Source organism: Nerophis ophidion, linkage group LG28 (assembly GCF_033978795.1).
Source record: "Nerophis ophidion isolate RoL-2023_Sa linkage group LG28, RoL_Noph_v1.0, whole genome shotgun sequence".
NCBI classification, from domain to species: Eukaryota; Metazoa; Chordata; class Actinopteri; order Syngnathiformes; family Syngnathidae; genus Nerophis; species Nerophis ophidion.
The window spans coordinates 11,000,615-11,072,703 of NC_084638.1; the positions used below are offsets into that span (position 1 = coordinate 11,000,615).

At 37.1% G+C, this 72,089-nt stretch overlaps 2 protein-coding genes across 2 annotated transcripts in view; one reads left to right on the forward strand and one right to left on the reverse strand.

The window, feature by feature from the left end:
* Positions 1 to 3,440: 3,440 nt before the first annotated feature.
* On the forward strand, positions 3,441 to 45,629 carry acin1a (apoptotic chromatin condensation inducer 1a). The gene is given in 19 exon segments (XM_061890545.1): positions 3,441 to 3,626; positions 15,564 to 15,595; positions 15,597 to 15,627; positions 18,402 to 18,515; positions 18,585 to 18,640; positions 18,778 to 22,440; positions 24,283 to 24,399; positions 25,620 to 25,699; positions 33,171 to 33,228; positions 35,290 to 35,329; positions 35,450 to 35,586; positions 35,654 to 35,797; positions 35,879 to 36,056; positions 36,173 to 36,318; positions 40,691 to 40,798; positions 40,870 to 40,977; positions 41,044 to 41,347; positions 44,293 to 44,393; positions 44,466 to 45,629. Coding segments are annotated over 19 exon segments (5,859 nt in total). The 5' UTR covers positions 3,441 to 3,487; the 3' UTR covers positions 44,769 to 45,629.
* A 22,156-nt stretch (positions 45,630 to 67,785) lies between these two features.
* Positions 67,786 to 72,089, reverse strand: part of mmp14b (matrix metallopeptidase 14b (membrane-inserted)) — a 62,676-nt gene continuing 58,372 nt past the window's right edge. The window contains exon 10 of the mRNA XM_061890555.1: positions 67,786 to 72,042. Within this exon, the coding sequence (XP_061746539.1) occupies positions 71,558 to 72,042 (485 nt within the window). The 3' untranslated portion in view covers positions 67,786 to 71,557. The remainder of the gene's footprint in view (positions 72,043 to 72,089) is intronic.

The following is a 72,089-nucleotide window of genomic DNA, read 5'->3' on the forward strand; positions in this document are numbered from 1 at the left end:
TTTGTATTATTTATTTTTTTCATTTTTAAAAATGTTTATTTATAAATTTCAACAATTACAAACAGTAAGTCAAACAAAAATATAAAACATTATAAAACATTATGAAAACAGTACAAAACAGCGCCAGGGGGTTGTAAATTCAAAATAACAAAAATAAAATACAAACAAATATATATATATATATATATATATATATATATATATAGGAAAACACATTTTTATTATTATTATTATTTTTTTTTTAATGTTTATTTATACATTTCAACAATTAGAAACAGTAAGTCAAACAACAATATAAAACATTATAAAACATTATGAAAACAGTACAAAACAGCGCCAGGGGGTTGTAAATTCAAATCAACAAAAATAAAATACAAAAAAAATATGTATAGGAAAAACACAATTTTTTTTTTTTTTTTTAAATGTTTATTTATAAATTTCAACAATTACAAACAGTAAATCAAACAACAATATAAAACATTATGAAAACAGTAAAAAACAGCGCCAGGGGGTTGTAAATTCAAAACAACAAAAATAAAATACAAACAAATATATATATATAAAGGAAAAACACATTTTTATTATTATTATTTTTTAAATGTTTAAATGTTTATTTATAAATTTCAACAATTACAAACAGTAAGTAAAGCAACAATATAAAACATTATGAAAACAGTACAAAACAGCGCCAGGGGGTTGTAAATTCAAAACAACAAAAATTAAATACAAAAAATATATATATAGGAGAAACAAATTTCTATTATCCATCCATCCATTTTCTACCGCTTACTCCCTTTTGGGGTTGCGGAGGGCGCTGGCGCCTATCTCAGCTACAATCAGGCGGAAGGCGGAGTACACCCTGAACAAGTCGCCACCTCATCGCAGAAAATTTTTATTATTATTTTTTAAATTTTTTTTAAATGTTTATTTATAAATTTCAACAATTACAAAAAGTAAGTCAAACAACAATATAAAACATTATGAAAACAGTAGAAATCAGCGCCAGGGGGTTGTAAATTCAAAACAACAAAAATAAAATACAAAAAAAATATATCCATCCATCCATTTTCTACCGCTTATTCCCTTTCAGGGTCGCTGGCTCCTATCTCAGCTACAATCGGGCAGAAGGCGGGGTACACCCTGGACAAGTTGCCACCTCATCGCAGGGCCAACACAGATAGACAACCTATCCCCAGGTGCATGTCTTTGGAAGTGGGAGGAAGCCGGAGTACCCGGAGGGAACCCACGCATTCACGGGGAGAACATGCAAACTCCACACAGAAAGATCCCGAGCCTGGATTTGAACCCAGGACTGCAGGACCTTCGTATTGTGAGGCAGACGCACTAACCCCTCTTCCACCGTGAAGCCCAAAAAAACAAATTTTTATTATTATTTTAAAGAAAAAATTTAAATGTTTATTTATAAATTTCAACAATTACAAACAGTAAGTCAAACAACAATATAAAACATTATGAAAACAGTACAAAACAGCGCCAGGGGGTTGTAAATTCAAAACAACAAAAATTAAATAAAATAAAAATATACATGGGAAAAACTAATTTTTATTATTATTTGTTTAAATTTTTTTAAATGTTTATTTATAAATTTCAACAATTACAAACAGTAAGTCAAACAACAATATAAAACATTATAAAACATTATGAAAACAGTACAAAACAGCGCCAGGGGGTTGTAAATTAAAAAACAAACAAAAATAAAGTACAAACAAATATATATATAGGAAATACACATTTTTATTATTTTTTATTTTTTAAATGTTTATTTATAAATTTCAACAATTACAACCAGTAAGTCAAACAACAATATAAAACATTATAAAACATTATGAAAACAGTACAAAACAGCGCCAGGGGGTTGTAATTTCAAAACAACAAAAATAAAATACAAAAAAAAAAATATATATAGGAAAAATACATTTTGATTATTAATTTTTTAAATGTTTATTTATAAATTTCAACAATTACAAACAGTAAGTCAAACAACAATATAAAACATTATGAAAACAGTACAAAACAGCGCCAGGGGTTGTAAATTCAAAACAACAAAAATAAAATACAAAAAAATATATACATATAGGAAAAACACATTTTTATTATTATTTTTATTTTATTTTAATTGTTTATTTATACATTTCAACAATTACAAACAGTAAGTCAAACAACAATATAAAACATTATGAAAACAGTACAAAACAGCGCCAGGGGGTTGTAAATTCAAAACAACAAAAATTAAATACAAAAAAATATATATATTTAGGAGAAACAAATTTTTATTATCCATCCATCCATTTTCTACCGCTTACTCCCTTTTGGGGTTGCGGAGGGCGCTGGCGCCTATCTCAGCTACAATCGGGCGGAAGGCGGGGTACACCCTGGACAAGTCGCCCTCATCGCCGAAAATTTTTATTATTATTTTTTTAAATTTTTTAAAATGTTTATTTATAAATTTCAACAATTACAAAAAGTAAGTCAAACAACAATATAAAACATTATGAAAACAGTAGAAATCAGCGCCAGGGGGTTGTAAATTCAAAACAACAAAAATAAAATACAAAAATAAAATATATATAGGAAAAACACATTTTTATTATTATTTTAAAGAAAAAATTTAAATGTTTATTTATAAATTTCAACAATTACAAACAGTAGGTCAAACAACAATATTAAACATTATAAAACATTATGAAAACAGTACAAAAAAAGCGCCAGGGCGTTGTATACTCAAAATAACAAAAATAGAATACAAAAAAAAATATATAATAAACAAAGCCCTTATGTGGGCCTACCGAGGATGTCGTGGTGGTTTGTGCAGCCCTTTGAGACACTAGTGATTTAGGGCTATATAAGTAAACATTGATTGATTGATTGATTGAAAGTGCAAAGCCATAGGCTCATTCAGATTCATTAAACAACTTAAATAACTTAAATAACTTAAATTTGGAACACAGCATCATCGTTTTCACAGCTTTTTTGTTGTTAGAGGTAGAGAGCGTTTTAATGTAGAGTTCAAAATCTTTTTTAAAGGCACAAAAGATAGGTCGGGTATTAAGAAACTTACATTTATGAATATAAAACTTAGCCAATAAAATAACGAGGTTGCAAAGGTACAATTCCTTTTCAAATTTTTGTTCATACAGTGTAAAAGGAAAAACTAATTTTAAAAAGCCTATATTTTCGAAAAAACACGTCAATTTCGGAGCGGAAGTTGCTGAATTTTGACGCATGCGCAGACAGATCAGGCAGCACAGTAAAGCGGGCAGTGACAGTCCTAACCAAGTTTGATTTAAAAAGAAAATACGTTCTACTTAAAAAGAAAAACATATACGCGTCCAAATAAAATAATTGAGTAATGTAAAATTGCATTTTATTTTAATATTCCTTGCCGGAAGTGGTCGTCGATGACGTCACACCACCGGAGGGCGTGGCCTGACGCGCTCTCGCTGGAAGCGGTCCAGAGGAAGGGAAAATGGCGGACCTCGAAGACGTTACCCTGGACGGGAAGCCGCTGCAGTCCCTTCGCGTGGCCGACCTGAAGGCCGCCCTGGAGGAGAGAGGCCTGTCGAAGAGCGGCCAGAAGAACGCCCTCGTCAAACGGCTGAAAGGGGTGAGTTTTTGCCGCGGCCGGGGTGACGACGCTTTCTGGAGGCCGACATCCGAGTATCGTCGCCGCGGAGTCGCAGGGATTTTGTGTTGTATTTTCACCTTTTTTTTTTTTTTACCGCCTTGTTGCTCACTAATTGTGTTAAAATCTCATAAAAATCTCAGCTCGTAAGAGTTGAGTCCACTTAAGTGCTCTTTTGCGAATGTATATTGCCCTGTTAGCTATGTGGCTAACGTTTAGCTTAGCTGCTGTTTACCACATCTAAGCATTATTCGCATTTAGAAAATGTGAATATTTTTTTACTACGCTATTTCAACCCATTATTTTTTTATTTTTTAATCCACTCTTTGGCCATGTTCTGACGTCTTAAGGACTGTAAAATTCTTTAAGTCTGTTTGAGGCCTTTGAGCTGCCGTAGGTCAATGAAGAGCTGTTTTGTTTACTTTTGGACCGGACATCAAGCAAAGGTTCTTTTCACACTCATTTTTATTTTTCATAAGCGATTCTAGCATGTTATTGACACATGAACCTCTAAACAATACATGGTTTTACCCATTCCTGTTTTAAAGTTGAAGTACAAATGATTGTCATTGTGGCAAAATTATTCTCTACAACTGATCTATCCCCCTTGATCACCCCCTGGGAGGTGAGGGGAGCAGTGAGCAGCAGCGGTGGTCGCGACTGGGAATCATTTTTGGTGATTTAAAGGCCTACTGAAATGCAATTTTCTTATTTAAACGGGGATAGCAGGTCCATTCTATGTGTCATACTTGATGATTTCGCGATAATCCCACATTTTAGCTGAAAGGATTTTAGTAGAGAACATTCACGATAAAGTTCGCAACTTTCGGTGCTAAGAGAAAAGCCCTGCCTCTATCGGAAGTCGCAGACGATGACGTCACATGTTTGATGGCTCCTCACATATTTACATTGTTTTTAATTTGTGATTTAGGGCTATATAAATAAACATTGATTGATTGAATGGGAGCCTCCAACAAAAAGTGCTATTCGGACCGAGAAAACGACAATTTCCCCATTAATTTGAGCGAGGAGGAAAGATTCAAGTTTGGGGATATTGATAGAGACGGACTAGAAAAAAAACAAAACGCGATTGCATTGGGAGGTATTCCGATGTTTTTAGACACATTTACTCGGTTAATTCTGGGAAATCCCTTATCTTTCTATTGTGTTGCTAGTAGGGATGCACCGAAATGAAAATTTGTAGCCGAAGCCGAATAAAATTTAAACGCTTGGTTCTTTTCACACTCATTTTTATTTTTCATAAGCAATTCTAGCATGTTATTGACACATGAACCTATAAACAATACATGGTTTTACCCATTCCTGTTTTAAAATGTAAACGCTTGGCTGAAGGCCGAATACCAAATACCGAATAATGAATGCAGTTTTTCACAATTTTTTAAATATTGCATAAATAGCCTAGAATAAATATTTACACGTTTTTCAAATAAAGTAATTTTTTATTGAATATTGTCATTTTTTTAATATTCCAGTAGCCTTTGCTTTTCAAAAAAAGCACAAAGTTTTTCATTTATATTAGGCCTCTGGCTGTGTTTCGGTTGCTAAAGGCAGCTGCAATCCACCGCTTTCCACCAACAGCATTCTTCTTTGACGTCTCCATTATTAATTGAACAAATTGCAAAAGATTCAGCAACACAGACGTCCAAAATACTGTGTAATTATGCGATGAAAAGAGACGACTTTTAGCCTTGTGCTGAAATGTTCGCTCCAACCAACAACGTCACAAGAACGCGTCATCATTCCGCAATGTTTCCAACAGTATACCTCGCGCGAAATTTAAAAAGGCAATTTAGTAAACTAAAAAGGCCATATTGGCATTTGTTGCAATGTTAATATTTCAACATTGATATATAAACTATCAGACTGCGTTTCAGTAGGCCTTTAAGGACTGTAAAATTCTTAGTGTGTTTGAGGCCTTTGAGCTGCCGTAGGTCAATGAAGAGCTGTTTTGTTTACTTTTGGACCGGACATCAAGCATAGGTTCTTTTCACACTCATTTTTATTTTTCATAAGCGATTCTAGCATGTTATTGACACATGAACCTATAAACAATACATGGTTTTACCCATTCCTGTTTTAAAGTTGAAGTACAAATGATTGTCATTGTGGCAAAATTATTCTCTCCAACTGACCTATCACCCTTGATCACCCCCTGGGAGGTGAGGGGAGCAGTGAGCAGCAGCGGTGGTCGCGACCGGGAATCATTTTTGGTGATTTAAAGGCCTACTGAAATGCAATGTTCTTATTCAAACGGGGACAGCAGGGCCATTCTATGTGTCATACTTGATCATTTCGCGATATTGCCGTATTTTTGCTGAAAGGATTTAGTAGAGAACATCCACGATAAAGTTCGCAACTTTCGGTGCTAACAGAAAAGCCCTGCCTTTACCGGAAGTCGCAGACAATGACGTCACATGTTTGATGGCTCCGCACATATTTGCATTGTTTTTAATTTATTTGTGATTTAATGCTATACAAATAAACATTGATTGATTGAATGGGAGCCTCCAACAAAAAGTGCTATTCGGAACGAGAAAACGACAATTTTCCCATTAATTTGAGCGAGGATGAAAGATTCAAGTTTGGGGATATTGATAGAGACGGACTAGAAGAAAAAAAAAAGTAAAAAAAAAACAAAACGCGATTGCATTGGGAGGTATTCCGATGTTTTTAGACACATTTACTCGGTTAATTCTGGGAAATCCCTTATCTTTCTATTGTGTTGCTAGTAGGGATGCACCGAAATGAAAATTTGTAGCCGAAGCCGAATAAAATTTAAACGCTTGGTTCTTTTCACACTCATTTTTATTTTTCATAAGCGATTCTAGCATGTTATTGACACATGAACCTATAAACAATACATGGTTTTACCCATTCCTGTTTTAAAGTTGAAGTACAAATGATTGTCATTGTGGCAAAATGATTCTCTCCAACTGACCTATCCCCCTTGATCACCCCCTGGGAGGTGAGGGGAGCAGTGAGCAGCAGCGGTGGTCGCGACCGGGAATCATTTTTGGTGATTTAAAGGCCTACTGAAATGAGATTTTCTTATTCAAACGGGGATAGCAGGTCCATTCAATGTGGCATACTTGATGATTTTGCGATATTGCCATATTTTTGCTGAAAGGATTTAGTAGAGGGCTTCACGGTGGAAGAGGGGTTAGTGCGTCTGCCTCACAATACGAAGGTCCTGCAGTCCTGGGTTCAAATCCAGGCTGAGGATCTTTCTGTGTGGAGTTTGCATGTTCTCCCCGTGAATGCGTGGGTTCCCTCCGGGTACTCCGGCTTCCTCCCACTTCCAAAGACATGCACCTGGGGATAGGTTGATTGGCAACACTAAATTGGCCCTAGTGTGTGAATGTGAGTGTGAATGTTGTCTGTCTTTCTGTGTTGGCCCTGGGATGAGGTGGCGACTTGTCCAGGGTGTACCCCGCCTTCCGCCCGATTGTAGCTGAGATAGGCGCCAGCGCCCCCCGCGACCCCGAAAGGGAATAAGCGGTAGAAAATGGATGGATGGATGGATTTAGTAGAGAACATCCATGATAAAGTTCGCAACTTTCGGTGCTAAGAGAAAAGCCCTGCCTCTACCGGAAGTCGCAGACGATGACGTCACATGTTTGGTGGCTCCGCACATATTTACATTGTTTTTAATTTGTGATTTAGGGCTATATAAATAAACATTGATTGATTGAATGGGAGCCTCCAACAAAAAGTGCTATTCGGACCGAAAAAACGACAATTTTCCCATTAATTTGAGCGAGGATGAAAGATTCAAGTTTGGGGATATTGATAGAGACGGACTAGAAGAAAAAAAAGTTAAAAAAAACAAAACGCGATTGCATTGGGAGGTATTCCGATGTTTTTAGACACATTTACTCGGTTAATTCTGGGAAATCCCTTATCTTTCTATTGTGTTGCTAGTAGGGATGCACCGAAATGAAAATTTGTAGCCGAAGCTGAATAAAATTTAAACGCTTGGTTCTTTTCACACTCATTTTTATTTTTCATAAGCAATTCTAGCATGTTATTGACACATGAACCTATAAACAATACATGGTTTTACCCATTCCTGTTTTAAAATTGAAACACTTGGCCAAATACCGAATAATGAATGCAGTTTTTCACAATTTTTTAAAATATTGCATAAATAGCCTAGAATAAATATTTACACGTTTTTCAAATAAAGTAATTTTTTATTGAATATTGTCATTTTTTTAATATTCCAGTAGCCTTTGCTTTTCAAAAAAAGCACAAAGTTTTTCATTTATATTAGGCCTCTGGCTGTGTTTCGGTTGCTAAAGGTAGCTGCAATCCACCGCTTTCCACCAACAGCATTCTTCTTTGACGTCTCCATTATTAATTGAACAAATTGCAAAAGATTCAGCAACGCAGAAGTCCAAAATACTGTGTAATTATGCGATGAAAAGAGACGACTTTTAGCCTTGTGCTGAAATGTTCGCTCCAACCAACAACGTCACAAGAACGCGTCATCATTCCGCAATGTTTCCAACAGTATACCTCGCGCGAAATTTAAAAAGGCAATTTAGTAAACCAAAAAGGCCATATTGGCATTTGTTGCAATGTTAATATTTCAACATTGATATATAAACTATCAGACTGCGTTTCAGTAGGCCTTTAAGGACTGTAAAATTCTTAGTGTGTTTGAGGCCTTAGAGCTGCCGTAGGTCAATGAAGAGCTGTTTTGTTTACTTTTGGACCGGACATCAAGTAAAGGTTCTTTTCTCACTCATTTTTATTTTTCATAAGCAATTCTAGCATGTTATTGACACATGAACCTATAAACAATACATGGTTTTACCCATTCCTGTTTTAAAGTTGAAGTACAAATGATTGTCATTGGGGCAAAATTATTCTCTCCAACTGACCTATCACCCTTGATCACCCCCTGGGAGGTGAGGGGAGCAGTGAGCAGCAGCAGTGGTCGCGACCGGTAATCATTTTTGTTGATTTAAAGGCCTACTGAAATGAGATTTTCTTATTCAAACGGGGACAGCAGGGCCATTCTATGTGTCATACTTGATCATTTCGCGATATTGCCGTATTTTTGCTGGAAGGATTTAGCAGAGAACATCCACGATAAAGTTCGCAACTTTCGGTGCTAAGAGAAAAGCCCTGCCTCTACCGGAAGTCGCAGACAATGACGTCACATGTTTGATGGCTCCTCACATATTTACATTGTTTTTAATTTGTGATTTAGGGCTATATAAATAAACATTGATTGATTGAATGGGAGCCTCCAACAAAAAGTGCTATTCGGACCGAGAAAACGACAATTTTCCCATTAATTTGAGCGAGGATGAAAGATTTAAGTTTGGGGATATTGATAGAGACGGACTAGAAAAAAAAAAGTAAAAAAAAAACAAAACGCGATTGCATTGGGAGGTATTCCGATGTTTTTAGACACATTTACTCGGTTAATTCTGGGAAATCCCTTATCTTTCTATTGTTGCTAGTAGGGATGCACCGAAATGAAAATTTGTAGACCGAAGCCGAATCAAATTTAAACGCTTGGTTCTTTTCACACTCATTTTTATTTTTCATTAGCGATTCTAGCATGTTATTGACACATGAACCTATAAACAATACATGGTTTTACCTATTCCTGTTTTAAAATTGAAACGCTTGGCCGAATACCGAATAATAAATGCAGTTTTTCACAATTTTTTAAATATTGCATAAATAGCCTAGAATAAATATTTACACATGTTTTTAAAATAAAGTAATTTTTTATTGAATATTGACATTTTTTAATATTCCAGTAGCCTTTGCTTTTCAAAAAAAAGCACAGTTTTTCATTTATATTAGGCCTTCAAACTAAACATGCGTTCCAAAAAAAAAATAAAGTGCATTAAAGTGGATAAACCCACAACAAATGAATTATTGTCTTTTTGGCAAAAGTCTGCTTAGCCACAGTAGATATGCTAATAATGTAAACAGAAAGCTCAAGTAAATGTCAATTAAGAGTGTGCTTGTAACCTCATACACTTATACAGGCAGCCTACACAACAGGCTAATAATGTCAACACAAGGCTCAAGTAAATGTCAATTAAGTGTGTGCTTGTAACCTCATACACTTATACAGGTAGGCCTACTACTACAGGCTAATAATGTAAACAGACGCCCCACTAAATCTCAATTAAGTGTGTGCTTGTAACCTCATACACTTATACAGGTACACAACATATCCCAACGTCACTGCACGTTGGTTGATTGCGTCACCGCGTCAAAAAATTGCGTCACACGCCACTATTCGGCCTTGTTTTTAACTCATTCCACCGAAGGCCGAATGTGGCTTTTTTTGCCATATTCGGCCGAATATATTCGGTTACCTAGTTGCTAGTGTTTTAGTGAGTTAAATAGTACCTGATAGTCGGAAGGGTGTGTCTTGAGGCGCGGTGTCTCAGGGGAGTCGACAGCAGCTATGGACGGCACAAGCTCAGCTTTTCTCCGGTAAGAACTGACTTTTTAACCACAATTTTCTCACCAAAACCTGCTGGTTGACATGTGGTCAGGATCTGTGTTGGCTTGACCACGCTCTGATCCATAGGAAAGTTTCACCTCCGGGAATTTTGAACAAGGAATCACCGTGTGTTTTGTGTGGCTAAAGGCTAAAGCTTCCCAACCCCATCTTTCTACTGTGATTTCTCCAATACTAATTGAACAAATTGCAAAAGATGTCCAAAATACTGCGTAATTATGCCGTTAAAGCAGACGACATTTAGCTGTGTTTGTGCGCAGCGCTTTTACTTCCTAAAAACCAGTGACGTCTTGCGTACACGTCATCATTACAAGACGTTTCAAAGACGAAACTCCCGGGAAATTTAAAATTGTAATTTAGTAAACTAAAAAGGCTGTATTGGCATGTGTTGTAATGTTAATATTTCATCATTGATGTATAAACTATCAGACTGCGTGGTCGCTAGTAGTGAGTTTCAGTAAGGCCTACTGTAATGAGATTTTCTTCTTTAAACAGGGATAGCAGGTCCATTCTATGTGTCATACTTAAACATTTCGCGATATTGCCATATTTTTGCTGAAAGGATTTGGTAGAGAACATCGACGATAAAGTTCGCAACTTTTGGTCGCTAATAAAAAAGCCTTGCCTGTACTGGAAGTAGCAGACGATGTGCGCGTGACGTCACGGGTTGTGGAGCTCCTCACATCTGAACATTGTTTACAATCATGGCCACCAGCAGCAAGAGCGATTCGGACAGAGAAAGCGACAATTTCCCCATTAATTTGAGCAAGGATGAAAGATTCGTGGATAAGGAAAGTTAGAGTGAAGCACTAAAAAAAAACAACTAAAAGGCGACGGCCACAGGCGGCGGCAGTGGGAGCGATTCAGATGTTATTACACACATTTACTAGGATAATTCTGGAAAATCTCTATTCTGCTTATTGTTTTAATAGTGTTTTAGTGCAGTGGTTCTTAACCTGGGTTCGATCGAACCCTAGGCGTTCGGTCAGTCGGCCACAGGGGTTCGACGGAGCCTCCGTCCAAACCTGACTAAATAACAAGTTCAATGTTTTGTTATTATAATCAAATGACAGCAATCATTTCCATGAGCTTATTTTCTAATATAAGTGTTTTGGCACACTTACAATAACAAAAAAAAGAACATTGTTTTTCATCAGCTCTGTACAAGGTGGGGTTGGAAATAATTTGTATCCCTTTCAGATATCGCATTTAGGTCCCACTAAAACATTCACATGTTGCACAATGAGATGTAAACATGGAATCATGTGTACATTCCTGTAACTTTCTCTTTGTAAGATATATCTTTATAAGTATTTATTTAATATAGTAACATCATTAAATTCAATCAATCAATCAATGTTTATTTATATAGACCTAAATCACAATTAAGAAAACATTTTATTTTTCACTAAAGAAGGGTTCGGTGAATGCGCAAATGAAACTGGCGGGGATATATCTTTATTAGTATTTCTTTAATATAGTAACATCATTAAATTAAGAATAAACGCTTTATTTTTCACTAAAGATGGGTTCGGTGAATGCGCAAATGAAACTGGCGGGGTTCAGTACCTCCAACAAGGTTAAGAGCCACTGTTTTAGTGAGATTATAAAGTCATACCTGAAAGTCGGAGGGCTGCGGTGAACGCCAGTGTCTCTGAGAGGAGCCAAGATCACAGCTGCCTTTTTGACAGCTGCAGGAGGAGTTCCCATAATCCGCTCACGTCTCCGGTAAGAGCCGACATAATATCACAGAAACATGTTCGCTTGACCGCTCTGTGTTAAAGCTTCACAACAAACAAAGAAACTCTGGCTGTGTTTCGGTTGCTAAAGGCAGCTGCAATCCACCAACCACCAACAGCATTCTTCTTTGACGTCTCCATTATTAATTGAACAAATTGCAAAAGATTCAGCAACACAGATGTCCAAAATACTGTGTAATTATCTAATGAAAAGAGACGACTTTTAGCCTTGTGCTGAAATGTTGGCTCCAACCAATAACGTCACAAGAACGCGTCAACATAAGCGTCATCATTCCGCCACGTTTTCAACAGGATACCTCGCGCGAAATTTAAAATTGCAATTAAGTAAACTAAAAAGGCCGTATTGGCATTTGTTGCAATGTTAATATTTCATCATTGATATATAAACTATCAGACTGCGTTTCAGTAGGCCTTTAAGGACTGTAAAATTCTTAGTGTGTTTGAAGCCTTTTCACACTCATTTTTATTTTTCATAAGCGATTCTAGCATGTTATTGACACATGAACCTATAAACAATACATGGTTTTACACATTCCTGTTTTAAAGTTGAAGTACAAATTATTGTCATTGTGGAGAAATTATTCTCTGCATTTGACCTATCACCCTCTGGGAGGTGAGGGGAGCAGTGAGCAGGAGCTGTGGTCGCGCCCGGGAATCATTTTTTGGTGATTTAACCCCCCAATTCCAACCCTTGATGCTGAGTTTATAGTCTTTGGTATGACTCGGCCGGGATTTGAACTCACGACCTACCGATCTCAGGGCGGATACTCTAACCACAAGGCCCCTAAGCCGGATAATCGACACTCAACAGTATAAATTGTTGGTACTCCTGTGTGAGTGAAAGTGTTAATAAATGACTATTTGTGTTATTATATATCTATTTCTTCATTTATTTATTTTATTATAACACCTAACATTATCTCGTTTTCTTACACTTCTCAGTCACATTTGCAAAAATTGTATGGTCGATTCCAACCGGAGAGTAGTCTTTGCCATTAGGATGAATCTAGTCTTTTGTTGTAAACTACAAAGTATTCCATGCTGTAAGTGAAGTGGATTGTGTTTGTATAGCGCTTTTCTCTAGAGACTCAAAGCGCTTTTACATAGTGGACCCCTATATCTAAGTTACATTTGAACCAGTGTGGGTGGCACTAGAAGGTAATAGGCCCCATTTTTATAGTCTTTGGTATGATTAGGCCGGGATTTGAACTCACGACCTACCGATCTCAGAGCGGACACTTAACCACAAGGCCACTGAGTCGGATAATCAATGATAATCGATACTCAACAGTGCAAATTGTTGGTACTCCTGTGTGAGTGAAAGTGTTAAAAAAAACTACATTTGTGTATTTATTTATATTTATTTATTTATCTATGTATTTTATCTTAACATCTAACTATCTAATTTTCTTACACTTCTGAGTCACATTTGCAAACATTGTATGGTAAATTTTGCAATTCCAACAGATTAATTCGGAGAGCAGTCTTTGCCATTAGGGTGAATCTAGTCTTTTGTCGTACACTACAAAGTATGCCTGGGCGATATGGCCTTTTTTTAATATCGCGATATTTTTAGGCCATATCGCGATATATATTACGATATTTTGCCTTGGCCTTGAATGAACACTTGATACATATAATCACAGCAGTATGATGATTCTATGCATCTACATTAAAACATTCTTCTTCATACTGCATTAATTTATGCTACTTTCAAATTTTCATGCAGAGAGGGAAATCACAACTAAAAGTGTATTTATTAAAATTATTAAGCAGTGGCACAAACATTCATGTCATTTCCAAAACAGAAAGTGCAAGATCGTCAGAGACATTTTAAAACAAGCTGTGAGTGCACTTTTGTGCATGATGTCACTAAGATGAGATATCAAAAGACCACTAAATTTAAGTGCACTTTTTGTACAGAACGCCACTACAATAGTTTAAAACAAATAAATTGCACTTTTGTGCATGATGTCACACAAGATATTTCAATAACTGTCGAATAAAAATGAGCTGCTTAATAGGAAATCAAATAGTCATGTCTTTTGCTATGTGGTAGGTTCCTGCGGACGTTATCTCCTTCTGTTGTTGACAATTTTTTTCATACGATCTGGAAATGGTTGCTTCGGCATTTTGTGGGTATGGCACCTAACAGAGATTTTGACATGCAGTTTCAAGCACTCTTCATTCTTTAGCGGGGGACTTTTCAAATGATGCTACAAGTTAGCAGGAGGTGCTACTCTAACGCTTTTGTCATACGCTTGTTCGACATTGATGGATCCCGTGCTGTTTTTCTTAGGAATTAATTCTTCCTTCATTTGTTACCAGATTGGCACCTTCGTTCTCTCGTATTACCACTCGTACCTCTCCTTTAGCACCACAGCTAATGTTTCCCATGCTGCTACTTCTCATGCAAGGGCGTATGACGTGACAGCATGTGAGAAGGTGTGCTTATTTTTTTTGTTTTTGAGAAAGAAAGACTAGAAAGAGTGAGAAGAGCCTACAGTGTAATGCCCGCAGCTAAAGCTAAAAGCAACTGCGTGAGAACGTATACTGGAATATCACGATATAGTCATTTTCTATTTCGCACAGAGACAAACCCGCAGTATATCGATATATCGCCTAGCCCTATGATAATGTCTTTGATCTTGAATATTTGAAGTACCAGGATCACGGTATAGGATCAGCACCGTACTCCACATTTGTAGTATCGCCCAAAACTATCGTAAAGCATCCAAACAGCAGAGGAAGAAGTGTTTATTACATTTGAACTTAAGTGTAAATAAAACCATGTTCCATCAGAAAGTAAGCAGTTATTAACAGTAATTTTGAAGTATCAATCATCAATCAATCAATGTTTACTTATATAGCCTAAATCACGAGTGTCTCAAAGGGCTGCACAAGCCACAACGACATCCTCGGCTCAGATCCCACACCAGGGCAAGGTGGGGACAATGAGAAACCCTGGAGGTAGATAATTGTAGAGTAATTAATTATACTTTGATAGAATAATACAAAAGGAATCCTGCGATGAGGTGGCGACTTGTCCAGGGTGTACCCCGCCTTCTGCCCGATTGTAGCTGAGATAGGCGCCAGCGCCCCCCGCGACCCGAAAGGGAATAAGCGGTAGAAAATGGATGGATGGATGGATGGAAATGAAATAATATTACTGCATACGCCAGAAGCTCGTCAAGGACTTTGTAGCCCGTTTTGAAATGGTTCTCAATACTTAAATACCCAATAATATAATGCACGGTTTCCTCTAGAATGCCAAAATATCTGTGGCGGTGGGGGCGTGGTCATCATATAATTGGCGTTAGGATTTTCTTTAAAAAAGGCTAAAAAAAAATGTACAGTAATTACATGTACATTAGCCTTAAATGTACAATAAATGTACATTCATAAATGTAAATGTTCAATAAATGTACATAAAAAAAATTGTTTTTAGTATTAGCATATTTTAATATATTTTAATTAACTCTCCTCGTTTGGTCAGTCCTATTGAACTTCTGGTGCTTTGCAGAGTTACACATTTGCTTCTGAACATGAACTCTTTTTGGGCGTAATTTTGTGTTCACTGTTCTGCTCTTTTGTCGTTCCTCTGAGAATGCACAACTGATGTCTATTTTCAATAACAGGCCTCTCATGCTGGAGAATCTGCAGAAGACCTCCCACTGCTCAGGTTGGACTGCAACCAAACTCTCCAGGTAGAAGCTGCCTTTGTAGTCCTTGAGTCAACTCGTGAAAATGTATTCACGAGGAAAGAAAGTCGCGATCAAAAGTGTACATACACTTGTAAAGAACATAATGTCATGGCTGTCTTGAGTTTCAATCGTTTCTACAGCACTTATTTTTTGTGATAGTGATTGGAGCACATACTTGTTGGTCACAAAAAACATTCATGAAGTTGGTTCTTTTATGAATTTATTAGGGGTCTACTGAAAATGCTGGGTCAAAAGTGTACATACAGCAATGTTAATATTTGCTTCACATGTCCCTTGGCAAGTTCACTGCAATAGGCGTTTTTGGTAGCCATCCACAAGCTTCTGGTTGGATATTTGACCACTCCACTTGGTGCAGTTCAGCTAAATGTGTTGGTTTTCTGACATGGACTTGTTTCTTCAGCATTGTCCACACGTTTAAGTCAGGACTTTGAGAAGGCCATTCTAAAACCTTCATTCTAGCCTGATATAGCCATTCCTTTACCACTTTTGACGTGTGTTTGGGGTTATTGTCCTGTTGGAACACCCAACTGCGCCCAAGACCCAACCTCCGGGCTGATGATTTTAGCTTGTCCTGAAGAATTTGGAGGTAATCCTCCTTTTACTCTCTGTAAAGCACCAGTTCCATGGCAGCAAAACAGGGCCAGAGCATGATACTACCACCAACATGCTTGACGGTAGGTGTGGTGTTCCTGGGATTAAAGGCCTCACCTTTTCTCCTCCAAACATATTGACTATTGTGGCCAAACAGCTCAATTTTTCTTTCATCTGACATCACAAGGACAAAGATAAGACCTTCTGGAGGAAAGTTCTGTGGTCAAATGAAACAAACATTGAGCTGATTGGCCACAATACCCAACAATATGTTTCTTGGGTTGATTGGCAACACTAAATTGGCCCTAGTGTGTGAATGTGAGTATAAATGTTGTCTGTCTATCTGTGTTGGCCCTGTAATGAGGTGGCGACTTGTCCAGGGTGTAACCCCCTTCCGCCCGAATGCAGCTGAGATAGGCTCCCGCACCCCCCGCGACCCCAAAAGGGACAAGCGGTAGAAAATGGACGGGTGGATGGATGCTTAGAGGAGAAAATGTGTGGCCTTTAATCCAGGAACACCATTTCTTCTGTCAAGCATGGTGGTGGTATTATCACAAACAAAAGAGTTGAAGAAATTATTGGAAACTCAAGACATCCATGACGTTAGTACTGCTATGGATAATGATGAATTTACAATAGCCATCTATATTGATTTAAAAAAGGCCTTCGATACCATTGACCACAGACAGTTAATAAATAAGTTGGATAAGTACGGCATCCGAGGGCCAGCTCTGTCCTGGATCAAGAGCTATCTAGAAAATAGAAAACAATGTGTTCAGGTGGATAATACAATATCTGGATTTAAAAATATAGTTTGTGGAATTCCTCAGGGTTCTATAATTGGTCCTAAGTTATTTACAATTTCATTAATGATTTTTGTGATGCATCAAGTTTCTTAACATTTTTTATGTTGGCTGATGATACAAGCATCCTTTGTTCTGAAATTTTTTTTAATGAACTTTTGGTAAAAATAGAACAAGAAATGACAGTGCTTAAAAACTGGTTTGCTATGAATAAATTATCACTTAATATTGCTAAAACTAAATGTATGATATTTGGTACCAAAACTGAGGTATCTAATGAAGTAAATATTTAAAAAAATGGAGATAAAATTGAGCATGTCTTTGATACTAAGTTTTTGGGAGTTATAATTATCATGGAGACAACATGTAAATTATATAAAAACAAAAATATCAAAAACACTTGGTATTTTGTATAAAACTAAAGAATTACTTAATTATAATTCTTTGTTAACAATTGATTATACTTTGATACTTCCATACATGACATACTGTGTAGAACTCTGGGGAACCACTTTTAAAACCATAATTAACGATGTTGTTTTGCTGCAAAAAAAAGCTGTACGGCTAATAAACAAAGCAGGATATTATGACCATACCCATCCATGATTTGTTAAATCAAAACTTATGAAATTTCAAGATATTGTTTATAATAAAATAACACAGATAATGTTCAAAGCAAAAATACTCTTCCAGAAGGAATTCAAAAATACTTCTCTCTACAGACCTGCAAATACAATCTAAGAGATGAATCTAAGTTTATTTTACCAAAAGCAAGATTAGTTGTTAAACGTAGATGTTTATCTGTTCTTGGTGTTAATTTGTGGAATTCTGTTGGTAAAGAAGTAAAAATGAGTGACTCAGTATTTAAGTTAAAAAAGAACATGTCACAATGTATTTTAGAAAGTTATGTGAACTAGAAATTTATGTTTGTTTGGTTAAATGTTGTATTTAGAAGGTATGTATGTTTATCTATTTACAAAAAAGTGCATGTGTGTAAGTACATATTTTTGTATTATTTGTTAAAGGGCAACTTAAATGTAAATGCTGAATGACTATATTTCTTTTTGTATTACAAAATTATTAGAAAAGGTAACTTAATTGAATGTAAAAAATTTTATGTTGGGCATATAAGCTTTTTTGGTTCTGTCTGTTTCAGTCATGTTATTCATTTTTTGAATCGTGATCCATGTTTGAATATGTTTTTGTTAGACTGAAAATAAACTGAACTGAACTGAACATTATGTTCTTAACAAATGTCTGTAAACTTTTGATAGCGACTGTAAATAAATATACTGGACATACAATTAAATGTGATTGCCCGAAGACTCACAGCCTGTTTTCATAAGTACCTCTGTTCTTAGATTGGTGAGGAAATGAGCCAGAATAGCTTCATCAAGCAGTATCTAGCTAAACAGCAGGAGCTTTTGAGGCAGCGGCTGGAGAGAGAGGCTCGCGAAGCCTCTGAATCTAATGGTAAGTAGAATTATACATATTTCCCAGTTCCTGCATGATAAAAATGCCAATTTACATTTTTGTGAACAGAGCAAGGGGACCACACAGAAGTAAATAACAGCACCCTAAGCCCCGCTCAAGCCCAGGTCAGGCTTAATGTTCCTACTATTTTGGTGCTCAGCCAACAATATAACCCCTTTCAAACTTACCCAAGTTTTATTTAATAAGATAGTCAAATACCGAAGCATAAGAGTGTCTACTATCTTTTTGTTTTTTTTATCAGGATGCAACCCAAGCCTCTGACCTTCAGAAGTCACCACGCCCCTCTGACGGAGACAGCCCTTCTGCCGCAGTAAATGAGGGAGGAGCTAACAGCAACCAGGAAGCTCACATGTCTCCTTCTCCTGCTTCTGGCTCAGTCCCCGGCGGTGACCACCAGCCGGACAAGAGGGCTGCGGCCAGCGATTTCTTGGCCGACAGTGACGATGATGACAGTGAGGATGGCGACGACGACGGTGACGACGAAGACTGGGACAGCAACATCCGAAGGAGAACACCAAGACAGCCGGCCAGAGGGCCCTCAACTCGGGAGAGGTGTGGAGCATCTTGTCAACCTCAGCAGCAGCACATCCCCTCCCTTTTGTCTCCTCAACTCCGCCAGCCAACCCCTCCCCCGTCCCCACCTCCAGAGTTATCATTCCCCTTACCCGACACCCCCAAACAGAGCCCCCCGAGTCCGGATGTAGCCCCAGCGAGGCGCTCACCCAGTAGCTCCAGCTCTGGCTCCTCGAGCAGCGATAGCCGCAGTAGCAGTCCAGAACCACACCGGGGTGGACACGTGGAGCGCAAACCTGGTCCGTTAACCCTTCTGGCACGTAAAATGGAATCGGAGGGCGCTTTCTCTGGAGCCAGCTGGCACGGTGGAAATGGGGAAGATTGCAGGAAGGACAGCATTTCACCATTGGCCACATCATTTTCTGGCACAGAGCACACTGGAGGTCTCATATCTGCCAACACTCACACGGACTCTACGCCTGGTTCTATGGAACCAGGCATCAATCAGAGCATTGGCGGAGCCCATTCAGCCCAAAGTCCTGTGAGTGGGCTCAGGGCTTCCACAGTGAAACAGAGGGATTCTGAACTACAGGCTCTTGAGTTGGAAAGAGCGAGGTTAAGAACCCAAGAGGAAGGACAAGCAAAAGAGGAAGAGCGAAAGAGAGCTCTTGAAAAAGAGGAAGAAGAAAAAGCTTTGCAGTTGGAGAAAAAACTTGCTTTGGAAAAGGAGAGGCAGGAGAGAGAAGAAGCTTTGGCCAAAGAGCAGGAAGAGCGAGAGCAAGCTCTGGCCAGAGAGAAAGCTCTCGAGCTGGAAAGGCAAAGGGCCTTGGAGCAAGAACGTCTCCAGCAGGAGGAGAAGGAAAAGAAAGAGAGAGAAATGGAGAAGGCAAGACTCAAGGCCTTGGAACGGGAACGAGTGGAACGAGAAAAGGCTCTTGAGAAAGAAAGGTTAGAAAGAGAAAAAGCTTTGGAAGCGGAAAGAAAAGAAAAGGAGCGCCTTGAGAAAGAGAAACTATTGGAGCAGGAACGTTTGGAAAGGGAAAGACTCGAGAAAGAGCGAATGGAAAAGGAAAAAGCTTTGGAGAGAGAGCGACAGCAGAGGGAGGAAGCGTTAGAGAGAGAGCGACTCGAGAGGGAGAAAGCCCTCGAGCTTGAGCGGTTGGAGAAAGAGCGACTAGAAAAAGAGAAAGCCTTAGAGCAAGAGCGATTAGAAAAAGAGAAAGCTTTAGAGCAAGAGCGACTAGAGAGGGAGAAAGCCTTAGAGAAAGAGCGGCTAGAAAAAGAAAAAGCCTTAGAGCAAGAGCGACTAGAGAGGGAGAAAGCCTTAGAGAAAGAGCGACTAGAGAGGGAGAAAGCCTTAGAGAAAGAGCGACTAGAGAGGGAGAAAGCCTTAGAGAAAGAGCGACTAGAAAGGGAGAAAGTCTTAGAGCAAGAGCGACTCGAGAGGGAGAAAGCCTTAGAGCAAGAGCGACTAGAAAAAGAGAGGGAGAAAGCCTTAGAGCAAGAGCGACTAGAAAAAGAAAGGCAGAAAGCTTTAGAGGAAGAGCGACTAGAAAAAGAGAGGCAGAAAGCTTTAGAGGAAGAACGACTAGAAAAAGAGAGGCAGAAAGCTTTAGAGGAAGAGCGACTAGAAAAAGAGAGGCAGAAAGCTTTAGAGGAAGAACGACTAGAAAAAGAGAGGCAGAAAGCTTTAGAGGAAGAACGACTAGAAAAAGAGAGGCAGAAAGCTTTAGAGGAAGAACGACTAGAAAAAGAGAGGCAGAAAGCTTTAGAGGAAGAACGACTAGAAAAAGAGAGGCAGAAAGCTTTAGAGGAAGAGCGACTAGAAAAAGAGAGGCAGAAAGCCTTAGAGGAAGAGCGACTAGAAAAAGAGAGGCAGAAAGCCTTAGAGGAAGAGCGACTAGAAAAAGAAAGGCAGAAAGCTTTAGAGGAAGAGCGACTAGAAAAAGAGAGGATGAAAGCATTAGAGCAAGAGCGAATAGAGAGGGAGAAAGCCTTAGAGCAAGAGCGATTAGAAAAAGAGAGGCAGAAAGCTTTAGAGGAGCGACTAGAAAAAGAAAGGCAGAAAGCTTTAGAGGAAGAGCGACTAGAAAAAGAGAGGATGAAAGCATTAGAGCAAGAGCGAATAGAAAAAGAGAGGCAGAAAGCCTTAGAGCAAGAGCGACTAGAGAGGGAGAAAGCCTTAGAGAAAGAGCGACTAGAGAGGGAGAAAGCCTTAGAGCAGGAGCGGCTAGAAAAAGAGAGGGAGAAAGCTTTAGAGCAAGAGCGACTAGAAAAAGCAAAAGCCTTAGAACTTGAGCGACTACAAAAAGAAAAAGCCTTAGAGAAAGCGCGATTAGAGAAGGAGAAAGCCTTAGAGCAAGAGCGACTAGAAAAAGAGAAAGCCTTAGAGCAAGAACGACTAGAGCGCGAGAAAGTCTTAGAACAAGAACGAATAGAAAAAGAGAAAGCCTTAGAGCGTCAGCGACTGGAGAGGGAGAAATCTTTAGAGCAGAAGCGACTAGAAGAAGAAAGACAAGAGCGAGTGAGAATTCAGACGATAGAGAGCGACAAAGCAGAAGAGCAGAGGTTAGAGTTTGAGGCCGGTGAAAATAAAAACTCAGGGCTAGATTCTACTCTTGATAACATGAGGACAGAGGAGGCCATAACAGTGGAGAGGGTTTGTGAAGAGGATAGTTTGAAGAATAAAATAACCAAAGAGTTAGACACTGAAGTCCCTCCATCTAAATGTGGCCGAGAGCTTGGTCTTACCCCTCCCACTGCTCCCCTTTCCACAGGACCAGCTCAAAAAACAGAGGCAGGGGACCAGGAAGATGCCAATGCTCCAATGTCACCAACGTCACTGTCATCTTCCAAGTCGTCGGTCAAGAAGTTCCGGTTCTCAAGGGACTCTCCAATACAACCCCCGTCTTCTACCCCTTCCATGGTTCTCAAGCGGCCCCGTACCTTCTCTGACACCCCCCCTGTCTCCTCCGGTCTTGGAGAACAGAAGGAAAGACATCAAACGTCTGCAGTACAGAATGTTGCTGCCAAACCACTGCGTCCAGTCGCCAGCCAGTCTGCGGAAGACCCTGATTTTAAGAAGAACAGTTCCAAAGAAAGCTTCTCAAGTCAGGTATTAAAGGAGATTGCGAAGGACGCTTCCACGATGCAGGAGGACTCGGCCACAGAGAAGGCACAAGATGCTGGGAAACGGGACAAAGGTCCTTCAAACCCAGCCGATGCTACACAGTGGCAAGAAAAAGATGGAAAGATGGAGAACAAGAAAAACAGAAAACATTCATCCTCTGACTCCTCCTCTTCTGAATCGGATTCTGGGTCGTCGTCGTCTTCATCTTCTTCCTCATCCTCCTCCTCTCCTGAGAAATCATCCATTTCAAGGAATAGAAGGGTAGGAAATATTTAACTGCCTTTCAATTAACCATTTCTAGGCACACTTTCTTCTCCAATTATCTTATCCTCTGCACGCCGTATCGTATTAAAATTAGTCCATTCAATTCTGTCTGCTATTATATCGGTCTTTAATGATACATTTGAAAGATTTAATGTAACACTACTTTAGAAAACACATCGTCATTTTTAATTTTCCTGAGGGAACTCTCCTGAAGGAATCAAAAAAGTACTATCTAATTATTTAACATTGTCAGTAGTGCTAGTCATATGATAGCAAAGCTAAAATGAGATGACAGTCTTTTGTAGTTTATTGGGAGTATAGTTTGTGTCCTGGCTTGTTGAGGTTATGTTAACAGCAACTAATACAGTCACTTGTAAAGAACATAATGTCACGGCTGTCTTGAGTTTCCAATCATTTCTTTTTTTTGTAATAGTCATTGGAGCACAAACTTGTTGGTCACAAAAAACATTCATGAAATGTAGTTATTTTATCAATTTTTTATTATGGGTCTACTGAAAATCTAAGCAAATCTGCTGGGTTAAAAGTATACGTACAGCAATGTTAATATTTGCTTACATGTCCCTTGGCAAGTTTCACTGCAATAAGGCGCTTTTGGTAGCCATCCACAAGGTTCTCGTTGAATTTTTGACCATTCCCCGTGACAAAATTGGTGCAGTTCTGCTAAATTTGTCGGGTTTTTGTTTTTAAAGCATTGTCCCCATGTTTAAGTCAGGACTTTGGGAAGGCCATTCTAAAACCTTCACTTTTGGCGTATGTTTGGCGTATTGTCCTGTTTGAACACCCAACCTCCGGGCGGATGATTTTAGGTTGTCTTGAAGAATTTGGAAGTAATCCTCCTTTTTCATTGTCCCATGTACTCTCTGTAAAGCACACAGCTCAATTTTTGTTTCACCTTAGATCACGTGGACAAATATAAGACCTTCTGGAGGAAAGTTCTGTCGTCAGATGAAACAAAAAATTAGCTTTTTGGTCACAATAATCCCAAGAACACCATACTACCGTCAAGCATGGTGGTGGCAGTATTATTCTCTGGGTCTGTTTTGCTGCCAATGGAACTGGTGCTTTACAGAGAGTAAATGGGACAATGAAAAAGGAGGATTACCTCCAAGTTCTTCAGGACAAGCTAAAACCATCAGCCCGGAGGTTGGGTCTTGGGCGCAACAGGACAATGACTCCAAACACACGTCAAAAGTGGTAAAGGTATGGCTAAATCAGGCTAGAATGAAGGTTTTAGAATGGCCTTCCCAAAGTCCTGATTTAAATGTGTGGACAATGCTGAAGAAACAATTCCATGTAACAAAACCCAACAAATTAAGCGGAACAGCACCAATTTTGTCAAGAGGAGTGGTCAAAAATTCAAGCAGAAGCTTGTGGATGGCAACCAAAAGCGCCTTATTGCAGTGAAACTTGCCAACGGACCAAATATTAACATTGCTGTGCTCCAATTACTCTATCACAAAAAAATAAGAGTTGTATAAATGATTGGAAACTCAAGGCAGCCACGACATTGTTCTTTACAAGTGCATGTAAACTTTTGATTGCCATTGTAGGTGTAACTAAGATTCTTGGATTTTATAACTAGATAATACTAATCTTGCTTCAGAAACACCAATTTTGATTTTTTCTGATTATTATCCCTTCCTTAATGAAGACATATAGCTGTGCCTTCTCCCAATCAAATTAAATAGTAATGTTTTCTACAATTGACCTATTGGAACTTGTTTTTTTGAGTCCAGCATAGATCACAAAACTAGTCTCCACTGTATGTATTTGTAGGAAATGTTTGCCCTGATTCTTTGTCTGCTTGCTTGCCTTTAGGGGAAAAAACCTGAAGGAAGTGTGACTGCTGTGACTCAAGATGATAGTATAAAAGAAATCTCAAAGCCCTCCCCTTACAAGACTAGCACAGCTGATAATGGAGCTAGTCAGGCCAAGGTCAGTAACTGTGAAATTGTGTTTTATAACCTCCAAAATAGGGATGTGCCGATCGATTGGCCACTGGGTATTATACAGCATTCACCGCTAATACTAATACTTGCCAACCCTCCCGAATTTCACCGTCCCTCCCGAAAAACATTCTCCCGATTTCCACCCGGACAACAATATTGGGGGCGTGCCTTAAAGGCATAGCCTTCAGCGCCCTCTACAACCTGTCGTCACTTCCGCTTTTCCTCCATACAAACAGCGTGCCGGCCCAGTCACATAATATATGCGGCTTCTACACACAGGTATGTGAATGCGATGCATACTTGGTCAACAGCCATACAGGTCACACTGAGGGTGGCCGTATAAACAGCTATAACACTGTTACAAATATGCGCCACACTGTGAACCCACACCAAAAAAGAATGACAAACACATTTCGGGAGAACATCCGCACCGTAACACAACAGAACAAATACCCAGAACCCCTTGCAGCAATAACTCTTCCGGGACGCTACAATATAAACCCCCCACTACCAACAATCCCCCCCCCCCCCCCCCCCATTTATTTTCAAATTTATTAGCCTGTGGAAAAAGTTAATGTTGATTTTTTACCTCAGAAGACTGCAAATAGAAAAGAAGCATTCATTTTTTTTTATTAAAATTGTATTTAATATGCCCTTAATGTTTTATTCGTTTGTTTTTTGAAAGTTGATTTTGCACTATTAAGTTATATAAGCGTTGCTTGTTCCATATTCAGTGTTAAAGCAAATCAGTGTAGCAAACTGAGCAATAATTATTGATATTGTATTATCATTATTATTATAATTATTTGAAACTGGATTTTGCATGTCACTATAAAGTTATGTAAGCCTTGCTTGTTCAATATTCAATACAAAAGTTGTCCGGGTCCCTTTTAAAAGATGAATTTGTTGAACCTTGGCCCGCGGCTTTGTTCAGTTTAAAATTTTGGCCCACTCTGTATTTGAGTTCGACACCACTGGTCTAAACTAAGGTGATTGTATGGTTCCCTTTTTGGATAACGCAACCTTATGACCGGCATCGGCCAGTCTCCCTCACAGATGATCGGAATCCACCTCATACAACCGTGATCGGCACATCCCTATTACAAACATGAACCTCACATCAAAGGTTTTACATTGGTAACGACAGTTCTACACTTTTTTCCCTTCTATCTAAACAAAAATGTTGCTGCCCTTTTAATATCACAGAAACCATTCCTTGATTCAACACCCAGAGAAGAGAGGAAGAGGAACGACAGCGAAGGATTGGAGAAAAAAGACGAACAAAGGTCTGCTTTTATGTCTTCGTACTGTGGAGTGACGACAACCACCAATGAGTGCTATGCACTTGAGTTCCTGTTGGTGAAAATATTTGTGTGTTTTAATCCGCTACCATTGATTAAAGGGGACCTATGATGATTTCAATCGACATTTAAACACTTCCTTGTGGTGTACTCAACATGGCATAGTGGTTCTTTGGTCAACATTTTGCATAGATTGTTAGGGAATGGGTGTTTTACAGACCCACTTTTTGACCATTTAAAGGTCTTATTGACAGCATCTTCTCCCCTTCAGCCATGTTGTAGTTTTAACGATACGCAACTTTGTATTACAAATGGCAGCATTGAAGGATGCATGTCCCAAGTCCAAGCCCGTCTGCCCCGCAACAAGAGGATAGACAAAAGGGGGCTTATTGACTAAAGCACAGACTACAATGGCTGACCTGTGCAGAGCATTTCGGATAAATTTGTACCATATAGGGAGAATCTGCAGACGTCACACTTGGGGACAAATTCACCAAATGGGCAAATTCCTAACAGCTTGTTTCCTAGAAGTATGAAAGAAGGCAAGATTGTTTTATAAATATCTCCCCAATGCCTCTACAATTTGATTTCAACATTTCCCGACTTCGGCAGGTCTCAAATACACAACAGCAGGTAAGAATAGTTGGTTTTGCATAATAGGTCCCCTTTAAAACAATACCATGTTCGAGTATTTTTGGGTTAAACATGTCAACAATGCTGTTTAATCCCTTGTTTGTGTACAATAATGATACATACATGGGCAGAAAAGTAAAAAAACAAACTTTGAACAAATTGCTGCATTGCACCAGAGGTGCCTAGTTCATGGGTGTCAAACTCTGGCCCGCGGGCCAAATTAAATTTGGCCCGCGGGCCAAATTTAATTTGGCCCTTGAGGCAATCTCAAATTAACATTACAGCTGGCCCGCCGTTATTACACAGTAGCGGTGCCACTGCAACCAGGGGCGCCGCTAGGGATTTTGGGCCCCATGAAGAGAATCTTTACGGGGCCCCCAACACATAATTTCATCATCATTAGGGGCCTCTCTGGGCCCCCCTCCATCATGGGCCCCTAGAATCCGTCTCCTTTACCCCCCCTTTTCGGCGCCCCTGGCTGTAACACCGCAAATCCTCACACTTGCCAATCCTCCCAAAAATCTCCCGGGGCAAGCAAGCATTCTCCCGATTTTCACCCGGACCACAATATTGGGGGCGTGCCTTAAAGGCACTGCCTTTAGCATTCTCTACAACCTGTCGTCACGTCCGCATTTCCTCCATACAAACAGCGTGCAGGCCCACTCACATAATATTTGCAGCTATTACACACACATAAGTGAATGCAAGGCATACTTAGTCAACCGCCATACAGGTCACACTAAGGGTGGCCGCATAAACAACTTTATGTTACAAATATGCGCCACACTGTGAACTCACACCAAACAAGAATGACAAACACATTCCGGGAGAACATCTGCACTGTAACATAACATAAACACAACAGAACAAATACCCAGAACCCCTTGCAGCACTAACTCTTTCGGGAGGCTACAATATATTTTGAAATTTACCCCAGAAGGCTGCAAATAGAAAAGGGGCATTACATTTGTATTTAAATTTTATTTGATATGCCATTGATATTTTTTAATTATTATTATTATTATTTGAAACTCGATTTTGCATGTCACTATAAAGTTATACAAGCCTTGCTTGTTCAATGTTCAATGCAAAACTTGTTTGGGTCCCTACTAAAAGGTTAGTTTGTTCAACCTTGGCCCGCGGCTTTGTTCAATTTAAGATTTTGGCCCTCTCTGTATTTGAATGAATTGGTGAATTATATATTTACATAGCGCTTTTTTCTAGTGACTCAAAGCGCTTTACATAGTGAAACCCAATATCTAAGTTACATTTAAACCAGTGTGGGTGGCACTGGGAGCAGGTGGGTAAAGTGCCTTGCCCCAGGACACAACGGCAGTGACTAGAATGGCGGAAGCAGGAATCGAACCTGCAACCCTCAAAGTTGCTGGCACGGCCGCTCTACCAACCGAGCTATGCCGCCCCACATTTGAGTTTGACACCACTGGCCTAGTTACTATCTGGGATGAGAACATCAATTGGAAGGTATCCAGGAGCAGTATACAAGACTTTAGTTACGGTAAACATTAAACATCCGCTGTCCTCCCACCCTTTTGTATATAATAAAACCAAAACAAGATTTAAAAGGTCCCCTATGTCACCAAGTGCCACCTCAGACAAAACTCCCATGTACAAACACACTATATTGCTAAAGGCCACCCCAAAAAATGAACAGAATCAGGTGTCCTAATCAAGAGAGCTTCATGGAATGCGTTTCCATGGCCGAGCAGCTGAATCTAAGCCATACATCACCAAGTCCAATGCAAAGCGTGGGATGCAGTGGTGTAAAGCACGTCGCCACTGGACTCTAGAGCAGTGGAAACGCCTCTTTTGGAGGGATGAATCACGCTTTTCCACCTGGTAATCAGATGGACGAGTCCGGGTTTGGAGGTTGCCGGGAGAACGGTACATTTCGGGCTGTATTGTGTGAAATTTGGTGGACGAGGAAATACGTTGTGGGGTTGTTTTTCAGGAATTGGGCTTTGGCTCCTTAGTTCCAGTGAAAGGAACTTTGAATGCTCCAGGATACCAAAACATTGTGGACAATTCCATGCTCCCAACCTTGTGGGAACTGTTTGGAGCGGGGCCCCTTCTTCTTCCAACATGACTGTGCAGCAGTGCACAAAGCAAGGTCCATAAAGACATCAATGACAAGAGTCTGGTGTGGGTGAACTTGACTGGCCTGCACAGAGTCTTGACCTGAACCCGATAAAACACCTTTGGAATGAATTAGAACAGCGACTGAGAACCAGGCCTTCTCGACCAACATCAGTGTGTGACCTCACCAATGCGCCTTTGAAAGAATAGTTTAAAATTCCTATAATCGCACTATTCAACCTTGTAAACAGCCATCCCAGAAGAGTTGAAGCTGTAATAGCTGCAAAAGGTGGACCGACATATTGAACCCTATTGGTTAGGAATGGGATAGCACTTCAAGTTCTTATGTAAGTCAAGGCAGGTGGCCAAATACTTTTGGCAATATAGTGTATGATGACCAACATTACATAATGGTAGCGTATAAGGCCTAAACATTCACAAAAAAAAAGGCAGAGGTTTTATTCAACAAGTATATCTAATATTATTTGGCCACTAACATCACACACAGTTTGAGCAGTAAAAGTGTTCGAATATAGGAACATAAAACACTGTCCTTTAATCAAGTGATTCTTTGGCATACCGCAGGTTGAGAATCACTGCCCTATATCAGTGGTCCCCAACCTTTTTGTAGCTGCGGACCGGTCAACGCTTGATAATTTGTCCCGCAAGGGCAATTATTTAATTTAATTTTTTTGTCATGGAAAATTGAGTTTTTTTTGGGTTGGAGCACTAATTGTAAGTGTATCTTGTGTTTTTATGTGGATTTAATCTAATAATAAAAATAAAAAAAATATTTTTAAAAATTTCTGCGGCCCGGTGGTTTGGGAATATATGATTCAGAACAAACAAATTAAACATTTAACTTTCAAATTTAAAATATAGGGTCATTCTTACAAGAAAAAATTACATAACCTGTGCAGGAAAGGGAATATATGCACAATTTAATAGGAGCAGTGATTCTCAAACTGTGGTACCCCAAATTATGACTTGAAGTAGTGTTTTATTTTCCTATATTCAAACAATGTTACTCTTCAAACTGTTTGTGGTGTTAATCTACTTGTTCAATAAAACCTCTGCCTTGTTTTTAAGGAAAACTTGGAACTACTTCGCTCCTGTGTTTTAATGTTATAGTCCCAACGATAGTCACAGGTGTGGTGAAATTGGTCCTCTGCGTTTGACCCATACCCTTGTTCAAGGTGAGGGGAGCAGTGGGCAGCAGCGGTGGCCGCGCTCGGGAATCATTTTGGTGATTTAACCCCCAATTCCAACCCTCGATGCTGAGTGCAAAGCAGGGAGGCAATGGGACCCATTTTTATGGTCTTTGGTATGAACTCACGACCTACCAGTCTCAGGGCGGACACTTCACTGCCACCATGATGGTGGTACTTTTGAGCGCCAAGTTTTTTCTGCAGGTGGTACCCGGTGAAAACAGTTTGAGAACCACTGGCCTTAGCAGTTAAGAAATCCCAGAAAAGTTGTGTGTGTGAGTGTCTGAGGTGTGCAAAAGTAATTGGAAGCGAATTATATTTATATAGCGCTTTTCTCTAGTGACTCAAAGCGCTTTAAACAGTAAAACCCATCATCTAAGTTACATTTTGAAACCAGTGTGGGTGGCACTGCGAGCAAGTGAGTGAAGTGTATCCATCGGCCATGGATACAACAGCGGTGATTCGGACGGCAGAAGCGGGGATCGAACCTAGAACCCTGTGGTCGCCGGCACGGCCGCTCTACGCTGCCCCATGTCTAATTGTAGATGATTTCTTTGTTAAGCATTTTAACTGAATAAAATGAGCTTCGAATTTGTATATTTAAAGCAGCGGTTGTTAACCTGGGTTCGATCGAACCCTCTTGGTCGGCGGAGGTCAAGACACACATGACTCATCGTTTGAATAAAAACTACCGTATTTTCTTGAATTGCCTGTTCTCACTCCTGCGCTTACCAAAGGCATGCGGTAAAAGTAAGCATGCGCTAATTATCTTAAAACCTCTTCTCACTCCGGCACTTACCAAAGGCATGCAGTAAAAATGTGTGTGTGATGTAAGCTTGGACCTTAAATCCTACTGAATATCTTGTTCCCTTTATGCGATTTCAAATTACCGGTATTGAAATCGGCCTCCTCCATTTTAAAAATGACGACAGGGGAAGTGTCACAAGTTTGACCCGGCAGTAATTCAAGGCAGGCGCATACTATATGCTCTGCGGAAATTAAAGGAAATACGGTATTAATGGATACGGCAAAAGCAGAAGTCACTCTGATTTGCAGGTGTGCTATTTGTTGCGAGTTCATGCACTGTGTTGGTTTTGTTCTTTGAACAAGGTGATGTCCGTGCACCAGTAAAAAAAACATAACTTTGTCTTGAATTTGAAAGAAAAAATGTTATTTTTTAGTATAGAAGGGTAAAGAATGCGCATATCAAACCGGTGGGGTTCTGTACCTCCAACAAGGTTAAGAACCACTGATTTAAAAAAGGTATTAAATTGATTGTTGATGCTTTTGAAGACCATGATTGGATTGTGGAACACTTGCTTGAATGCAGTCTTGTTTAAAGATGAAAAAAATGATTGACGATATACAAACCCCGTTTCCATATGAGTTGTGTTAGATGCAAATATAAACGGAATACAATGATTGGCAAATCCTTTTCAACCCATATTCAATTGAATATGCTACAAAGACAACATATTTGATGTTCAAACTCATAAACTTTTATTTTTTTGGGCAAATAATTAACTTTGAATTTCATGGCTGCAACACGTGCCAAAGTAGTTGGGAAAGGGCATGTTCACCACTGTGTTACATCACCTTTTCTTTTAACAACACTCAATAAACGTTTGGGAACTGAGGAAACTAATTGTTGAAGCTTTGAAAATGGAATTCTTTACCATTCTTGTTTTATGTAGAGCTTCAGTTGTTCAATAGTCTGTGGTCTCCGCTGTCGTATTTTATGCTTCATAATTTGCCACACATTTTCCATGGGAGACAGGTCTGGACTGCAGGCGGGCCAGGAAAGTACGAAGCCACGCTGTTGTAACACGTGGCTTGGCATTGTCTTGCTGAAATAAGCAGGGGCATCCATAATACCGTTGCTTGGATGACAACATGTGTTGCTCCAAAACCTGTATGTACCTTTCAGCATTAATGGTGTCTTCACAGATGTGTAAGTTACCCATGCCTTGGGCACTAATGCACCCCCATACCATCACAGATGCTGGCTTTTCAACTTTGCGCCTATAACAATCCGGATGGTTATTTTCCTCTTTGTTCCGGAAGACACCACGTCCTCTGTTTCCAAATATAATTTGAAATGTGGACTCGTCAGACCACAGAACACTTTTCATCAGTCCATCTTAGATGAGCTCGGGTTTCAGGGTGTTGTTGATAAATGAGTTTGGCTTTGCGTAGTAGAGTTTTAACTTGCACTTACAGATGTAGCGACCAACTGTAGTTACTGAGAGTGGTTTTATGAAGTGTTCCTGAGCCCATGTGGTGATATCGTTTACACACTGATGTCGGTTTTTGATGCAGTACCGCCTGAGCGATCAAAAGTCTGTAATATCGCTTACGTGCAGTGATTTCTCCAGATTCTCTGAACCTTTTGATGATTTTACGGACCGCAGACGGTAAAATCCCTAAATTCCTTGCAATAGCTCGTTGAGAAATGTTGTTCTAAAACTCTTCAACAAGTTGCTTACAAATTGGGGACCCTCGCCCCGTCCTTGTTGGTGAATTACTTAGCATTTCATGGAAGCTGCTTTTATACCCAATCATGGCACCCACCTGTTCCCAATTAGCCTGCACACCTGTTCCTCAACTTTATCAGTATTGATTGCCACCTTTCCCAACTACTTTGTCTCGTATTGCTGGCATCAAATTCTAAAAGGTAATGATTATTTGCAACAACAAAAAAAATGTTTATCAGTTTGAACATCAAATATGTTGTCTTTGTAGCATATTCAACTGAATATGGGTTGAAAAGGATTTGCAAATCATTGTATTCCGTTTATATTTACATCTAACACAATTTCCCAACTCATATGGAAACGGGGTTTGTAGAAAATGCTCAAGACAGTCAATGCACGTTAATAAGAATCTGGCTTTAAAACCATGCTCGGCTATTTTCTGTCAGGCGATATTAGCGGCCACCTGGAAGGCAACACGTGGGTCTTTTTCATCAACGAAAAAAAGAAAAAAAAAAAGGACGTCTTCTCTCGCGACGTAGCGAGGCTAACCTTTTCACGGCTAATGGCCGGAGCTAACACCTCCGCGTTGCTTGAAGCCGCCATGAACGGCGACGGTGAAGAGTAGCCGGCGGCGGGCGGAGAAGGTACGGCGGCGAACGAGCTCGGCGCGCTGCGTATTCTCCACCCGACGTTTGTATTGACGAGTTAAAATAGTCCGCTTGGCTTTGGCCGTCTCTTGGCGGACGGACACAGCGGGGCCCCGGGGGGTGGACTGCGGTGCGGGTGGCGCATTACTCCTCCGCTTTCTGCCTGTGTCGATTCATTCGGACCATTTAAGGAACGCGGTTCGATTTAAATCGCTCAATCATCCCATTTAATGTTGTTGTAATTCAGTGCAAAGGAACATAACGCCGTTTTTTGTGCACGTCATGTGAACTTGTTGATTGTTAATTAGTCTCATTGTGATTAGGTGTTTATCATTTCTACATTTTCCACTAATAATGTTCTCCTTTTTCCTCGCTGCCGCAAATGTTGTACACACTGAAGGAAGGGGATCGACTCTGCAATGGCAGATTCAGAAAAGGTTCCAGAGACCAGCGAGGAGGTAAGGAAGCTGCCGACCTGTAAATAACAAGATTATTATTAAAGGCCTACTGAAATGAGATGTTCTTATTTAAACAGGGTTAGCAGGTTCATTCTATGTGTCATACTTGATCATTTCGCCATATTTTTGCTGAAATGATTTAGTAGAGAACATCGACGATAAAGTTCGCAACTTTAGGTTGCTAATAAAAAAGCCTTGCCTGTACCGGAAGTAGCAGGCGATGTGCGCGTGACGTCACGGGTTGTAGGGCTCCTCACATCTGAACATTGTTTACAATCATAGCCAGCAGCAGCTAGAGCTATTCGGACCGAGAAAGTGACATTTTCCCCATTAATTTGAGCGAGGATGAAATATTCGTGGATGAGGAAATTCAGAGTGAATACATAGGGGGGGAAAAAAGGTGAGAGCATTTCAGATGTTTTTAGACACATTTGGCTAATTCTGGGAAATCCCTTATCTGCTATTGTGTTGGTAGTGTTTTATCAATCAAACAATCAATGTTTATTTATATAGCCCTAAATCACAAATGTCTCGAAGAAACTGTACAAACCACTAGGACTACGACATCCTCGGAAGAACCCACACAAGGGCAAGGAAAACTCACACCCAGTGGGACGCCAGTGACAATGATGGCTATGCGAACCTTGGAGAGGACCTCATATGACGCCGATACCGATAATTTCCGGTATTAGATTTTAAAGGGGAACATTATCAAAATTTCGAAAGGGTTAAAAACAATAAAAATCAGTTCCCAGTGGCTTGTTGTATTTTTTGAAGTTTTTTCCAAATTTTACCGGTCCCGGAATATCCCTAAAAAAAAGCTTTAAAAGGCCTTATTTTCGCTCTTTCGAAGCCACTGTTCATTTCCCTGTGACGTCATACAGTGCTGCCAATGTAAACAAACAATGGTGAATAGTACAGCAAGATATAGCGACATTTGCTCGGATTCAGACTCTGATTTCAGTGGCTTAAGCGATTCAACAGATTACGCATGTTTTGAAACGAATGGTTGGAGTATGAAAGTATTGAAGAAGAAATTGAAGCTATTGAGCGAATAGCTATTGACGCTATTCATAGCCATAGCATGGCCGAATAGTTGCGTTACAGACCAAACGATCAGGACTTTCACATCTTGTGACACGGGAGCAATTTAAATCCGTCGATTGGTAAGTGGTTTTTTTTTCGCATTAAATGTGGGTGGAAGGAAACGTAATATAGTTTCCAATGTACATACAGCTATAGCCTAAAAAGCATGTTAGCATCGATTAGCTGGCAGTCACGCCGCGACCAAATATGTCTGATTAGCACATAAGTCAACAACATCAACAAAACTCACCTTTGTGATTTCGTCGGCTTCATAGTTGCAAATGCATCTGTAGGTTATCCATACATCTCTGTGCCATGTCTGCCTTAGTTAGCATCGCCGGTAAAATGTGCAGACACCCCAGCACATTCGATGGGGTCTGGCGGCAGATTTCTTGCCACTTTGGCATCTTTTGTTGTTACACCCTCCGACAACACACCACCGAGGCATGATGTCTACAAGGTTCCAAAAAATAGTCGAAAAAACGGAAACTAACAGAGCTGAGACCCGGTGTTTGTAATGTGTTTGAGAAAATGAAAATGGTGGCTTTCTTACTTGGGCAACGTCACGTACTGACGTCATCGCTTCAAGACGGCTAAACAGAAAGGCGTTTAATTCGCCTAAATTCACCCATTTAGAGTTCGGAAATCGGTTAAAAAAAATCTATGGTCTTTTTTTTCCTGCACCATCAAGGTATATATTGACGCTTACATAGGTCTGGTGATAATGTTCCCCTTTAAAGCATTTATCGGCCGATAATATCGGCAGCCCGATATTATCGGACATCTCTAGTTACATCCCTGGAATCCTGTATACTAGATAAATAACACGTGTTGTAAATGTCTGGCAAACAAACCGCTTGGTGTCACTAATAGCTTCGCGTTTGCTCATTTTCTTGCCCTTCAAAGCCTCTCTTCAACCATTGTTGTATACCCTGCCTTCTTTGCATCTTCATTTTTATTTTTGTCGTTTTGCAGACACCCAAAGCCTTCACAGCTCGGAAGATCTCTATTGGCAGTGAGTGTATTGTTTTGTGTACTGCATTCAGTAAAAAAAAAAAAAAAAACTCATCTGTTTTGTGTTTTGAAGGAAAAAAATGCAAAATAATATTGATTTATTTTGTTGTTGTCCTGGCAGACAGCAAGTCCTCTCCAGGCAGAGGCAGCACAGACACCGATCCAGAGTCTGGGACTGGTCGCAAGAGAAGGTGGGGTTCCAGCACTGTGGTCACGGTGAAGAAACCTTCCATTAGCATCACCACGGACTCATTGAAGGTATTTGCTCTACTATCACTTTGGTCCAGCTTTGAAGAAGCATGCTTATTCATTTGTGTCCCTCCAGTCTTTGATCCCAGACATCAAGCCATGTACAGGCCAGGATGCCGTGGTGGACCTGTTCCCTGAGGAGGTCGTCCTGTCCGGCGCCGAAGAAGAAGATCCAGAGCGCTCCGAGCAGGACCTTCAGATCAGACGCACTGTCACGCAAGTAAGGTCTTCGCTTATATCAGCGCCGCACTTTTGAAGGCGCGAGTTCTTACCGGAAGGGCGTTCTTTGTCAAAACCGAAGGTGGTGCCATCCGACAGCCAAGAAAATGGACAAAGGGAGGCAAAGAGGAGCAGGTGTGAAGAGGTGGAGGTTAACGACGTACAGGCAGACGCAACTCATGAAGACAAAACATCAGTTCCTGAAGTCACGGGGAATCAATCGCCGCCCCAACCCAGCCAAGATGTAGAACTCAGTGCTGGTAAAACACACTACATGCTATTGTTTATTCCTGCAATCCTATGTTGTGGTCAATACAAAGCAAGTGCAGCTCTCCAGTAGAGCAGATTACTCACTCTTCTCCCTTCTTTTTCACAGTGACCACGGGCGAAACCCTGATCCGGCGCTCTATCAGCCAGCAGAAAACGGGTGTTTCCATCACCATTGACGACCCTGTGCGCACAAACCGACAGCCTTCTCCTCCACGCGGCAAAGTCTCCAACATCGTTCATGTCAACAACCTGGTGAGGAAACACTTGCCTGTTATGCATTGATAAAAACACATTTAGAAAATCATTCCTCTAAAGGTGAACCTCCGATTTTGTTTGGATATGGAATTGTTGATAATGGAAAGGAAATTAGAAAACCTTAATTGAAATGTTTCAGGTAACATTTTGACATGGTTAAATGTAATGTGAAGTGTGAAAAGGTGTAGTGTGTTAAAAAAAACTTGATTGTCAACCTAAAGCAAGGGTCACCAACGCGGTGCCCAGATGAGTCGCCCGCTGGCCTGTTCTAAAAATAGCTCAAATAGCAGCACTTACCAGTGAGCTGCCTCTATTTTTAAAATTGTATTTATTTACTAGCAAGCTGGTCTCACTTTGCTCGACATTTTTAATTCGAAGAGAGACAAAACTCAAATAGATTTTGAAAATATTTTAAAGACTTGGTCTTCACTTGTTTGAATAAATTCATTTCTTTTTTTACTTTGTTTCTTATAACTTCCAGAAAGACAATTCTCGAGAAAAAATACAACCTTAAAAATGACTTCTGGATTTTTAAACACATATACCTTTTTACCTTTTAAATTCCTTCTTCTTCTTTCCTGACAATTTAAATCAATGTTCAAGTAAATGTATTTATTTTTTTATTGTAATGATTAATAAATACATTTTAATTTAATTCTTCATTTTAGCTTCTGTTTTTTCGACCAAGAATATTTGTGAAGTATTTTTTCAAACTTATTATGGTTAAAATTAAAAAAAAATATTCCGGATAAATCTAGAAAATCTGTAGAATCAAATTTAAGTCTTATTGCAAAGTCTTTTAAATGTCTTTTAAAATTTTTGTTCTGGAAAATCTAAAAGAAATAATGATTTGTCTTCGTTAGAAATATAGCTTGGTCCAATTTGTTATATATTCTAAAAAAGTGCATATTGGATTTTAACCTATTTAAAACATGTCATCAAAAATATATATTTATTGTGAGAAATCATTAGGATGATCAGTGTTTCCACAAATATAAATATAATTAATTATTAATAATAACAGTGTTAAAGGTAAATTGAGCAAATTGGCAATTTATTTAAGTGTGTATCAAACCGGTAGCCCTTCGCATTAATCAGTAGCTCTTAGTTTCAAAAAGGTTGGTGACCCCTGACCTAAAGGCTGCAGCAAACAATGAATTTACTAATCGAAAAATATAACGATTAGTTTGTTGTAGGGTTGTCCCGATACCAATATTTTGATACCGGTACCAAAATGTATTTCGACACTTCTAAATAAAGGGCACCTCAAAAAATGGCATTATTGGCTTTATTTTAACAAAAAATCTGGGTGTACATCAAACTTATGTTTCTTTTTGCAATTTTGTCCTTCAATAAAATTGTGAAGATACTAGACAAGTTTTCTTTTAGTAGTAAGTAAACTAACAAAGGCTCCTAATTAGTCTGCTGACATATGCAGTAACATAGTGTGTCATTTATCTACCTATTATTTTGTCAAAGTTATAAAGGACAAGCTGTAAAAATTGATTTATTTACTGTTAATATCTGCTTATTTTCTCTTTTAACATGTTCTATCTACAGTTCTGTTCAAATGTAATAATCACGTATTCTTCTGTTCTTTGATACTTTACATTAGTGTTGGATGACACCTCAAATTTGGGTATCGATGTGATACCAAGTAGTTACGGGATCATACATTGGTCATATTCAAAGTCCTCATGTGTCCTGAGTTTATAAACATAATATAAAAAATAAATGTTGTGATGCTAAAAAATATCGATGTAATCATAGTAGTATCGAGTAGATACGCTCCTGTACTTGATATCAATACAGTGGATGTCAGGTGTAGATCCACCCATGACATTTGTTTACATTGTGATGCCGGTGAGCTATTGTATCCTACAGTGTGCAGTGAAGCATTTTTAGATATTCCTCGTCCTGCAGTGATAATGATACTTGTAAGATGCATACTTTATTTGTCGGCATGGGTGCGAGGATTAGTGATTTGGAAGTAGCTAAAACACTGCCGACTGTGGCTGGACGTCACCTGCTAGCTAGCTAGCCATGTCTTAAAGCACCTCTTCCTGAGGGAGTTTCAATGTTATAGCTTCACCTTTATCGTCAGTTTTTTGGTGAAAATGCGTACGTTCTCCCTTATCTGTCTACGCACTGTCTGCTTGTAAGTACTCTGTGTGTGTGCGCTGCCGAACATGCTCCTCTGCTTGTAAAACCAGCAATGACGTGACGACGATGGCGGTGATAGTGGGTGACCAGTAGTTTTTAGAGGCGGTAAAGTACCGAATATGATTCATTAGTATCGTGGTGCTACACTAGCTCTCCAATCAGCTAAACAGACTCTAACTCCACGGTGGCGTTTTGGTGAATTTACTGAGAAATTTGCAAAATTGAAACAGTACAAAAGAATTCTGTTGTAAGTAAATAATACTAACACATACATTCGTAACCGTGTTAGCAAGTTAGCTAATGCTAACGATGCTCCCTTGTTAAAATTACGATAGCTCGTACAAATAAGGATAAAAACACAAATACAGAAATCACACATTGTGCGGGTTAGTATTGTAGGTGTAAACAAATTGCTTAAATTGTATAACTACCAAAGGTTGCTCGGAGTAATGAATGAAGAATACATAAGAGTAGCAACGCTATGGACGGCTAGAAAACAGAACGGCACTTTTACACATTGTGCGGTTTAGTATTGTAGGTGTAAACAAATTGCTTAAATTGTATAACTACCAAAGGTTGCTCGGAGTGATGAATGAAGAATACATACGAGTAGAAACGCTACGGACGGCTAGAAAACAGAACGGCACTTTTACACATTGTGCGGTTTAGTATTGTAGGTGTAAACAAATTGCTTAAATTGTATAACTACCAAAGGTTGCTCGGAGTGATGAATGAAGAATACATACGAGTAGAAACGCTATGGACGGCTAGAAAACAGAACGGCACTTTTACACATTGTGCGGTTTAGTATTGTAGGTGTAAACAAATTGCTTAAATTGTATAACTACCAAAGGTTGCTCGGAGTGATGAATGAAGAATACATACGAGTAGAAACGCTATGGACGGCTAGAAAACAGAACGGCACTTTTAAACATTGTGCGGTTTAGTACTGTAGGTGTAAACAAATTGCTTAAATTGTATAACTAACAAAGGTTGCTCGGAGTGATGAATGAAGAATACATACGAGTAGAAACGCTATGGACGGCTAGAAAACAGAACGACACTTTTACACATTGTGCGGTTTAGTATTGTAGGTGTAAACAAATTGCTTAAATTGTATAACTACCAAAGGTTGCTCGGAGTGATGAATGAAGAATACATACGGGTAGAAACGCTACGGACGGCTAGAAAACAGAACGGCACTTTTACACATTGTGCGGTTTAGTATTGTAGGTGTAAACAAATTGCTTAAATTGTATAACTACCAAAGGTTGCTCGGAGTGATGAATGAAGAATACATACGAGTAGAAACGCTATGGACGGCTAGAAAACAGAACGGCACTTTTAAACATTGTGCGGTTTAGTATTGTAGGTGTAAACAAATTGCTTAAATTGTATAACTACCAAAGGTTGCTCGGAGTGATGAATGAAGAATACATACGAGTAGAAACGCTACGGACGGCTAGAAAACAGAACGGCACTTTTACACATTGTGCGGTTTAGTACTGTAGGTGTAAACAAATTGCTTAAATTGTATAACTAACAAAGGTTGCTCGGAGTGATGAATGAAGAATACATACGAGTAGAAACGCTATGGACGGCTAGAAAACAGAACGACACTTTTACACATTGTGCGGTTTAGTATTGTTGGTGTAAACAAATTGCTTAAATTGTATAACTACCAAAGGTTGCTCGGAGTGATGAATGAAGAATACATACGAGTAGGAACGCTATGGACGGCTAGAAAACAGAACGGCACACTTACACATTGTGCGGTTTAGTATTGTAGGTGTAAACAAATTGCTTAAATTGTATAACTACCAAAGGTTGCTCGGAGTGATGAATGAAGAATACATACGAGTAGGAACGCTATGGACGGCTAGAAAACAGAACGGCACTTTTACACATTGTGCGGTTTAGTATTGTAGGTGTAAATAAATTTTATAACTAACAAAGGTTGCTCGGAGTGATGAATGAAGAATACATACGAGTAGAAACGCTATGGACGGCTAGAAAACAGAACGGCACTTTTACTTCCGGTTGAAAGGGTTCAAAGGGTAGCGGCTTATAGTCCAGAATTTACGGCGCTTAAAAAAATCCTTCTGTAAGGAAAATGCAATGAATTTTATTCTTCTTTTTTGTAAGTTTCATGTTGTCACCTTTGTTCAATCGCTGGGTCAACCTGAGTGTAATGTTTGACGTTTAGGTGAGGCCGTTCACGCTCGGCCAGCTGAAGGAGCTGCTGGGCAGAACTGGCACCTTGTTGGAGCCGGGCTTCTGGATCGACAAGATCAAGTCCCACTGTTACGTCACTGTAAGTTGCAGCTGCGAAGGACCGCGCCGTAGTTGACCTGGCGACTGACCTGTGTGGCTCCTTGTGTCCAGTACTCCAGCTCAGAGGAGGCCGTCGCCACGCGGGAAGCTCTTCACGGGGTCAAGTGGCCTCAGAGCAACCCGAAAGTTCTCAACGTCGACTTCTGCCAGCAGGATGAGGTGCGTTCGCCGCGTGTCCGTGTTGCCGTGAATGTTCGCTGGAAACAACGTTTTTGTGTTTTCTAGCTGGACTTCCACAAAGCCTTGGGCACGGCGGACAAGCCCGCCCCCGCGGAGCAGTGGCTCGGCTCCGCCCGTTGCCTAGCAACCGGCCTGCCGTCCCTCCTCCCTGGCCGAGACCAGTGGGCAGAGCGGGAGCGGGAAATGGAGCGGCGGGAGAAGGCCCGAGCGCAGCGGGAGTGGGATCGCGACAAGGTCCGGGAGTTCGGGAAAGGAGACGACAAGGAGGCGGGGCCCCGGAGGTCGCGCTCGAGAGAGAAGCGACGCAAGGAGCGGGCGAAGAGCAAGGAGAAGAAGACTGAGAAGAAAGGTGAGGAACAATACAGCTGAAATGAATCAACAGTATGACAAAGTATACGTACTCTACCACTGATTTTTTAACGGGAAATTCCGTCGACTGAGCTGCAAGTAATATTACTGTAAGATCTATGGTTGTTATTTTTACTATTAAAGGTAAAACAATATTACAGTTTTTTTAACTCTTAAAAAATTGACAGCTCAGTTTGCAGAATAGAATAAAAACAATGGTACAGTTTTTCCATTTACCGTAAAAAACAAAAAAAAACATTGTACATTTTATATTCAAATTCTGGTGACTGAGTAGCTAGTTTTTTACTGGGGAAAAAAAAACGTATTTCCTTTAATTGCCGCCGGGGCGCTAATTAATTTAAAACCTCTTCTCACTCCGGCGCTTACCAAAGGCATGCGGTAAAAGTAGGCATGCGCTTATTATTTTAAAACCTCTTCTCACTCCAGCACTTACCAAAAGAATGCAGTAAATATTTTAGTGTGATGTAAGCTCGTACCTTAAATCCTACTAAATAGCTCTTAATCTTCTTTCCTTTATGCGATTTCAAATTACCGGTATTGGAATCAGCTTCCTCCATTTTGAAAATGATGACAGGGGAAGTGTCACTCGTGACGTCACGAGTTTGACCAGGTGTTATACTAAGCATGCGCTAATTATTTTGCGAAGCGAGTTTGACCCGGCAGTACTTCAAGGCAGGCGCATACTATATGCCCTGCGGCAATTCAAGGAAATACGGTATTATCTTTTTTTTTTTTACAATGTACGTAAAAAAAAACCTATCAAAAGGACGGCGTGGCGCAGTGGGGAGAGTGGCCGTGCGCGACCCGAGCGTCCCTGGTTCAATTCCCACCTAGTACCAACCTCGTCACGTCCGTTGTGTCCTGAGCAAGACACTTCACCCTTGCTCCTGATGGGTGCTGGTTGGCGCCTTGCATGGCAGCTCCCTCCATCAGTGTGTGAATGTGTGTGTGAATGGGTAAATGTGGAAGTAGTGTCAAAGCGCTTTGAGTACCTTGAAGGTAGAAAAGCGCTATACAAGTACAACCCATTTATCATTTTTTATTTAAAAGCATAGGCAAATTCAAATATCATTCGTTGTTACAAGCGGCCCTCTGTTATAGCTCGGTTGGTAGGGCTGGGCGATATGGCCTTTTATTATTATCCCGATATTAATATGTCGATACACGATATATATCTCTGTATGTTGGCTTAGCCTTGAATGAACACTCGATGCATATAATGACAGCAGTATGATGATTCTATGTGTCTACATTAAAACATTCTTCTTCATACGGCATTAATATATGCTACTTTTAAACTTTCATGCAGAGAGGAAAAATAAAAACTAAGTCAATTGACCAAAAGTGTATTTATTAAACAGTTGTTAAGCAGTGGCACAAACATTCATGTCATTTCCAAAACAGAAAGTGCAAGATTGTCAGAGACATTTTAAAACAAGCTATGAGTGCACTTTTGTGCATGATGTCACCAAGATGACATATCAAAAGAACACAAAATTAAAGTGTACTTTTTGTACAGACGCCACTACAATAGTTAAAAACAAATAAAGTGCACTTTTGTGCATGATGTCACACAAGATATTTCAATAAGTGTCAAATAAAAATGAGCTGCATAATAGGAAATCAAATAGTCTATGTCCTTCACTATGTGGTAGGTTCCTGCGGACGTTTTCTATACGGTGTTGATGTGGAAATAGTTGCTTCGGCATTTTGTTGGTGTGGCACCGGTCGGCGATGTTGACATGCGGAGTTTCAAGCACTCCCTAGTGGGTGACTTTTCAAATGATGCTACATTAGCAGACTAAAAAAAAAGACTAAAAAACTCCTTTGTCCCACACGCCATTAGACTGTACAACTCCGCTCTGGGGGTAGGGGGGCGAGGGGTGCTAGGATGCAAAACAAAAACTGTGCAATACTTTTTCATAACATTGTCACTACTACCTAGTTTCTCTTATGTTCTTATTTTACTGTTATATTTTTATTGCCATTGTTGCTTTTTATTTTTATTCTTATTGTAATATTTTTGTACTTATCCATCCATCCATCTTCTTCCGCTTATCCGAGGTTGGGTCGCGGGGGCAGCAGCCTAAGCAGGGAAGCCCAGACTTCCCTCTCCCCAGCCACTTCTTCCAGCTCCTCCTGGGGGATCCCGAAACGTTCCCAGGCCACCCGGGAGAGATAGTCTTCCCAACGTGTCCTGGGTCTTCCCCGTGGCCTCCTACCGCTCGGACGTGCCCTAAACACCTCCCTAGGGAGGCGTTCAGGTGGCATCCTGACCAGATGCCCGTACTCCATGTGGAGGAGCAGCGGCTTTACTTGGAGCTCCTCCTGGATGGCAGGGCTTCTCACCCTATCTTAGGGAAAGCCCCGCCACCTGACATAGGAAACTCATTTCGCCCATGATCTTATCCTTTCGGTCATGACCCAAAGCTCATGACCATAGGTGAGGATGGGAACGTAGATCGACCGGTAAATTGAGAGCTTTACCTTCCGGCTCAGCTCCTTCTTCACCACAATGGACCGATACAGCGTCCGCATTACTGAAGAACTCGCACCGATCCGCCTGTCCATCTCACCATCCACTCTTCCCTCACTTGTGAACAAGACTGCGAGGTACTTGAACTCCTCCCCAAACCGGAGATGGCACTCCATCCTTTCCCGGGCGAGAACAATGGACTCGGACTTGGACTTTTTCTATTTTGTTTCTATTTATACCCCCATTATTTACTTTTTACTTTTTAAATTGATCTCAACTCTGTACACTGCTTCTGGAATTTTATTTTCCTGAAGGAATCAATAAAGTACTATCTATCTATGATGGATATGCTGCCAGGCACAAAATGGTGGATAATCGTATTTGCATCCCTAATCGTTGAGTAACAAGTGTGTTGGACCAAGGACGACATTTTCCTCTTGTTTGTGCAGAGAAAGCAGCTGAGGAACCTCCGGCGAAGCTTCTGGATGACCTGTTTAGGAAAACTAAAGCGGCTCCGTGCATTTACTGGCTGCCACTGACCGACCAGCAGGTGACCACGCAACAGGAAGCCTGTTTCTTTTTTAGTCCCGCCCACACGGTCCTAACCCCTCTCCCTCTTCAGTCCGTGGCCAGGGAAGCTGCCAGGGCCGAGCGCATGAAGGAGCGGGAGAAACGGATGAAGCAGCAGCAGGAGGAGAAGGAGAAGAAAAGGGAGGAAGAGCGCAAGGAGAGGACGAAAGGCGGCGTGGCGGCGGGAGAGCGGAGCGAGGGCGAGAAGGACAAGGACAGAGAGCGGGACAGAGGTAAAGAGAGGGAGCGGGAGAACGACAAACGCAGGGACGGCTGCCGCAGGCCGGGGGCGAGCGGGGAGAGCGCCGGCAGACGCTCTCGGAGTCGCAGCGACCCGCGAGATCGGCGGCGCTAGCCCACGGAACTGTCTGCCTTCTTCCATTTGCCTTCTCGCCCTTTTCCTTTCCAGTCCCACCCCCGCCAAGGACCAACACGTCTGGCCCGCACAGTCACGTGCGCTGAGCTCGTCTTCCCCTTCACGCTTACGTCCCCTCGGTGTAGAAAACATCCCCGCTCCCAAATGTGCAAAGTCAGCTATTTTTACTGAAGAAAATGTAAAAAAAAAAAAAAAAAGACGACGGGAATCATGCTGAAAATACGTTTATAAGACACGTCATGGACGGATTAGAATATTTATTATTTTACTATCTTTTTAACCCCGCCGCCCCTGATCGCACGTCACTGGCCCCCACGCCTTCTCTCGCCGCGTTAACGAGGGACCACGAACGTCGCTTCCCGCCGGCGTTTGACGACCACGCGTGTCGATAAGTATGATTTCCATTCTTTTTGCTCCTTGCTTCTGCATTTAACAGGCCTGCACTTGGACCCAGGAGAAGAAGTGAAGAACCATGGTCTCCTGGCAGGAAGGCAAAGCGCCATTTGTACAGACATCTATAACCCTGAATGAGGCAGCTCGGGGGTCTGCCTCGTAGTGCAGTGTTTCCCCGCCACCTTTTTGGAGGAGGAAAGAAAAAAAGATTCTAAATGAGCGAGGCGATGCTTTTTCTGTCACACCAGACACAATTTTATCTTTGATGATCGCTGCCTTTCACAGAGAGGAAGGTTGTTTTCTCTTTAATGTTGTTTTTTTGTCCTCATTTTACCTTTTTAGTACAAATTATTTTGTTTTTTCTTTTTTTTTATTCTTCTTTGATTACGCCTATCAGTGGTGAATGTACAAATAATAAAAAAAAAGAGATGAAAAGTTTGAAAAAAATTGGCTTTTTCTTTTTTGACAGGAAGTGCCCAAGTAATTAATTTGTAAAGATGATCGCTGACATCCTCAGCAGAAGTGACTTATAATTTGAAAAAATCTATGTAGTTACTCTCCTAGTCCACAAGATGGCACTCGCCATTTAACTGATTTCACTTGTTGGTGGAAGTAGATGATACGGCAACGTATGGTGCCGATCTGATACTATGTTAAGAACCAATAACGTCCGCAAATATATTTATACTTTATATAAACGTAAAATGGAGTCCATTATTACTATGAAAATATACTTGACCTCCATTTTAGGAAAACATTTTTATCAAGGCCATGTTAACTGTATATGCTTTATACAAGACTATAATGCATATTTTCCTTGACTGCACTTAAATGTAGAATGTATATTATATTATTTAATATTATCATTGTTTATTGTGAGCGAACTGTGGTGCTGAATTTCCCACAAGGATCAATAAAGTACTTCTATTAAGAAAAAAATATCTAAATGCAGCAACATCAGTGATCAAATTAGTACAATTACACTCAAAGAATTAACAGTGCAAAAATAAAATCCTCCTGTGTACAAAGTATTCCCTAATTTAAAATATAACAATATGAGCAACAGCATACGATTTTATTTGTGATGAAAAGCGTAGTAGAAAACTGAAAAATATCCACCTAAAACTGATACCACTATATCGATATCTTGTTGGATCCTCTACTTTTCTCGGTATTGTTTTCCCCTCGCACCTCACTTCCGGTTTTATGACGAGTTATCCTCTTAAAAGCATTCATTTACTCCAAAAACTACTGAAACTTTTACACAATGTGTCTTGTCACAACTATCCAATCCCTGGATTAACACAAACAGTTGACTTCCTGTAAAGCCGATTTCAAAATAAAACACCACCTCAGACAGGAAGTACGGGGCTTTCAAAGAGTTCTAACACCTTCCGCTGCAAATTTGGTGTTTCCCTAAATATTATTTGCCTTTTTATTAACTTCAATTAGTCACAACATGGCAGCAACGATTGCAAATTGAATAACTTATAAATAGATAACTATATATGTATGTAGCAGTCCGCCATTTTTCACATACAATAAATCAAAACTTTGCTTATTTTGTAAATCCATTTTCATGCAGTTGACTGAACGACAAACGTGTATATATATATATATATATATATGTATGTATGTATGTATGTATGTGTGTATATATATATATATATATATGTATGTGTGTATATGTATGTATGTGTGTATATATATATATGTATGTGTGTATATATATATGTATGTATGTGTGTATATGTATGTATGTGTGTATATGTATGTATGTGTGTATATGTATGTATGTATGTGTGTATATGTGTGTATATATATATGTATGTGTGTATATATATATATGTATGTATGTGTGTATATATGTATATGTATGTATGTGTGTGTATATATATATATGTATGTGTGTATATATATGTATGTAGAGATATATATATATATATGTATATATATATATATATATATATATACCTACATATACTATATACCAGGGGTCAGAAACCTTTACCACTCAAAGAGCCATTTTGACCCTTTTCACAAAATAAAGAAAACCACAAAACTATTTTGAAATTTATAATAAAATAACACTGCATACAGAGTTTTTTTTTGCTTTGTGCTATGTATAGACCAGGGGTCTCAGACATGTGGCCCGCATCTTAATATGAAGATTTAATGTTAGTCCTACCGACGAGTTTTATATGAATGCCGCCCGACGGCATCACACTTGCCAAACCTACCAATTTTTCCGGTAGACTCCCGAATTTCGGAGCAACTATTCACTCGAATTTCTGCTGATTTTCACCGTAACAACAATAATAAGGTTGTGACATGATGTCACTGCCTTTAGCGCCCTCTACAGCCTGTACAGACAGCTCGTCAGCGCAGTCAAATGTTTTATGTTGCCTCAGCAGACACACGCAAGTGACTGCAAGGCATACTTGTTCAACAGCCTTACAGGTCACATTGAGGGTGCCCGTTTGAACAACTCTTAACACTCTTACTAAAATGCACCACACTGTGAACCCACACCAAACAAGAATGACAAACACATCATAAACACAACAGAACAAATACCCAGAATCCCATGCATCCCTAACTCTTCCGGGTAGTGGTGGTAGCTGGGTTGTATAATGCAGTGTTTTTCAAACTTTTTTGAGCCAAGGCACATTTTTTGCGTTGAAAAAATCCGGAGACACACCACCAGCAGAAATCATTAAAATACAAATCTGAGTTGACAGTAAAACGTCGTCACAATTGTTGGATACGACTTTAAACCATAACCACGCAATATAGCTCTTGTCTCAAAGTAGGTGTACTGTCACCACCTCCCACATCACACCCTGACTCATTTTGAGTTTTCCTGTGTGTAGTGTTTTAGTTCTTGTCTTGGCTCCTGTTTTGCTGGCTTTTTCTCATTTTTTGGTACTTTCCTGGAGCAGTTTCATGTCTTCCTTTGAGCGATATTTCCCGCATCTACTTAGTTTTAGCAATCAAGAATATTTCAGTCGTATTTATCCTTCTTTGTGGGGACATTGTCATGTCATGTTGGGATGTACTTTGTGGACGCCGCCTTTGCTCCGCAGTAAGTGTTTGCTGTCGTCCAGCATTCCATTTTTGTTTACTTCGTAGCCAGTTCAGTTTTAGTTTCGTTCTGCATAGTCTTCCCTAGGCTTTATGCCTTTTCTTAAGGGGCACTCGTTATTTGTTTATTTTTGGTTTAAGCATTAAGCACTTTTACCTGCACTCTGCCTCCCGCTATTCCCGACATCTACAAAGCAATTAGCTGACCGGCTGCCACCTACTGATATGGAATAGTATTACACGGTCACTGCCGAGCTCTCGACAGCACGACACTCTACGACAACACATCATTTGCGGACTATAATTACTGGTTTGCAAAAAATATTTTTAGATAGATAGATAGTACTTTATTGATTCCTTCAGGAGAGTTCCTTCGGGAAAATTAAAATTCCAGCAGCAGTGTACAGAGTTGAGATCAATTTAAATAAAAGTAAAAAGTAAATAATGGGGGTTTAAATGGAAACAAAATAGAGAAATATTACAATAAGAATAAAAACTAAAAAGCAGCAATGGGAATAAAAATATAACAGTAAAATAAGAATATAATAAGACAAAGTAGGCAGTAGTGACCATGTTATGAAAAAGTATTGCACTGTTATTGTTTTGCATCCCCTGTCATCCAAGTACCCCCCCGCCCCCTGCCCCAGAGAGGAGTAATGTAGCCCGGAATAGTTAGGGATTCATGGGATTCTGGGTATTTTTTCTGTCGTGTTACAGTGCGGATGTTCTCCCGAAATTTGTTCGTCATTCTTGTTTGGTGTGGGTTCACAGTGTGGCGCATTTTAGTAAGTGTGTTAGAGTTGTTCAAACGGGCACCCTCTGTGTGACCTGTATGGCAGTTTTTTGTCATTCTTGTTTGGTGTGGGTTCACAGTGTGGCGCATTTTAGTAAGTGTGTTAGAGTTGTTCAAACGGGCCCCCTCTGTGTGACCTGTATGGCTGTTGTTTGTCATTCTTGTTTGGTGTGGATTCACAGAGTGGCACATTTTAGTAAGTGTTAGAGTTGTTCCAACGGGCACCCTCTGTGTGACCTGTATGGCTGTTGTTTGAACAAGTATGCATTGCAGTCGCTTATGTATGTAAACCCCTGATATATACATATATATATAAGCTTGTGGATGACTACCAAAAGCGCCTTATTGCAGTGAAACTTGCCAAATATTAACTTTGCTGCCATGACATGGTGTTCTTTACAAGTGTATGTAAACCCAAAGTTTAAAAGATGTGACATGTCCTGTATTACATACACTTTTTTTCCATTCACACGTCCCATGAAATTCCTCCCGAGTTCATCCGCTTCCCTCCCTGGCTTCTTGGCCTGCAGCGCTCCTTCATCCTGCTGACCTCGGCACAACTGCTGTATAATTACGGCCCTTTGCTCGCTGAGCAGGACATTTTTGTGCCCTGATGCGAGTCCTGCTCGTCTGGACTCCCCAGCGCCGGCGAATCCTTCTCGCCAACGTCCATAAATGACATATTTGGGCGCGATCCTGTTACTGTACTTGTACTGGTTCTAGAACTTTCTGCACCAATCTACCGCCCCAGAAAAGCCGCGGCTCTGCAGGTAGCACCGCAGTGACCAGCAGTAGCGTAGTAGCCCCAAGTAGTCATTAAGAACGAAGCATGGTATGTTTGACGGTGTTTAGGCCGTTGGAACGTCACACAGGTTGAATATAGGAAAATAAAACACTGTACTTTATTCAAGTGATTTTTTTTGGCCTACCACTAGATGGAGCCACAGTTTGAGAATCTCTGATCTATTTATTCCAAATGTCTTCATCTCCTTTTTAAATATTGGATAAAAATGCATCATTCTTGATTTTTTTAATTTTTTATTTTTTATTTTTTATTTTTAAAGCAAAAATAGATTTTCTTTGTTATGGGATTTTTTTTTTTTTTTTTTTTTTACTTGAGTAAAAACAGAATAAAAAAATGGAAATAAATGTCTTTTTCCCGATTTAAATTGTTGAGTAAAAATAGTTTTAAAAAACAAATGCATTATTTTATTTATTATTTTTTCTTTTAAGTAGAAATAAGGTTTTTAAAAAAATGGACCTAAATGCATTTTTTAAATATTTACTTTCAGAGTAAAAATAAAGTGTAAAAATGTTTTACTTAAATTAATTTTTGTTACCTAAAAACTAATTTTACAATAACTATGTTTTAAAACATTGGTAATTAATGACATTTTTCTAATTGTTTTTAACTTTTATAGCAAAAATAGTTTTTTTGTTTTTTTAATTACATAAATGCATTATTTTAATTGTTTTTTTTAAATACAAAAAGTGTTTTGTTTTTTTTAATTGGACCTAGATGCATTTTTATAAATTTACTTTCAGAGTAAAAAAAAATTGTAAAAAAATTAGACCGAAATGCATTTTTATGACTTAAAATACAACTTTTACAGAAACAAAATTGTTTAAAACATTGGAAAGAAATGTATTTTTCCCCCCAAAATGTTTAACTTTTAGAGTAATATGTTTTTAAATTTGACACAAATGCATTATTGTGATTATTTAAAATGTTTTAAGTACAAATAGGGTTTTTAAAACTTGAACCTTAATGCATTTTTTAAAATGTGCTTTCAGAGTAAAAATAAAGTGTAAAAAAATTTGACTTAAATGCATTTTTGTTACTTAAAATAAAGACTTTTACAATAACAATATAGTTTAAAACATTGGAAATAAATGTATTTTTACTAATTTTTTTTAACTTTCATAGTAAAAATAGCTTTAAAAAATTTACATAAGTGCATTTTTAAATTATTTTTTAAGTAAAAATAGTTTTGTTTTTTTAATTGGACCTAAATTATTATTTTTTTTTTTACTTTCAGAGTAAAAAAAATTGGACATAAATGCAATTTTTTACTTAACAACTTTTACAGTAACAATATAGTTGAAAAAATTGGAAATGTCTTTTTTTCCCAATTGTTTTTAACTTTTAGAGTAAAAATAGTCTTTAAAAAATTTAAATGAATGTATTTTTTTTTTTTTTTTTTTCAAATACGGTTTGTTTTTTTAAATTGGACACATGCATATTTTAAAATTGACTTTTAGCGTAAAAAATAAAGTACAAAAATGACAAATGCATTTTTCGTAATTTTATTTTTTGTTGTAAAAATAGAGTTTTAAAATATTTGTTTAGTTTTTTACTTTTAGAGTAAAAATATAATTGGACAAAATGCATTTATCATTTTTTAATTTTTTTAATTTTACAGTTAAAACAGAGTTTAAAACATTGGACACGAATGCATTTTCCCTCTTTGAATTTTTTGTTGTACAAAAAAAATAGTTAAAAAAAATTGGACATAAATCCAATTTTGTTGATTTTTTTTTATATTTCAAGTAAAAATTGGGTTTAAATGAATTAGATGTAAAAGCATTTTTAAAAAAAAATACTTTCAGAGTAAACAAATTGGACATAAATGCATTTTTTTCAACTTAAAAAAACTGACAGTATCATTATAGTTTAAAAAATGGAAAATAATGTTTCCTAATTGTTTTTAACTTTTAGAGTAAAATATTGACATAAATGTGTTTTATTTTTTTTTTTAAGTAAAAATAGTTGTTTTTTTTAAATGGACACAAATGCATTTTTTTAATTGACTTTAAGCATAAAAATAAACTGAAAAAATGACAAATGCATTTTTCTTACTTTTATTTTTTGTTGTAAAAATTGAGTTTAAAAATATTGGACGTAAAAAAAAAAAATTGGTCTGTTTTGTTTTTTCACTTTTAGAGTAAAAATATAATTGGACAAAATGCATTTATCCTCTTAATTTTTTGTTGTAAAAAAAAAGTGTTGAAAAAAATTGGCCATAAATAAAATGTTCTTGATTTTGTTGTATTTCACGCAAAAATAGGGTTTAAAGTAATTGGACGTAAAAGCCTTTTTTTTAAATTTAATTTCAGAGTAAAGAAATTGGACATAAATGCGTTATTTCTTTTTCTTAAAAAATAACTTTTACAGTAACATTAATGTTTAAAAATTGGAAATCAATGGTATTTTATTTTGTTAATTGTTTTAAACTTTTAGGGTAAAAAATAGTCTTTAAAAATTTGACATAAATGTGTTTTTTTATCTCTATAATAAAAATAGGGTTTATTTAAAAAATTGTACACAAAATTGTTTTAATTGACTTTTTTAGCGTAAAAAATAAAGTGCAAAAATGACATCAAGGCATTTTTCTTATTTAAATTTTTTTTTTAGCTTTAAAAAGTTGGACACAAATCCATTTGACCTACATTTTATTGCAGAAATGATAAATAGTGACTAGGATTGAAGTTTTAAAGATTTATTCTACTAAAGAGGAAGTAAAGACACATAAATGTCAAAGACAAAGCTATGTCTAAAATCGAAACTGAAAGTTAACTTGATGTGTGTTTTTTTACGTCTTTCTTCACTCTCTCTCCAGGCTGGTTCTTCTTCAGTACCCCTAAATGTTGTGTGCACGGGTCACTTACCATCTAAATGTCCTCCAGTAAGCACACAACTTCGGGCTTTTTTCTTTTAGTTTTGTAAAACTAAACGTGGTAGGCTACTAGCAGCTACACAACAGCTAAGCACACAAGCTAGACATATGTAATAAGTGTCCCTAATTGCAACATTTTGCAGTGTAAAACATATTTGTCAACACAAACAATGACATTCAAGGGTATTTTAATGTTTCCAGTAACAAACGTGTCCGCATCTTTCAACGTACTGTGTCCTGAACTTAATGTAATGAATTTTTGGTGTGGATGAGACAAAAATTAACACTCCACTTGGTTCCAGGGTTCATTTGGCCACTCCGCATGTGAGAGGCGAAGTGGAAGGAAGAGCGTGACAGCGAGTGGAACAAATGGCGTCTAACTAGCAAGCGCACACTCAGCACCGCCACTGAAGTCTCGCTTTCATCTCAGTGACTTTGTTTTTCTGCGCAGGACGCCATCAAAGAGAGTCCAGAACTATGTCCCCCCTCCCCCCCATTTGGTTTTTCCTATGGAAAGCAGATGTTGCTGCATCAGGTCAGAGAGGGGAGTGGAACCAGCAGCTGTTCCTGAAGGGGAACCACAAGAACCCCCCCACCGACCCCCAGGTAGGAAGCAGTCAACTTCCTGGCACATGCGACACCACATGACCTCCCCCAGGGGGACACACAAAAATGTAACACAACATTTGATAGGTGTGAGTGATAAACCACCAACAATACCTTCCTTTTTCTTCTTGTAAAACAGTTTGAAAAAGTCCAAAACAAATCAATTTTACCTACATTTTATTAAAAAAAAAAAAAAATGTAAATAGCGATAAAATAATGTTTGACATTTTTCTTATCTTGTATTTGTGTTGTAAAAATAGAGTTTTAAAATATTGGACAGAAATGCATTATTCTTGAGATTTTTATTTTTTTATGGGATGTGAATGCATTTTTTTTGGGGGGGGAGTAAAAATAGAATTAAGAGAAATCAATCAATCAATGTTTACTTATACAAGCCCTACATCACTAGTGTCTCAAAGGGCTGCACAAACCACAACACAAACCACTACGACATCCTCGGTAAGAAATGAGACAAATGCATTTTTTTCTACATTTATTAAACTTTTTTTTTTTTTTTAATAGAGTTACAAAAATGGACTTGAATGCATTTGTCTTATTTTGCATTTTTGTTGTAAAAATAGAGTTTTAAAATATTGGAAATGAATGCATTATTTTATTTTTGTTGTATGGGACGTAAATGTATATATTTTTTTAATTTTTAGAGTAAAAATAGAATTAAAAGAAAAGAGAGGAATGCATTTTTTTCTACATTTATTTTAATTTTATTTTTTTAAATAGAGTTAAAAAAATGGACATGAATGCATTTGTCTTATTTTGCATTTTTGTTGTAAAAAATGAGTTTTAAAATATTGGACATAAATGCATCATTCTTGATTTTTTTTGTATGGGATGCAAATGTTTTTATTTTTTTTATTTTTAGAGTAAAAATAGAATTAAAAGAAATGAGACAAATGCATTTTTTCTACATTTTAATTTAAATTATTATTTTTTTAAATAGAGTTGAAAAAATGGATAGGAATGCATTGGTTTTATTTTGCATTTTTGTTGTAAAAATAGAGTTTTAAAATATTGGACATAAATGTATTACTTTTGAGATTTTTTTATGAGATGTAAATGCATTTTTTATTATTTTTAGAGTAAAAATAGAATTAAAAGGAATGAGACGAATGCAGTTTTTTTCTACATTTATTTCAGTTTTTTTAAATAGAGTAAAAAAATGGACATGATTGCATTTGTCTTATTTTGCATTTTTGTTGTAAAAATAGAGTTTTAAAATATTGGACACAAATGCATTATTCTTGAGATTTTTTAATGAGATGTAAATGCATTTTTAATTATTTTTAGAGTAAAAATAGAATTAAGAGAAATGAGACGAATGCATTTGTTTCTACATTTTAATTAAAAAACATTTTTTTTAAATAGAGTTGAAAAAATGGATAGGAATGCATTTGTTTTATTTTGCATTTTTGTTGTAAAAATAGAGTTTTAAAATATTGGACACAAATGCATTATTCTTGAGATTTTTTTATGAGATGTAAATGCATTTTTAATTATTTTTAGAGTAAAAATAGAATTAAAAGAAATGAGACGAATGAAAATTTTTTTCTACATTTATTTCCGTTTTTTTAAATAGAGTTAAAAAATGAACATGAATGCATTTGTTTTATTTTGCATTTTTGTTGTAAAAATAGAGTTTTAAAATATTGGACATAAATGCATTATTCTTGATTTTTTTGTATTTTTAAAGTTAAAATTGTTTTTTTTATTGACTATAAATAGTATTTAAAAAATTGGAACGAATGCATTTTTTCTACATGTATTTAAAAATGTTTTTAAATTGTGTGAATTTAAATGTATTATATATAGACAATATATAGCAGCAACCACTGAATTGAATTATATTATATATATTATTGTATTATATATTGTATATATATATATTGTATATGTATAGGGGTGGGACCTAATAAGTTTACTTCTTCCCACTCCCTTTTGAGCCAATCTTGACATCTACAAAAGATTAGTCACATGTAATGTTTTCAATGTAGGTGTAAAAATAATGTATTTATATATTTCTTTTGTATTTTATGTCATTCTCTTGTTTTGTTTGCATGGCTCAAAATAAACCCATTCATTCATTCATTCATACATTCAAATTAATTAAATAAAAATGAACATGAATGTATTGGTCTTATTTTGTAGTTTTTGTTATAAAAATAGAGTTTTAAAATATTGGACATATAACTGCATTAATCTTGATTTATTTATTTTTTTTATTTATTTAAAATAGAGTTTTATAGACTATAAATAGTATTTAAAAAATTGGACAAATGCATTTTTTCCACATTTGTGAATTTTTTTTTTTTTTAATAGAGTTAAACATTTTTTTTCTTATTTTGTATTTTATGTCGTAAAAATAGAGTTTTAAAATATTGGAAATAAAAGCATTACTCTTGATTTCATTTTTTATTTTTAAGTAAAAATAGAGTTTTAAAAAATTCTACGTGAATGCAATTTTTTTTACTTTTAGAGTAAAAATATACTTTAAAAATTGGACAAATGCATTTTTCCTATTTAAATTTTTTGTTGTGAAAAAATTACATCTTGATTTTTTTAATATTTCAATTAAAAACGTGTTGAAAAAAATTGGACGTTAATGCATTTTATTTTATTTTATTTACTTTCAGAGTAAAAATAAAGTGTTTAAAAATTGTACATTAATTAATTTTTGTTACTTAAAAAACAACTTTTACAATAACAATTGTAGCTGAGATAGGGACCAGCGCCCCACGCTACCCCAAAGGGAATAAGCGGTAGAAAATGGATGGATGGATGGAATATAATTTAAAATTGGAAATAAAGGGCTTTTTCCTAATTGTTTTTAACTTTGAGAGTAAAAATTGTTTCAAAAAAAAAATTGTCATTAATGCATTTTTTTTTTAATCTTTAAAGTAAAAATAGTTATTTTTTCATTCTCAAAATTACATACACAATACACAATAATGGCAATGTCAAAAGTTGTTTTTACGTCACAAATTTATTAGAAAAAAAAATCACATGTAATTATGTATTCAGACCCTTTGCACAATACTTAAAAAAATACATTGTCATTATGGTATTGTGTGTAGAATTTTGAGGACAACAATGAATTTTTCTCCTTTTTTAAATAACAAAACAAAATGAGTGAAAAGATACTTTCCAGATGTTCTTTATATGCCATCTCACCATGCCAGTATCCATCCGATATCAATGCTCCCCCTGGTATCGGTAGCTTTTTCTCCCCCTCCCCCAAACCTTTTTTTGATGAGTCGTTGCGGTGCTTGAAGGGAAACTTCCCACTGATGGGAAATTTCCACTCCTCAGCCCGCGAGCCGAGAGCGTTGGACTGAAACAGGAAGTTGAGGAAAGTCTTAAAAGTGCTCCTTCATGAGGTCTGCAGTTTGGAACCTGGCCAACTCAGAGCTTACTTTGGGAAAAATCAGCAGACATCTTTGTTCTATCTTGCACTTTTTTTTCTTCTTTTTTTTAATCAGTGGTTTCTTTTTGTCGAGTGGAGAGAAAAAGAGGGAAAAAAACTCTCCAGTTACACGGAGGGGGCGGGGGGCGGGGGGGGGGGGGGGGGTTTACTTGCCTCTAAGACACAATCCTGGGATTAATATCATGTTGAAATTCCAGATGTTTTGTCCTCCAGACAGGACTTGACCTTTGACCCCCGCCCCATCCGTCCTGAAAAACGCCTCGTCACACTCACCCCTCCCCCCTCCCCCTTTTGTCCCCACACGCCATGTATTGTCTTGAGTAAAAACTCAAAGACAATACTTGAGTTTTTACAAATTGACATAAATAAATTGTTCTTATTTTTTGCTAAGCATTTTGCAAAAATAGAGCTTTATAAACCCAGTGGGGAAATGCATTATTGTTAATTGTTTTTAATTTTTAGACTAAAAATAGAATTGTAAAAAATATATATATATATTTATATATAGAGAGGTAAAAAATTGGACATAAATGCATTTTTTCCTATTTTTCTTTTTGAGTAAAAATTGTTTTAAAAACCAGGGGGGGAAATGCATTATTTTTAATTGTTTTGAATTTTTGTAGATGAAAAATAAAACATACATTTTAAAGTAAAAATAGAGTCCAAAAATTGGACATGAATGCATTTTTCTTAATTTTATTTTACTTTTAAACTAAAGATAAAATGTAATAAAAATGGACATAAATGCATTTTTCCTATTTTTCTTTTTGAGTAAAAATAGTTTTAAAAACCAGGGGAAAAAATACATTATTTTTAATTGTTTAGAATTTTTGTGGATAAAAAATAAATCATACATTTTAAAGTAAAAATATGGTCAAAAAATTGGACATGAATGCATTTTTCTTATTTTTCTTTTACTTTTAAACTAAAGATAAAATGTAATAAAAATGGACATAAATGCATTTTTCCTATTTTTTTTTCTTGTAGAGTGAAAATAGGGTTTTAAAACCGGGGGAAAAAATGCATTATTTTGAATTGTTTTGAATTTTTCTACATAAAAAATAAAACATACATTTTAAGGTAAAAATATGGTCAAAAAACTGGACATTAATGTATTTTTCTTATTTTTCTTTTACTTTTAAACTAAAGATAAAATGTAATAAAAATGGACATAAATGCATTTTTCCTATTTTTCTTTTTGAGTAAAAATAGTTTTAAAAACCAGGAAAAAATGCATTATTTTTAATTGTTTAGAATTTTTGTAGATAAAAAATAAAACATAAATTTTAAAGTAAAAATAGAGTCAAAAAATTGGACATGAATGCATTTTTCTTATTTTTCTTTTACTTTTAAACTAAAGATAAAATGTAATAAAAATGGACATAAATGCATTTTTCCTATTTTTTTTTCTTGTAGAGTGAAAATAGGGTTTTAAAACCGGGGGAAAAAATGCATTATTTTTAATTGTTTTACATTTTTAGACTAAAAATAAATAAAAAATGGACATAAATGCATTTTTTGAAAAAAGAAAAAAAAAGTAATTACTGAGTTAAAAATTGGATGATAATAATAATAATAATAATTCAATTTTTTAAATTTTAATATGAAAATAAAAGCACAAAAGGTACATATAATTAATTGTTTTCACTTTTATTGTAAAAATAAAGTGTAAAAAAATATTTTACGGTAAAAACATGAGTTTTAAAACCTTCATTATAAATGCTTTTTCCCCAAAAAATGTATGAGAAATATAGTTAAAAAAACTGGACATGAATGCGTTTCGTATAAAAAAAGTTTAAACTTTACTGTAAGAACAGTTGAAAAAAATTGGACATTAATGCGTTTTGTTTACATTTTTTAACTTCACAGTAAGGACAGTTTAAAAAAATTGGACATAAATGCATGTTTTACTTTTGAGTAAAAATAGAGTTAAAAAAATTGGTAAATTGTAAAGAAAAAAATATATATAAATGCATTTTCGCTTTTTGTTTTCTTTTAGAGAAAAATGTTACAAAAAATTGGAAAATAAAAAATAAATGAAGAAACAACCTTTTTTTTAAGTAATTTTATTTTTTTTATTTTTTTTATTTTGAAATAAAAATAGCGGTACAAAATGTACATTTAATTAATTATTTTTACTTTTGTAGTAAAAATAAAGTCTAAAAAAAACTTTTACGGTTATAACGCGAGTTTTAAAACATTTGCTATAAATGCTTTTTTTTTTTTTTAATTTTGATTAAAAATATAGTTTTAAAAACTGGACGTAAATGCGTTTACTTTAAAAAATGTTAAAATTTTACTGCAAAAAAATACTTTTAAAGTAAAAATAGAGTTTTGAATTGGGCATAATTGCATTTTCTTAATTTTATAACTTTTAAAACAAAAATAGAGGTAAAAAATGTACATAAATATTTTATAATTTGTAAAAACTAACATACAACTTTTAGGGTAAAAATTGAGTTTCAAAACGTTTGCTCTTTAATAATTTTTTGATGAAAAATACAGGTAAAAAAACTGACATGAATGCGTTTTGTTTAAAAAAATTAACACTTTACCATAAGAACAGTTGGAAAAAAATTGCACATTAATGCGTTTTGTTTACATTATTTTAACTTCACGGTAAGAACAGTTTTAAAAAATTGTACTTAAATGCATTTTGTACTTTTGAGTAAAAAAAGAGTTAGAAAAATTGGTAAATTGTGAAAAAAAAATTATATAAATGCATTTTCCCTTGTTGTTTTCTTTTACAGAAAAATGTAGCTAAAAAATTGGGGGGGGGGGGGGGGAATAGAATAATAATAATTAAACTTTTAAAGTAATTACAGAGTTAAAAATTGGACATAATTGCATTTTTTTTATTTTAAAATAAAAATAGAGGTACAAAATGTACATTTAATTAATTGTTTTTACTTTTGTAGTAAAAATAAAGTAAAAAAAAAAAATTACGGTATAATTGTGAGTTTTAAAACATTTGCTACAAATGCTTTTTTTTTTTTTAATTTTGATTGAAAATATTGTTTAAAAAAACTGGACATGAATGCGTTTTGTTTACATTTTTTTAACTTCACAGTAAGAACAGTTTTGAAAAAAAATGGACATAAATGCATTTTTTACTTGTGAGTAAAAATAGAGTGCAAAAAATTGGACATGTATTTTTTTCTAAAAAAAAAAAAGACAGAAAAAAAGTGGGAACTATTAGAGTAGAGGTAAAAGATTCGACCTAATTGCATTTTTTTATTTTACTTTTGGAGTAAAAATATAACCGTAAAAAAATGTAATTTAAATGCATTTTCCTTTTTTTTTCCTTTCGAGAAAAATGTAGTTTAAAAAAATAATAATACATGTGTTTTTCTAAAACAAAAAATAATACTTTCAAAGAAATTTGAGGGTTAAAAATTGGACTTAATTGAATTTTTAAAAATGTTAACTTTTAAAATTAAAATAGTGGTACAAAATGTACATTTAATTAATTGTTTTTACATTTATAGTAAAAATAAAGCGTTATTTAAACATCTTTTACAGTAAAAAAGTAGTTTTTAAAACATTCGCTATAAATGCTTATTTTTTTTAATTTTGATTGAAAATGTAGTTTAAAAAACTGGACATGAATGCGTTTTGTTTACATTTTTTAAACTTCACAGTAAGAACAGTTTTAAAAAATTGGACATAAATGCATTTTTTACTTTTGAGTAAAAATAGAGTGCAAAAAACTGGACATGTATTTTTTTTCTAAAAAAGAGGGGGAAAAAAGTGGTAACTATAAGAGTAGAGGTAAAAGATTGGACATAATTGCATTTTTTAAATTTTACTTTTAGAGTAAAAATATAATCGTAAAAAATGTAATTTCCTTTTTTTTTCTTTTAGAGAAAAATGTAGTTTAAAAAAATTGGACATAAATGTGTTTTTCTAAAACAAAAAATAATACTTTCAAAGAAATTTGAGAGTTAAAAATTGGACTTAATTGCATTTTTAAAAATTTTAACAATTAAAATTAAAATAGAAATACAAAATGTACATTTAATTAATTGTTTTTACATTTATAATAAAAATAAAGCATTATTTAAACATTTACGGTAAAAAGTAGTTTTAAAACATTCGCTATAAATGCTATTTTTTTTGGGGGGATTCAAAATGTAGTTTAAAAAACTGGACATGAATGCGTTTTGTTTACATTTTTTTAACTTCACAGTAAGAACAGTTTTAAAAAAAATGGACATAAATGCATTTTTTACTTTTGAGTAAAAATAGAGTGCAAAAAATTGGACATGTATTTTTTTTATAAAAAAGAGAAAAAAAGTGGTTACTATTAGAGTAGAGGTAAAAGATTGGACATAATTGCATTTTTTAAATTTCACTTTTAGAGTGAAAATATAACCGTAAAAAATGTAATTTCCTTTTTTTTTCTTTTAGAGAAAAATGTAGTTTAAAAAAATTGGACATAAATGTGTTTTTCTAAAACAAAAAACAATACTTTCAAAGAAATTTGAGAGTTAAAAATTGGACTTAATTGCATTTTTAAAAATTTTAACTTTTAAAATTAAAATAGAGGTACAAAATGTACATTTAATTAATTGTTTTTACATTTATAGTAAAAATAAAGTGTTAAAAAAAACTTTTACGGTAAAAATGTAGTTTTAAAACATTCGCTATAAATGCTTTTTTTTATTATTTTGATTGAAAATGTAGTTTAAAAAACTGGACATGAATGCATTTTGTTTACATTTTTTTAACTTCACAGTAAGAACAGTTTTAAAAAATTGGACATAAATGCATTTTTTACTTTTGAGTAAAAATAGAGTGCAAAAAACTGGACATGTATTTTTTTCTAAAAAAGAGGGGAAAAAAGTGGGAACTATTAGAGTAGAGGTAAAAGATTGGACATAATTGCATTTTTTTATTTTACTTTTAGAGTAAAAATATAATCGTAAAAAATGTAATTTCCTTTTTTTTTCTTTTAGAGAAAAATGTAGTTTTAAAAAATTGGACATAAATGTGTTTTTCTAAAACAAAAAATAATACTTTCAAAGAAATTTGAGAGTTAAAAATTGGACTTAATTGCATTTCTAAAATTTTTTACTTTTAAAATTATAATAGAGGTACAAAATGTACATTTAATTAATTGCTTTTACATTTATAGTAAAAATAAAGCGTTATTTAAACAACTTTTACGGTAAAAATGTAGTTTTAAAACATTCGCTATAAATGCTTTTTTTTTTTTTGATTGAAAATGTAGTTTCAAAAACTGGACATGAATGCGTTTTTTTTACATTTTTTTAACTTCACAGTAAGAACAGTTTAAAGAAAATGGACATAAATGCATTTTTTACTTTTGAGTAAAAATAGAGTGCAAAAAACTGGACATGTATTTTTTTCTAAAAAGTAAAAAAAAAAGAGAAAAAAAGTGGTTACTATTAGAGTAGAGGTAAAAGATTGGACATAATTGCATGTTTTTATTTTACTTTTAGAGTAAAAAATATAATCGTAAAAAAATGTAATGTAAATGCTTTTTCCTTTTTTTTTTCAAGAAAAATGTAGTTTAAAAAAATAATAAATGTGTTTTTCTAAAACAAAAAGTAACACTTTCAAAGAAATTTGAGAGTTAAAAATTGGACTTAATTGCATTTTTAAAATTTTTAACTTTTAAAATTAAAATAGAGGTACAAAATGTACATTTAAGTAATTGTTTTTACATTTACAGTAAAAATAAAGCGTTAAAAAAAAACATTGACGGTAAAAATGTAGTTTTATAAAAAAGGGGGGAAAAAAGTGGTAACTATTAGAGTAGAGGTAAAAGATTGGACATAATTTAATTTTCAAAATTTTACTTTTAGAGTAAAAATATAATCATAAAAAATGTAATTTGCTTTTTTTTTCTTTTATAGAAAAATGTAGTTTAAAAAAATTGGACATAAATGTGTTTTTCTAAAACAAAAAATAATACTTTCAAAGAAAGTTGAGAGTTAAAAATTGGACTTAATTGCATTTTTAGAAATTTTAACTTTTAAAATTAAAATAGAGGTACACAATGTACATTTAATTAATTGTTTTTACATTTATAGTAAAAATAAAGCGTTAAAAAACATATTTTACGGTAAAAAAGTAGTTTTTAAAACATTCGCTATAAATGTTTTTTTTTATTTTGATTGAAAATGTAGTTTCAAAAACTGGACTTGAATGCATTTTTTTTTACATTTTTTTAACTTCACAGTAAGAACAGTTTTAAAAAATTGGACATAAATGCATTTTTTACTTTTGAGTAAAAATAGAGTGCAAAAAATTGGACATGTATTTTTTTCTAAAAAATAAAAAAAAAGAGAAAAAAAGTGGTAACTATTAGAGTAGAGGTAAAAGATTGGACATAATTTAATTTTCAAAATTTTACTTTTAGAGTAAAAATATAATTGTAAAAAAATGTAATTTAAATGCATTTTCTTTTTTTTTCTTTTAGAGAAAAATGTAGTTTAAAAAAATAATAATGAATGTGTTTTTCTAAAACAAAAAATAATACTTTCAAAGAAATTTAAGAGTTAAAAATTGGACTTTATTGCATTTTTAAAAATTTAAACTTTTAAAATTAAAATAGAGGTACAAAATGTACATTTAATTATTTTTTTTTACATTTATAGTAAAAATAAAGCATTAAAAAAACAAATTTTAAGGTAAAAAAGTAGTTTTAAAACATTCGCTATAAATGCTTTTTTTTTAATTAAAAATTATAGTTAAAAAAACTGGACTTGAATGCTTTTTGTTAAAAAAAATCCAAACCTTACTGTAAGAAAAAAAAAAAAAAAGTACATAAATGCATTTTTGTTCATTTAAAAAATAAACAGTTTTAAAAGTTTGGAAATAAATGCATCATCATTTTGAGGGCATGGAAGCTGCAGTGTTTATCGTCACACCACATCTGACAACACACACACACACACACACACACACACATCTGCATCCTGGTTGACACATGTTGAGGATGAAGTCATGTGACGCCACAACGTGCTTTAATTAGGTCACGATGGAAGACTGCATGCAGGATTTGACCTTTTCCCTAAAAAGCAACTGCACGCTAATCCTTTCATCTGACGAGAACACACACACACACACACACACACACGCACACACACACACGCACACACACTCACACGCACGCACAACTTTCCCCCGCGACCGTAGCGGCAGAAATATGTTTTCCGGCTGTTTCAAATGCGCACATCGTTTTTATCCCTGCTTCTACTTAGGATTTGGACGCGGCCGGCGTTTTCCGACCCAGATCCTGCTCCGACGTTCCCCCCCAAGGCACCGTGTGGAGCCGTCGGGGAGCAAGAAAGCCGGAGGTCCAGGAGGACACGGAGGGAAGACCGCCCGGAGTCAAACGGCGTGAATATGCTCGGAGTGAGAGCAATATGTTTGGAGGAGAAAAGGTGAGGCTTTTAATTCCAGGAACAGCATGCCTACCGTCAAGCATGGTGGTGCAGTCGGGTGTTCCAACAGGACAATGACCCCCAAACTCATGTCAAAAGTGGTAAAGGAATGGCTGAATCAAGTTTTAGAATGACCTTCCCAAAGCCCTGACTTAAACGTGTGGACAATGCTGAAGAAACAAATCCATGTCAGAAACAAGTCCATTCAATGTGGCCTGCCTACATATTTAAATTGGTCCTCTGCATCGTTCGTCATTCAACATGGGCCTCTACATCATTTAAATTGGCTAGCCACATCCTTCAGTTTGGTCTTCCAAGTCATTTATTGTGGCCTCCTATATCATTCAATGTTGTCCTCCACATCATTTAAGGTGGCTTGCCACATCCTTCAATGTGGTCTTCCAAGTCATTTAATATGGTCTGCTATGTCACTGAACATGGTCTTCTACATAATTGAAGTGGCCTGTCACATCCTTCAATGTGGTCCTCCCCATCTTTTATTGTGGTTTTCGAAATCCTTTGAAATGGCCTGCTATGTCGTTAAACAAGGTCTTCTACATAATTTAAGTGGCCTGCCACATCTTTCAGTGTGGTCTTCCAAGTCATTTATTGTGGCCTCCTATATCATTCAGTGTGGTCCTCTACATCATTTAAGGTGGCTTGCCACATCCTTTAATGTGTTCTTCCAAGTCATTTTATATGGTCTGCTATGTCACTAAACATGGTCCTCTACATAATTTAAGTGGCCTGTCACATCCTTCAATGTGGTCCTCCACATCTTTTATTGTGGTTTTCCAAATCCTTTAATTTGGCCTGCTATGTCATTAAACATGGTCTTCTACATGATTTAAGTGGCCTGCCACGACCTTCAATCTGGTCTTCCAAGTCATTTATTGTGGCCTCCTACGTCATTCAATATGGTCCTCTACATCGTTTAAGGTGGCTTGCCACATCCATCAATGTGGTCTTCCACATAATTTTAATGGCCTGCTTTGTCATTAAACATGGTCCTTTACATCATTTAAAGTGGCCTGCCACATCCTTCAATGTGGTCTTCCAAGTCATTTCCAATGGCCTGCTATTTCACTAAACATGGTCCTCTACATTTTATAAATTGGCCTGCCACGTCTTTCAATGTGGTCTTCCACATCGTTTATTGTGGCCTTGCATGTCCTATAATGTGGTCTCCCACCTCATTTAACATGGTCTTTCCAGTCATTGAATTTGGCCTGCCACATCCTTCAATGTGGTCCTCCACATCCTTCAATGTGGCCCTCCACATCATTAATGTGGCCTGCTACGTTGTTCAATGTGGTCTCCTATGTCCTTCAACATGGTCCTCTACATCATTTAAGATGGCCCTGCCACATCTTTCAATGTGGCCTTCCAAGTCATTATGTGGCCTGCTACTTTATTCTTTAACATGTGCCTCTACATCATTAATCTTGGGCTGCCACTTCCTCCAATGTGGTCTTCCACATCATTTAAAGTGGCTTGCCACATCCTTCAATGTGGTCTTCAACACCCTTATTAAGGTCTTCCAAGTCCTTTAATGTGGCCTGCTATGTCATTAAACACGGTCTTCTACATGATTTAATTGGCCTGCCAGCAATGTCCTTCAATGTGGTCCTCCACAACATTTATTGTGGCCTACTATGTCATAAAATATGGTCTTCAACATGATTTAAGTGGCCTGCCATGTACTTCAATGTGGTCCTCCACATCATTTAAGTGGTCTTCCAAGTCATTTATTCTGGCTTACTGATGTCATTAAGTATGGTCTTCTACATCATTTAAGTGGCCTGCCTCGTCCTTCAATGCGGTCCCCCACGTCATTTATTGTGGTCTTCCAGGTCATTTAATGTGGCCTGATATGTCATTAAACATGGTCTTCTACATAAGTTAAGTGGCCTGCCACGTCCTCCAATGTGGTCCTCCACATCATTTATGGTGGCCTGCCACGTTCTTCAATGTTGTCTTCCACATCATTTAATGTGGTCTTCCAAGTCATTTATTGTGGCCTGATATGTCATTAAACATGGTCTTCTACATAAGTTAAGTGGCCTGCCACGTCCTCCAATGTGGTCCTCCACATCATTTATTGTGGCCTGCCACGTTCTTCAACGTTGTCTTCCACATCATTTAATGTGGTCCTCTACCTCTTTTATTGTGGTCTTCCAAGTCATTTATTGTGGCCTGATATGTCATTAAACATGGTCTTCTACATAAGTTAAGTGGCCTGCCACGTCCTCCAATGTGGTCCTCCACATCATTTATGGTGGCCTGCCACGTTCTTCAATGTTGTCTTCCACATCATTTAATGTGGTCCTCTACCTCATTTAATGTGGTCTTCCAAGTCATTTATTGTGGCTTGCTGATGTCATTAAGTATGGTCTTCTACATCATTTAAGTGGCCTGCCTCGTCCTTCAATGTGGTCCCCCACATCATTTATTGTGGTCTTCCAAGTCATTTAAAGTGGCCTGCTGTGTCATTAACCATGGTCTTCTACATAAGTTAAGTGGCCTACCACGTCCTCCAATGTGGTCCACCACGTCATTTATAGTGGCCTGATATGTCATTAAACATGGTCTTGTACATCATTTACGTGGCCTGCCACGTCCTCCAATGTGGTCCTCCACATCATTTTTTGTGGCCTGCCACATTTCTTCACTGTTGTCTTCCACATTATTTAACGTGGTCCTCTACCTCATTTAATGTGGTCTTCCAAGTCATTTATTGTGGCTTGCTGATGTCATTAAGTATGGTCTTCTACATCATTTAAGTGGCCTGCTTCGTCCTTCTATGTGGTCTCCCACATCATTTATAGTGGCCTTCCAAGTCATTTAATGTGGCCTGCCACGTCCTCCAATGTGGTCCTCCACATCATTTATATTGGCCTGCCACGTTCTTCAATGTTGTCTTCCACATCATTTAATGTGGTCCTCTACCTCATTTAATGTGGTCTTCCAAGTCATTTATTGTGGCTTGCTGATGTCATTAAGTATGGTCTTCTACATCATTTAAAGTGGCCTGCCTCGTCCTTCAATGTGGTCCCCCACATCATTTATCGTGGTCTTCCAAGTTATTTATTGTGGCCTGCCACGTTCTTCAATGTTGTCTTCCACATCATTTAATGTGGTCCTCTACCTCATTTAATGTGGTCTTCCAAGTCATTTATTGTGGCTTGCTGATGTCATTAAGTATGGTCTTCTACATCATTTAAGTGGCCTGCCTCGTCCTTCAAAGTGGTTCCCCACATCATTTATCGTGGTCTTCCAAGTCATTTAAAGTGGCCTGCTGTGTCATTGACCATGGTCTTTTACATAATTTCTGTGGCCTGCCTCGTCCCTCGATGTTGTCTTCCACGTCATTTATTGTGGTCTTCCATGTCCTTTAATGTGGCCTGTTATGTCATTAATCATGGTCTTCTACATAATTTATTTGGCCTGTCACATACCTCAATGTGGTCCTCCACATCATTTAACATGGTCTGCCACAACATTCAGTTGACCAGCCACATCATTCAAAGTGGCCCCTCATGAAAATGAATGGCCAGTACGCGCGTGAAGAGAACTCAAACAACAACCATACTTTCCAAATGTCTTTTATTTTGAAGGCAGTTTCCAGAAACACCGCAAATAAGAACAGAGGCACAATGGAGGATCCTTGTTATCATTATTACAATCATCACTAGTATCGTCATCGCTGCTGTGAGGAACCCTGATTGGTCGAGTTAGCACCGTAGCGTCCAAAAATAAAAATTTTTTTAAAAATTGCAAAAAAAATTACAAAAAATGGTACGATGACAAAAAATCATGTTTCAGATCACTGATTTATTTTTCAAGCAGTCAAGAACACAAATAATTCACTATTCCCACATATAAAATTAGGCCACTTTCAAAAGCGAATGTCGCTGTCCAGCAGGACGTTTTAATGACACAAAAACAACACAATGTGACACACAATAACAACAAGAGTCATAATGATAATAATGACAACATCATCGCTGATATAAAAAACAACAACACAGTTTATGATGTTTCTTGCCCTTTTTTTTTTTTTTACGCTTCACACTGGCTCGTTCTACTGGGAGGTTAAAAAAACACAAGTGTGTGTGTGTGTGTGTGTGTGTGTGTGTGTGTGTGTGTGTTGTATTTCTACCCTTCTTGAGACATCAAAAAGAAAAATTACCTTCCATAAGTTAGGACCGAAATCAAGGTCCCAATACGGAAAACCATTGCATCTAATAGAGAGTCTGTGAACATTGCTCCAAAGTTAGGAATTTTTTGTTGATTTAATGTGCATACAAAAGTAAACGTCCCATATGTGACCATAGGATGAACAAAAAACACTACTGAGGACCGGTGAACAAGTTAGGACATAAATCATGATCACAATACGGAAAGCCATTGCATTTAATAGAGGGCCGAATACTAGAGTCCGTGAACATTGCTCCAAAGTTAGGATTATTTGTTGATTTAATGTGCATACAAACGTAAACGTCACATATGTGACCATAGGATGAACAAAAAACACTACTGAGGACCGGTGAACAAGTTAGGACATAAATCATGATACAAATACGGAAAGCCATTGCATCTAATAGAGAGCCGAATACTAGAGTCCGTGAACATTGCTCCAAAGTCAGGATTTTTTGTTGGTTTGATGTGCAATACCATTGGATGAACAAATACACTACTGAGGACCGGTGAACAAGTGAGAACATATACCATGGTCCCAATACGGAAAACCATTGCATCTAATAGAGAGCCGAATACTAGAGTCCGTGAACATTGCTCCAAAGTTAGGATTATTTGTTGATTTAATGTGCATAGAAAAGTAAACGTCCCATATGTGACCATAGAATGAACAAATACACTGCGGTACTAAGACTATAGTGACCATTAACAGTTAGCTTCTACAGCTGGGTCAACATATGAAACAACAAGTGTGTGTAAGAAATTGAAATGCGACCCCTTTGGCCAAAATATATATACAAAATAAAAATGTATATAGAGACCTTCTGTAATAACTTGAAGTAAATTATGACGATTAAAAAACAATTACAAACTAAAAATTTAAAATATATATTTTTTTATACTAAAAACTGTTTTTTTCTCACAATGTATCGACTTTCTTCTTATAAAATTGGGGACAATTTTTCATATTCTTTCTGTTTCTGTAACATGGCAATTATAAATTTTTTTAAAATGTAAAAGTATTACTTTGCAAAATGGTGATAGTCATATGAAATTCAGACTTTTATCACAATATTGCCAATTTTTTTGGTTGTTCTTGAAAAACAGTGACATTTTTTTGAGTAAAATTATGACTAATAATTTTGCTAAGTAAAATTATGATTATTGTTATAATATTACCAAAATCTTTTTTTACAACAAAGTTTTGTTGTACTTGTGCAATGACGATAAAGTCCTATGCTAAAACTTTCAAGTTATCTTATAAAAATTGTGACTTTTGTCGAGCAAAATGACGACCCTTTTCATAAAATTGCCAAAATGTTGAGCTTTTCTTGTAAAACAGCGACTGTTATTGAGTACAATTCAAACTTTTGTTGTAATATTGCAAAAATGTTCAGTTTTTCTTGTAAAGTTTGACTTGCGTCGAGTAAAATGACGACTTCTAATAAAATACTGCCAAAATTGTAAGTTTTTCTTGTGAAATTCCAACTCATTTTTCACAACAAGCTTTTTTTTTTATATTTGCATAGTTTGTATATATTATTAATGTTGTAAATACTAATCTTTATATATCTAGAAAGGGTGGTCCTCAGGAGGTAGGCAATTTTCTCAGGTCCCAAGAAGGTATGAACTACATAAATGTGTGTAAGTGTGTGAGCAATTTTCTCAGGTCCCAAGAAGGTATGAACTACATAAATGTGTGTAAGTGTGTGAGCAATATTCTCAGGTCCCAAGAAGGTTTGAACTACATAAATGTGTGTAAGTGTGTGAGCAATTTTCTCAGGTCCCAAGAAGGTATGAACTACATAATTGTGTGTGAGCAATTTTCTCAGGCCCCAAGAAGCTATGAACTACATAAATGTGTGTGAGCAATTTTCTCAGGTCCCAAGAAGGTATGAACTACATAAATGTGTGTAAGTGCGCGAGCAATGTTCTCAGGTCCCAAGAAGGTATGAACTACATAATTGTTTGTAAGTGTGTGAGCAATTTTCTCAGGTCCCAAGAAGGTATGAACTACATAAATGTGTGTAAGTGTGTGAGCAATTTTCTCAGGTCCCAAGAAGGTATGAACTACATAAATGTGTGTAAGTGCGCAAGCAATTTTCTCAGGTCCCAAGAAGGTGTGAAATACTTAATTGTGTGTAAGTGTGTGAGCAATTTTCTCAGGTCGCAAGAAGGTATGAACTACATAAATGTGTGTAAGTGCATGAGCAATTTTCTCAGGTCCCAAGAAGGTATGAACTACATAAATGTGTGTAAGTGCGTGAGCAATTTTCTCAGGTCCCAAGAAGGTATGAACTACATAAATGTGTGTAAGTGTGTGAGCAATTTTCTCAGGTCCCAAGAAGGTATGAACTACATAAATGTGTGTAAGTGCGTGAGCAATTTTCTCAGGTCCCAAGAAGGTATGAACTACATAAATGTGTGTAAGTGCGTGAGCAATTTTCTCAGGTCCCAAGAAGGTATGAACTACATAATTGTGTGTAAGTGTGTGAGCAATTTTCTCAGGTCCCAAGAAGGTATGAACTGCATAAATGTGTGTAAGTGCGTGAGCAATTTTCTCAGGTCCCAAGAAGGTATGAACTACATAATTGTGTGTAAGTGTGTGAGCAATTTTCTCAGGTCCCAAGAAGGTATGAACTACATAATTGTGTGTAAGTGTGTGAGCAATTTTCTCAGGTCCCAAGAAGGTATGAACTACATAATTGTGTGTAAGTGTGTGAGCAATTTTCTCAGGTCCCAAGAAGGTATGAACTACATAATTGTGTGTAAGTGTGTGAGCAATTTTCTCAGGTCCCAAGAAGGTATGAACTACATAATTGTGTGTAAGTGTGTGAGCAATTTTCTCAGGTCCCAAGAAGGTATGAAATATATAAATGTGTGTGAGTGCGTGTTTGTGTGTGTGTGTGTGTGTGTGTGTGTGTGTGTGTGTGTGTGTGTGTGTGTGTGTGTGTGTGTGTGTGTGTGTGTGTGCAAACAAAGTGTGAGCTGGACAGAGAACCAATGGTGGAAGTGGTCGAGTGACAGAGCAAAAAAGAAACTTGCAGTGGTTTCACTTTCCCTCACATTTGCAAGAACGCCATCTTCCACTTGCTTCTCCTTCAGTCCCCGTCCTTCCTTCCTTCCTTCCTTCCTTCTTTCCTTCCTCGCGTCCGTCCGTCCTACACTTTGTCCAGCAGAGAGCGTTGGCAGTAGAGGAGTCGACGCGGAGTGCCGTAGCGCCGCAGGAAGAGCAGGGCCCCCAGCGTGGCGACCACGCACACCAGCAGGAACAAGGGCAGGACCACCGCCGCCGCCCCCGCGCCGCTTCCCGAGCGCCCTTCCTCGTCCACTTCGATGATGATGACCTCAGTGTCCCCCTCATCCTCCGGCTCCACCTTCGTCTCCGTTTCTCTCTCGCGCTCCCGGTCGGTCTCGCGCTCCCGGTCGGTCTCCCGGTCCCTGGTTCTGTCCTTGTCTTCGTCGTTGTGGTCCTTCTCCTTGTCCGTGTCGTGGCCGCCGCCGCCCCTGCCCCCGTCCGTCTTGGAGTCCTCGTTGGGACATCCCATCCAGTCCCGCAGCGCCGACTTGGGGTATCCGGGCTCCACGCGCATCATCTGGTTGTTGAACTTCCAGTATTTGTTGGCCTTGTAGAAGTAGGTGTAGGCTGCGGACAAAAGAAGGACGTCTTTCAGATACAAATATACAGAAAAA